General features: G+C 38.7%; 2 protein-coding genes and 3 non-coding genes across 7 annotated transcripts; 2 read left to right on the forward strand and 3 right to left on the reverse strand.

Moving 5' to 3' along the window:
- Nucleotides 1-22475: 22475 nt before the first annotated feature.
- Nucleotides 22476-24192, forward strand: LOC113316780 (protease Do-like 5, chloroplastic). Of its 2 annotated transcripts, none has more exons than XM_026564930.1 (2): nt 22476-23481; nt 23577-24053. In XM_026564930.1, the coding sequence occupies exons 1-2, from the start codon at nt 22541-22543 to the stop codon at nt 23785-23787; spliced, it is 1152 nt and encodes a 383-aa protein (XP_026420715.1). In that variant the 5' UTR covers nt 22476-22540; the 3' UTR covers nt 23788-24053. The 2 variants fall into 2 exon arrangements, with proteins under 2 accessions (XP_026420715.1, XP_026420719.1); XM_026564934.1 differs by having other exon boundaries at nt 22477-23481; nt 23727-24192.
- Nucleotides 24193-24267: 75 nt separating this feature from the next.
- Nucleotides 24268-24378, reverse strand: LOC113342082. Its single transcript, XR_003356393.1, has one exon. It is a non-coding gene; the product is annotated as a small nucleolar RNA Z279/snoR105/snoR108 (small nucleolar RNA).
- Nucleotides 24379-61622: 37244 nt separating this feature from the next.
- Nucleotides 61623-61842, forward strand: LOC113342551. Its single transcript, XR_003356721.1, has one exon. It is a non-coding gene; the product is annotated as a small nucleolar RNA U3 (small nucleolar RNA).
- Nucleotides 61843-62780: 938 nt separating this feature from the next.
- LOC113316791 (cycloeucalenol cycloisomerase-like) lies at nt 62781-65590 on the reverse strand. Of its 2 annotated transcripts, none has more exons than XM_026564950.1 (8): nt 65451-65590; nt 65207-65352; nt 64971-65054; nt 64248-64289; nt 63888-63998; nt 63594-63785; nt 63357-63454; nt 62781-63233 (listed from the first exon to the last, which is right to left on the reverse strand). In XM_026564950.1, the coding sequence occupies exons 1-8, from the start codon at nt 65455-65457 to the stop codon at nt 63059-63061; spliced, it is 855 nt and encodes a 284-aa protein (XP_026420735.1). In that variant the 5' UTR covers nt 65458-65590; the 3' UTR covers nt 62781-63058. The 2 variants fall into 2 exon arrangements, with proteins under 2 accessions (XP_026420735.1, XP_026420725.1); XM_026564940.1 differs by having other exon boundaries at nt 65207-65358; nt 65451-65568.
- Nucleotides 65591-65655: 65 nt separating this feature from the next.
- TRNAT-UGU lies at nt 65656-65727 on the reverse strand. The gene has a single exon. It is a non-coding gene; the product is annotated as a tRNA-Thr (tRNA).
- Between the last annotated feature and the right edge of the window lie 6362 nt (nt 65728-72089).

The following is a 72089-nucleotide window of genomic DNA, read 5'->3' on the forward strand; positions in this document are numbered from 1 at the left end:
ACTACTACAACTCATTATTCACAGAGGAAGAGGTAATCAGACCTGATTTGGAAAATATTGTTTTTGATAAAATTAACACTCAAGAAAGTGAAATCTTAGAAGTAAATTTTTCTGAAGAGGAAGTAATTCATGCAATTCAAGATCTTGGTAGTGACAAAGCACCTGGCCCAGATGGTTACCCAATCATCTTTTTTAGCAAATGTTGGAGTTTTATTAAATCTGACATTATGAATACTGTGAATGAGTTCTGTTCTACATGTCAAATTAATAGCAAGCACAAATCCACTTTCATCGCTTTGGTTCCTAAGAAGGATTACATTGAAACAATGAAGGATTGTAGACCAATTTGTCTCTTAACAAGTGTGTACAAAATCATTGCAAAAGTGCTTGCCACAAGACTCAAGATGGTGATGGACAAGCTGATATCCCCTGTTCAATGTGCATACATTGAAGGTAGACAAATAATTGATGACACCTTGATTGCTAATGATCTTGTAGACTCAAGGCTGAGATATGGCAAGGCTGGCATCATTTGCAAAATATACCTTGAAAAGGCTTTTGACAGGATTAATTGGAGGTACCTGGATTTTGTTCTACAACAAATGGGTTTTGGCAGTAAGTTGTGCAAGTGGCTAAGGTTTTTTTATTCAACTTCAACTTTCTCAGTTCTAATTAATGGTTCTTCTTTTGGATATTTTACAAGTACAAGGGGTGTCAGACAAGGTTGTACAATATCTCCTCTTCTTTTTAATATTGCCTTGGAGAACTTCTCTAGATATATGGACAAAGCTTCTCAACTCGGTCTTTTCAGTGGTTTTTCAGTTACCCCATCTAGCATTATTGTCAATCACTTACACTATGCTGACGACACTATTTTTTTTCATTGATCACAACAAAGAGGAACTTCATAATCTTTTCTCTGCACTCAAATGCTTTGAGTACATTATTGGTCTGAAGGTTATGCCTCTAGGACAAGACTCATCGCAATAGGTGATGTACCATAGATTTTAGTTTGGGCTTCTGAATTTGGTTGCGCAACTGATAACATTCATTTCATGTATCTTGGGATGCCTCTCGGTGCTAAGGTAACTTCAAAACTTATATGGAATCCCATTATTGAAAAGTTTGAGGAAAAACTTTCAATTTGGAGACAAATTTCACTCTCTAAAGGTGGCAAACTTAGTCTTCTTAAATGCATTCTGAGTTCTCTACCAATTTACTACTTCTCTCTTTTTAAAGCTCCGACTTCAGTCATTAAAATTCTAGAGAGGAAAATGAGAAACTTTTTATGGGAACATGGTGCTGGTTCAAAATTCTCTCATCTCATAAATTGGGGGCTAGTTTGTGCTGATAAGGAGAATGGTGGACTGGGTGTTTGTAACTTGAAGATTATGAATATTTTTATGCTGGCCAAATGGTGTTGGCGGTTTGGTCAGGAAAAAAATAGGTTGTGGTACATAATTATTGTTGATAAATATGGTGATGATTTCTCTTGCTAGGTGCCGAGTGTTGATACATGAAAAATACTACCTATTAGAGCATTGCTCGGTCGAACTCGCATGCGTTGCTATCTCAAACATGTTTGTCAATGTTAGTGATCAAAACTATAAGTCTTAATTTCTAGTCTACTATAGCTAAGGTCTCGGACTAGGATAGAAAGTGTAGTTGAGCTCGAGAACTCCATGACAATCATCATACAAGACGAAGGACTACTCAAGGAACCGGTGGATCTTCGTCAACTAAAAGGTATGTGGAGACTTGAACTTATCTATCACTCAAAAGTCTATTTATCTCCTATCTTGAGACAAAAGTCGTTTTGCTATATAGACTTAGATTATACACATTTGCTATTTCGAGCCGAGTTTAACTCGCCTATCTATTTCTCGAAATATGTGTTGGTAAGCTTTCGCTTTAGCCAATTCATCTTTACCTAGTGACGAATGTCATGTTACGTTTCAATCACTTTGAAAATTTCTCTGACGAAAAATGGTCTGTGAATAACGATTATATAACGTTCTCTGAGAATCTTTCAATGATTGAAATGAGAGTTTAGATTACATAACCATTGGTAGGATATAAGCATTATTATGGAAACACATATATGTATAAGTCCTTATTCCTTGAACCAAAGTTTGCGAACTTTGTTGATCAAGAGAAATGGAATTTGGCGTGAGCCAAGTCCGCGAACTGGCGGAAGTTCTCGACCCGAGAATTTCTGTTGGAGTTTGTGAACTCCTTCCGTGAGCTTAAGTCCACGAACCCGGTCCGCGAACTTGAGCAGGTTATATCTAAAATCGGTTTTTCTTGAACTCATGTTTATATAAACTAAGGAATGCTTTTGCAAACCGTGGCTATAAAGTTCATGAACCGATTCGAGTGAACCAAACCGTTTTTGCTTCGATTGTGTCTTTTGTAGTTACATAAGATCTAAGCAATTGAACAACTTTCTAACTAGTTCATTTGAGTCATTTGAACTAGTTATGGTGAAGAAGAATATGGTTGATATGAAAGTGATCATATGGATAACCATTTGGTTGACTATTGTTGAACCAACAAATGTACAAGTTTGAGTACAGTTACACAAGACAAGAAACGTGCATTTCATTTGTGTGTAACAAGCTAGTTTTCGATCTAACGGTTGCAGGATATTAGCTTGAATCTAAATCAGGTTTTCATCTAACGGTGAATATTGAATGCTTTGCTACCAAGATAACATTGATTGCAAACCCTGATTTGAAATACTATATAAGGGAGAACTCTAGCAACTGGGAAACCTAATCCCCACACCTTCTGTGTGATACTAGTTGTGCTAAGCTAGATTCGATTCTCCTTTAACCTTTGGTTTCTTCTTCTAAACCAAGTTAACGACTTAAAGACTTTATTGGGATTGTGAAGCTAGACCGATACTACTTTCTCGTAGTTGTGTGATATGATCTTGCTGTTTCTATCGTACGAGTACAATTGTAATAATTGGATTGAGATTGATATCTTCGATAGGCAAGATATAAAATAAATAAACACTTCGTCTCATCGTTTGTGATTCCGCAATATCTTTTTTCGCTGCGTCGATTAAGATTGTTGTGAGGTGATTGATAATATTAGGCTGTTCTTCGGGAATATAAGTTCGGTTTATCAATTGGTTCCTGTTCACATTGATTCATCAAAAGATGGAACAAAACTCGTAGGAATATTCGTGGGAGACGGATTTATCTATTACCGTAGACTTTTCTGTGTGATACAGATTTGTTTATTAAAGTCTTCGACTTTGGGTCGTAGCAATTCTTAGTTTTGGGTGAGATCAGCTAAGGGAATCAAGTACGTAGTATCCTGCTGGGATCAAAGACGTAGGAGCATAACTGCACCTTGGATCAGTGTGAGATTGATTGGGGTTCAACTACAATCCAGACCGAAGTTAATTTGGAGTAGGCTAGTGTCTGTAGCGGCTTAATACAATGTGTGTTCAATCTGGACTAGGTCCCGGGGTTTTTTTGTATTTGCGGTTTCCTCGTTAACAAAATTCTGGTGTCCGTGTTATTTCTTTTCCGCATTATATTTTGTTATATGAAAAAGCGGGGGTCTAACAACACCACCCAATATTTCGCTTAGCAATCTGTATTGACTAACTCCGAAATACTTTCTAGAGAATCAACTAGACAGTCAGACTCTATCTAGGTAAAAGTATCTCAAGGAGTTAATATCTCTATGTGTTTTTGATTTACTCAAGATAATAGAAATCAACGAATCCTAATCAAATACAAGGAATAACTCGGATGGTACCAAAGACAAATATCTGAGGATCAATCATTGACAATCAAAAAACAAAGGTTGGATTACTCTAATTGATGATCTAACGCACAACCTATATTATTTCAATTATAAAGATAAAACAATATAATGCGGAAACTGAAATAACACAGATACCAGAAATTTTGTTAACGAGGAAACCGCAAATGCAGAAAAACCCTGAGACCTAGTCTAGATTGAACACACACTGTATAAAGCCACTACAGACACTAGCCCACTCCAAGATAACTTCGGACTGGACTGTTGTTGAACCTCAATCAGTCTCCCACTGATCCAAGGTGCATTTGTACTCCATACGCCTCTGATCCCATCAGGATACTGCGCACTTGATTCCCTTAGCTGATCTCACCCACAACTAAGAGTTTCTACGACCCAAAGTCGAAGACTAGATGACAAATAAATATGTCTCACACAGACAAGTCTATCGAAGGATTAATCTGTCTCCCACAGATAAATCCTAAAAGGTTTTGTTCCATCTTTTGATAGTAATCAAGGTGAACAAGAACAATTGATAATCCGGTCTTATATTCTCGAAGAACATCATAGAGTTATCAATCACCTCACAACAATCTTAATCGTATGGTAGCGAAACAAGATGTTGCAGAATCACAAACGATGAGACGAAGATGTTTGTGATTACTTTTTATATCTTTCCTATCGGAGATATCAATCTCAACCAATCAATATGATTGTACTCGTACGATAGAAGATACAAGATCATATCACACAACTACGATAAAGTAGTATCGGTCTGGCTTCACAATCCCAATGAAGTCTTTAAGTCGTTAACCTGGTTTTAGAAGAAAAAAACCAAAGGTTAAAGGAGAAACGACTCTAGCATGCAAACTAGTATCACACGTAAGGTGTGGGGATTAGTTTTGCATTGATGCTAGATGTCCCATTATATAGTCTTTCAAATCAGGGTTTGCCATTAAGTTACCTTGGTAACAAAGCAATCAATATCCACCGTTAGATGAAAACCTGATTTAGATTCAAGCTAATATTTCTCAACCGTTAGATCGATAACTTAGCTTGTTATACACAATTGAAATGCACGCTTCTAGGTTTGTTAACCGTACCCAAACGTATGCACTTGTTAGTTCAATAATAGTTAACCAAAGGTTAGCCATATGAGCATTTCATATCAACCATGTTCTTCTTCACCATAACTAGTTCACATGACTCAAATGAATTAGTTAGAGAGTTGTTCAATTGCAAAGAATTCTTATGTAACTACACAAGACACAATTGAAGCAAAGATGATTTGATTCACTCGAATCGGTTCATGAACTTTTATAGCCACGGTTTGCAAACTGCATTCCTTAGTCTTCTTAAGTTTAAGTTCAGAAATCAGCTTCAGATATATAACCTTCTTAAGTTCGCAGACTTGGTTCGTGGACTTAAGTTACCGGGCAGAGTTTACAAAATCCAGCAGAAATTCTCGGGATGAGAACTTCGTCGGTTCGCGGACTTAGCATCACGTACTAGTTTGTCAACTCCAGCAGAAATTCTCGGGTTTGAGAACTTCGACAGTTCGCGGACTGAGTTCGCGGACTTGGCTCACTCCATTCTTCTGGTTTCTTGATCAACAAAGTTCGCAAACTTTGGTTCAAGGAATAAGACTTATACATAAATGTGTTTCCACAACAATGCTTATGTCCATATTGGTTATGTAATGTAAACTCTCATTCCAATCATTGAAACATTCTTCGTCAAAGCAATTTTCAAAGTGATTGAAACACATCATGACTTTCGTCACTAGGTAAAGATAAACTTGGTCGAAGCGAAAAGCTTACCAACACATATTTCGAGATATAAATAGGCGAGGTATACTCGGCTCGAAATACCAACTGTGTATAATGAAAGTGTATATATAGCACACGACTTTTTCTCTCAAGAAGTAGGAGATATAATAGATAGACTTTTGAGTGATAGATAAGTTCAAGTCTTCACATACCTTTTTGTCGAGAAGTTCCACCGGTTCCTTGAGTAGTTCTTCTTCTTGTATGATGAATCGCCAAGAAGTCCTTGAGCTCAACTACTTTTTCTATCCTAGTCCGAGATTTAGCTGTAGTATACTAGAAATCAAGACTTATAGTTTTGATCACTAACATTGACAAACATGCTTGAGATAACAACGCATGCGAGTTCGACCGAGCAATGCTCTAACAATCTCCCCCTTTGTCAATTTTAGTGACAAAACTATCAATACATATGGAATACAAAAAAGATAATGAAACTTTAGTAGCTCCTATTCCACATGTCTAATTTTCAACGTTCCTTGAAATCTTCGTCATTTCCAAGTACTCTAATGATCCCATAGGTTGTAAGTTTAGCATCACCGTTGTTGAAGATCCGTAGCTATAATAATGAGAAAACATAATTCTCGATCATTGTTATACAATGTCATAGTATTATTACACAATGTCAAAGTTCAATTGTATCACAACTTCAACAATAATACTATGGTGATATGTATCACTCTCCCTTAGTCAATACTCCATCTCACATGGAAACCAATCCCCCTTACACAATGATCTGAAAACCATATGTATTTGTAGTGTGAACTACATATTAATTCTCCCCCTTTTTGTCAATAAAATTGGCAAAGGTACAAGAACGGGATCATAATGAAATTTCCGAAAGATACATTTCATGACTAAAAGAAAAAATACATACCAACTAATTTAGATGCAATCATAAAGCCGAAGCTAAATGCATTCATCAAGGAGTTTAAAGATACAAGATAACCCCTCTAAAATTCCCGCATACCCCTCAAGATATGATCATTAAGTACAAGTTCAAAAGAACTCTCCCCCATTTGATGTCATTCCCGAGAGAACAACAACGAGCGACCTTAATTTCAAAAGCAAAGAAGGATTTTTATTGGACACTAAAACCATAAGAGTGATTTTTATATCCAAAAACTCAATCAAATTAATCACAAGTAAACCCATGATTAATTTAATCGGAATACGCAACCAAATTAAACACAAAAGTGATCAATTTAATTGGTTATACTCAACATAAGTAAAATTACGGAGCTACGACTAAGTTTAACCATAAGGAATGATTAGCTTAACCGTTCATATACTCAACACAAGAAAAACTTATGGAGTAATAACTAAATAACCAAACAAGATGATTAATTTAGTTCATAATGCTCGACATATAGTACCTTACGGAGAAACAACAAAGCCAATACAAAATAATCAACTTGGTTTTTTAGTGCTCAACATAAGACACATTACGGAGCTTCACAGTATTACATAAAATATGGATCAGTAAAGATCAATATTGTGGAATACACAAGGATTCATTATATTTTCCATCACTATTCGCATAACGACATTCAATAGACATAATCCTTGCAAACAAAAGTTTTAACCTATCTTCCGCCAAAGATTGACAATATAAGCTTAACTTTTGGTTAAAGAATGAACGGACATTTGACAATTACAAAAGTTTTTAACCTATCTTCCGTCAAAGATTGACAATATAGGCTTAACTTTTGTAATTGTCAAAAGTCCATTCATTCTTTAACCAATACATGAATATCGATCATAAACGACTTTACTTTTGACAAGGTATGGGACAAACATAGTTCACGGACGTAAACACTAATATCCCATAACAAGTTGCAATATAACAAATCATAAAGATTAAATGCTGCAAAAACATCATCCTCCAAAAAAATTTAGAATTTTTTAAACCAAAAAACCTAAAAAAGAACAAGAAGATGAAAATAATAGATATGTATAGTCACAATCATTGCTATTCAAGCACTAGTTATTCTTCCAACTAAACCAAAAAGAAGACATACTAGGCAACAATGTCTTTGAGAAATTCTTTATCATTCCCGAACTCCTTGTCATCAACAACCATTGGTACATAAGGTTCGTGAAGATAGGAGTTGAATAAATAGACTTTTGAGTGATAGATAAGTTCAAGTCTTCACATACCTTTTTGTCGAGAAGTTCCACCGGTTCCTTGAGTAGTTCTTCTTCTTGTATGATGAATCGCCATGAAGTCTTTGAGCTCAACTACACTTTCTATCCTAGTCCGAGACTTAGCTATAGTAGACTAGAAATCAAGACTTATAGTTTTGATCACTAACATTGACAAACATGCTTGAGATAGCAACGCATGTGTGTTCGACCGAACAATGCTCTAACATCTGCTACCCGGGAGAACACCTCAGACCCTTGTATCTCACAGTGCACATCAACAGGCAACTGCTAAAGAGGGCTTTCATAGACGGGGGCCCGTCCTTAAACTTAATCTCGATGCACACACTGGAATTCCTATGCGTGCAAAAGTATGCCATCAGAATGCGAGATACAACGATGAATGGATTCGGAGGCCAGGCTCAGACATCCATTGGAATCGTCATCTTGGTTATGAGAGTTGGTCCCATCCGAGGGCCAACACCATTTTATGTACTAGAAGAGGATACTACATTCCATGTGTTACTAGGGCGAGGATGGCTATTTAATCATAAGGTGGTCGCATCAATGTACCACCAGTGTGTAAAGACTAACGTAGGCGGTAAGAAATCTCCGCTACGAGTAACCCCTTTGATCCATAGGAAGCATACATGGCGGACACAATCTTCTATGACGAGCCGAAAAATGAAGATGAGGTGCCAGAAGTACAACTCGTCCCGTTACCAAAATGGGGAGAGGAAGAAAAATCAGAGCCGACAAAGTCCGTATTCAGCCCGTTAAGACTGGTGTTCCCAGCAGAGAAGAAAAGTAAACAAGGGGAGCAACCCAGTTTTCAACGTTTATCCAAATCAAATGGGGGACATGTGTACCGCTTGTAGCAATTAACCGAGGGAGCACCCGCAAGCATGCAAGATCATGCCGACGTGACAATTAATGAAGCGGAGCCTCCCGATGAAAGCGCCGAACAAAGTTTGTCTGAACTCCCCTTACAACACGATTGATGATGAGGAGTTCCGAAGCCAATCGACAGGTACTACCACCAAAGCTGCCGAAGAACGAACACCATGAGATCTCATTATGGATGAAATGGAAGAAGTCGACATAGGAACGCAAGGAGACAAGCGCCCGATCATGATAAGTAAGAATCTAGACAGAGAAGAAAGGGATACCTTGATCGCGCTGCTTAAGGATTACAAAGATGTCTTCGCCTATGACTACGACGAAATGTCGGGTCTAGATAGAAACCTGGTGGTCCACAACCTCGGGGTATCACCTGAATTCAAACTTGTGAAACAAAGGAGCAGGGAATTTCCCAGGACCACTGCTCTCACGATAAAGGAAGAAGTAGAACGATTACTTAAAGCCAAGTTTATCAAGCCTATCCAACACCCCACTTGGCTCGTCAACATCGTTCATGTAACCAAGAAGAATGGGAAAATCAGGGTTGTGTGGATTATAGAGATCTGAACCGAGCTTGCCCGAAGGACGACTTCCCGCTACCAAACATCGACCTGACGCTCGATGTGACCGGAAAGAAGAAAAGGTACTCCTTCATGGATGGCTTCAGCGGATACAACCAAGTAAAGATGGATCATGCGGACGCAAAAAATACCGCCTTTCAAACCCCATATGGCAATTTTTACTATGTAGCGATGCCATTTGATCTGAAGAATGCCGGTGCCACGTACCAACGTGCCAAGACGTCCATATTTCACGATCTGTTGCATCGGGCGGTAGAAGTGTACGTTGATGACATCGTGGTTAAAACACAAGAAGCCGAGGATCACATCTCTCACCTGAAGACGGCCTTCGAAAGATGCAGGAAGTTCAAACTCAAAATGAATCCCCTCAAATGCGCCTTTGGGGTCACATCGGGAAAATTCTTGGGCTTCGTAGTGACCAGTGAGGGAACCCAAGTAGACCCGAACAAATTTGAATTGATCACGACGATGGCACCGCCAGCGAACACAAAAGAGCTACAAGCTTTCATAGGACGGATATCGTATATACGACGCTACGTACCTGATTTAGCGCAGCTGATGACCGCATTCCTTCCCTTACTGAAAAAGATATACCTTTTGTGTGGGGGAAATACAGTGTGTTGCGTTTGGAAAACTGAAATAATGCCTCATCAGCCCTAAAGTCCTCAGACCCCCGATGCGCGGAACCTCTATTTACCTCTACACGACGTTTACCAACTCATCTATAGACGCAGTCCTCGCGCAAGACATGGGGGGGGGGGGGGAGCTGTCACCTATCTATTACGTAAGCCAAGTCCCGCGAGATGCAGAATTAAGATACCCGCGTGTAGAACAAGCGTGCTTAGCTTTCATATACGCGACACAAAATTTGTGACCCTACCTCCTAGTGCACGAAACTATCGTGGTGGCAACGGCGAACCCGATAGCATATCTAGATTCGAAGCCTGTCCTAACAGGGAGAACCGCTCAATGGCTTATTCAATTATATGAATTTAAGCTCAAGTACCAACGGCCAAATGCATTAAGAGGACAAGTAATAGCCGACCTTATGGCCATGTTTCCAGGAGTAGGGGACGACGAGGTACATGAGTATATACCTGGAGAGGTGGTGGCCACGGACGTCGACAAACCTTTGACCATGTTCTTTGATGGGTCCTCCTACGGTATTGTAGGAGGGGCATGAGTAATCTTCGAAGCTCCACAAGGAGAATTGCTCTCGTACTCTTTCAAACTGGATTTTCCGTGTAGTAATAATGACGCCGAGTATGAAGCTTTGATTTTGGGACTCCGAATGGCAAATGAGCTTAATCTGGGGAGCATAGAAGTCAAAGGCGATTCCCGACTCGTAACGAATCAAGTAAACGACGACTTCTACGTCAAAGAACCTCACTTGGCCCCCTACCGAGCGGAAGCCCAAAGGTTGATGAGTCAAACAGGGTCGACTTTAGACCATACCGGCAGGGGTGGAAACAAACATGTGGATGCCCTGGCGACCCTGGCAAGTAAGGTACAATTAAATGGCGAAGAGGAGGGTACAGTCACGATACAAAGAAAAGAGTTGACCAGCACTTGGAAAGAAGACTTGTCCTTCGAAGAGGCGGACGACTAGAGGCAGGTGTAGATTGAAGACTTGACTCGAATGGACGAAGAGCGGGTGATTCCTACCCAGGCCTTGAAGCATTTTGTAATGATGCAAGGAGCCCTGTACTACAGAGCGGCCAGAGGGTCCCTCGCGAGATGTGTAAATAAAAGAGAAGTGAAAAAGTTACTCCAAGAATTACATGCGGAAACATGTAGGAAAACCGGCGCTGTTCACCTCTACAAAAAGCTTAAAAGGTTGGGCGTGTATTGGCCAAGCATGTCAGCTCAAGCGGCAGCACTCCAAGATAGATGCGCCGATTTCCAAGTTCCACCGCAACCCGCGGAAGTCTGCACAGTCGAGGAAGTAGACTGGAGACAGCCTTACATTGATTTCATCCAACACAGGAAGCTACCCAGTGACAGGCAGACATCCCTAAAAATCCAAAAGAAGGCAGCATGTTTCTTCATACACGAAGGTATTCTTTATCGCAGAAGTTATGGTAACGCCGCGCTACGGTGTCTGTCGAGTCAAGAAGCAGCTGAAGTCATGGCTCGATCCCACGATACAGAACATCAACGGATGCGGAAATTGTTCTTACATATTTATGAAGGAGGTTTCTACTGGCCAACCATGGAAGGTGATACCGCGGAGCACGTCCGAAAATGCTTACACTGCCAACCACATGGAAATTTGATCCAAGCTCCGCATGCTCTGCTACATAGCAGAGTAACACCCTGGTCGTTCCACAGTTGGGGGATCGACCTCATAGGGCCGATCAACCCAACATCCTCGAAACGTCATAAATACATAATAACCGCCATTAAGTACGCGTCCAAGTGGGTTGAAGCAATACCCCTCAAACATTACGCTGGTGCTACAATAGCCGCATTCATTAAAGAGCACATCATTTGTAGGTTCGGCGCGCCCATGATAATCAGGTCAGATAACGCTAAGTTGTTTGTGAACAAAGACGTGATCGACCTGCTCCGCCAATACAACACAAGGCTTCACACATCAACCCCTTATTACCCCAAAGGGAACGGGCAGGCGGAGGAAACAAATAAGACGCTCATACGCATCCTCAGTAGGACAGTGCATGATCACCATAGGGAATGGCACGAGCAGTTGACATTGGCACTCTGGGCATACAGGATTTCTAAGCGCAGTTCCACGGGAGCATCACCTTATTCGCTAGTCTATGGAGAAGATGCAATCCTACCCGCAGAAATAGCGATTCCATCTGCAAGGGTAGCAATGGCTAGCCACACCACACCAGATGAAATAAGCCGCTTCGCTCATTTAGACACCATAGAAGAAAGGAGAACACGAGCGGAAAGATTCGCAGAATCTTATAGGAGGCGCGCAGCGAACTACTATAACCAGAGCGTAAAGGAGAGAATGTTCAAGGTGGACGAGTTGGTCTTAAAAATCTCCCCACGCGTACAAAGAAATGCTAGTGCCGGCAAGTTCGCTGCAAATTAGGAGGGCCCGTTCACGATAAGGAAAGTGGCAGAAAGTGGATACTACAAGCTTTGACGCGTGAATGGAACCAAGGTCAAAACACCTATCAATGGAAAGTGGTTGAAATTTTTTTACGCATGAGTCACACCATGTAAACATCCGTCTTAAGCAATAAAAGTAAGTTGATGAAAGTGGTGTATTCACGAAAGGTCTCGGGACAGCCAATGGCACCTGATTGACTGACAAATTCACAAAAGGTCTCAGGAGAGCCAGAGGCGCCTGATTGACTGACAAATTCACAAAAGGTCTCAGGAGAGCCAGAGGCGCCTGATTGACTGACAAATTCACAAAAAGTCTCGGGACAGCCAAAGGCGCCTGATTGACTGACAGATTCACAAAAGGTTTCAGGACAGCCAAAGGCGCCCGATTGACTGACAAATTCACAAAATATCTCAGGAAAGCCAAAGGCGCCCGATTGACTGACAAATTCACAAAAGGTCTCAGGACAGCTAAAGGCGCCTGATTGACTGACAAATTCACAAAAGGTCTCAGAGAAGCCAAAGGTGCCAAACCGACTGACAAATCTACAAAAAGTCACAGGCTAGCCAAAGGCACCTGATCGACTGACGAATCTACAAAAGATATCAGGACAATCAAGGGCATCTGATTGACTGATAAATCTACAAAGACCATAGGACCCCGAAAACACCTAATGATTGACGGGAAGGCGCGTTTCACTAACGCCCGCCCCATCCACTACCCTTTCAATAAAAAAGAAGGGGGAGTAGGCGTGTTTCACTAGCGCTTACCCCACCCAACCCCCTTTCAATAGAAAAGAAGAAGAAGTGGGAGTTGGCGTGTTTCACTGCCGCCCATCCACCCAACACCCTTTTAATAAAAAAGAAGGGGGAGTATGCGCGTTTCACTAACGCCCACCCCACCCAACACCCTTTCAATAAAAAGAATAGGCGTGTTTCACTACCGCCCACCCCACCCAACACCCTTTCAATAAAAAGAATATGCGTGTTTCACTACCGCCCACCCCACCCAACACCCTTTCAATAAAAAGAATATGCGTGTTTCACTAACGCTTACCCCACCCAACACCCTTCCAATAAAAAAGGAGGGGGAGTAGGCGCGTTTCACTACCGCCCACCCCACCCAACACCCTTTCAATAAAAAGCAGGGGGAGTAGGCGCGTTTCACTAACGCCCACCCCACCCAACACCCTTCGATTAAAAAGATGGGGGAATAGGCGTGTTTCACTAACGATTACCCCACAAAACACCCTTTCAATAAAAAAAGGGGAGGGAGTAGGCGTGTTTCACTAACGCCGCCTCATACAACACCCTTTCAATAAAAAAAAGGGAGTAGGAGCATTTTACAAGGCTGATTAATTTTCTTTTACCAGCGGTCACCCCCCATAAAAGAGGAAAGGAGTATGCATACCCCTCTCAAGAAAGAAATGCGATAGAGAAGGAGTAAGCGCATTCAAAAAAAAAGAGAAGGGGAAGAGAACAATACTTCAATTTAAAAGAAAAAACTGTTCATACCGATTCAAAACAAACACAAAAGGAAACAAAGTCAAAAAAAATCTCTGCGAGGGATACGCAATCTAATCAGCCATTAACACCCGACAACGAGTAATATCCGCATCCAAAACTTCCACCATCAAACGCCCGTCATCACACTGGGCAGTAGCCAAACGAAGATCCTGATCAGCTTCATGCACTAAATGATTGATGTCTTGAATAATTTCACCCTCAGCCCCGTCTCCACGAGAAAGCGAAAGAGTATCCTCATGTCCATCGTACTCTTTACGAGCTTTATATTGACGGATCAACCGAAGTGTCCACAACAAACCCGCTTCCTCTTTCAGAACCAATAAACGAGCCAAATCGTCCTCAAGATAGGGGTGACATACGAGCGTAGAATCGGCCGCCAAGGTCAGAGCATGCCCGAGAAGCGGCAAGGCTATCTGGTCGGAAATCCAGAGATGACAACAGGAGATGGCGCAATCTATAGTAGCCCGCCATCATCACATAATCTTCGAATAGTTGATTTACCGCATCACGAGCGGTAGTAGCCTCGTCCAGCGCTCGTCGAACCTCTAATGGAACATGACCTGATAGGTCAGCTCGCCGAGCAGTCTGATATGCCTCATCTCGTAACCTAAAATTCTCGCGCTTGGCATCTCTATCCAGCCTCCTCTGCTTTGGAAGCTCCTCGATTTCAGACTTCACAAGCAAAAGTCTCTTCAATTCACAGCGCCTGAATCTCGCCGAAACCAACATAGGAATAGGCGCCAAGGATAACACATACCTGTGAAGAGAGCTAGCCATGCATGCATATACTGATCAGGAGAAAGATGAGGAAAATCAAGAAGAAACCGGTAAGCATACTAGAGAGAAGAACCATATATAAAGGCAAAGGGCGTAATTCACGATGCAGTTACCACTCCCCTCCCCCTCTTTCTCTTTACACGTGGAGACACGTGTCAATACACACCAACAATGAAGTATAGGGGATAGTGATTCCAGGGTAGTCCTGAGGCACCTCCCAGAGAAAAGGTAAGCTCGAAACACACCCTGGGACCTCGATAACTAAGAAGTTAATATGGTAACGTCTACAAGACAAAGGGGTAGAGAAAGTAACAACAAGGAAGAAAAGCCTCACACCAAACTATAAATAACACCAAAAATCCACAAGAGGAAGTCCCAAAACAAACGCGCAGAGAAAAACTAGCAAGAGTGACATCAAGTAATAAAACTACAAGTAACAAGTGAAATAAGTTGCCCCAAAGTGACGTGCAACCTTAGCCAACTACCAGCTCACGACAACGGGCAATGTCCATATCCACGGCCTCGGCCATCAGACGCCCCCCATCATACTGAATGACAGCTTGAGATAATTCCCAGTCATCCTCGCTAATCAATCTACGGATATCTCGCACGACTTTACCCTTGCCCCTGCACCACGAACGAGCTCCAGAGTGTCTTCGTGTTCGTCACGTTCCCTATGAGCTTTGTCTAAGCGAGCCTGCCTTAAAGCCCATAGCGCCTCCACCTATGCTTTTAACACCAGTAAGCGCGCGAGTTCATCCCTGGGATAGAGCAAGTTTACGAGCGCCGAGACAGCCGCTATGGACAGGGTGTAGCCAGGAAGCCGCGAAGTTACTTGATCAGAGGGTGACGAACGACAATCAACGATGACATGATTTATAGTTGCTGCCATTGATGAGGACTCCGTGAAAAGCGAACTAGCAGCATACCGAGCTGTAACAACATCATCTAAGGCGTGTTGGATGGCAAATGTCATATGTCAGGTCCTCTGAGCCGTTTGATGTACTTCATAGGTTCCGCGAACTGGGCATGCATGAAATCCCTATTCACTAACTTGTGCTCACAGAGCGCCTCAACTTCGACCTTCACTAACAGCAGACGCTCCAATTCCGCCTCTTTGAACATTGAAACCAATGCGGGGACATGCGCTAAGGTCAAAACGTACCCATGAAGAAAATGAGTCATCTAAGTAGAATATCCTATAAGAAGAAACAAAGACAGAAAAAAGAGTGCTCGAAACGAATGATTGGGTGGAAGGAATGATACCTTTATATAGAGAAGATCACCATAAATGACACGGTAACCGCTCCGCCTCTTGCGACGCGTGGTTATTAAGAATGTAGAGTAATTTGACTATCGTGTCATCTAACAATTAACCCAATAGTCAGGGGACTAATGTTGATACATGAAAAATATTACCCCTTAGCCAGGCTAGTGTGCCCTTAAAAGGGAGGCAAACCCAACATGAGACATGGGGACTGAAGCCCAAATCCACCAAGAAAGTATCCATGAAATGAAACGGACAAGGGAGGAATTAAGAGGGAAGAAAGAGGTTTTATTAGAGAAGGGATGACATTAGTAGTAACTAACGGAGTTTAAGATACATGGGATGATGTCATGAAAGGAAGGGCTTTTGGAGAGTCTATATAAAGATGGACAAGGTACAATGGAAAGACAACTCTCTCTCTCTCTTACTATTCTTAGAAAACTGAGGTCATTTGGCTAGCTAGGACGGGTAGAACCTCGTACCTAAATTCACCCCTCAACATCGGGAAAGGTTAAAAGACCTCATGGGATATCGTGCTGGAAAATGATTGCTTCTAATGCACATTTGATAAGTATCAACTCTGTCCTTATAGTTCACTCAGGAAAGGATATTGCTTTCTGGAATGATGTTTGGTGTGGTAACACATCCCTTGCCTCTGATTTCCCATAACTCTATTCATTATCCAGTAACAAGGCCTCAAAGTTAGCAGATATGATAACATCAAATGGAAATTGGAATTTCAACTTTAAAAGGAATCTCAATGCTGAGGAAACAAATTTTTTGGCTTATTTTTTGCACAAAATCGGTAATTACCCTCCGGTGTTAGACAGTCTACCAGACACTAGATGCTGGTCCCTTCAGAGCTCCGGTATTTTCACCATTAAATACCTTTATGCTAGCTTGGTTGCGGATTTTGGTGTTCAAGATTTTCCCGACAACTTTGTATGGAATAAATCAATCCCTCCAAAAGTAAATTGTCTAGTCTGGTGCGCAATTCATGAGAAGCTAAACACCATTGTATTATGCAGATTAAAGGAATCAACATCTACAACTCTTGTGTCCTCTGTGGTGATGACACGGAATCACAAAATCATATCTTTCTTCACTGCAAGATAGCACACAGGATATGGTCTATGGTTTTGCCGAGTAATTGTTGGTCTTGGGTTTTGCATGGGAGTATGAAATTGTGCCCTTCGATTTGATCTTATGATTTTGCTTGGGAGTATGAAATTTTGCCCTCGGATTTAATTCTTGTGAGTCAAAGATTAGGGACGGGTCATTACAGAAGTGACGGGAAAATGAAATTGTGCCCTTCGATTTAGCAGCCGAGGAGTTCAAATTGATCCCATTATCGCCAACACCACCACTAATTTCTCGCCATAATAATGAACTCGAATTCGACCAGGGACGGACCTGTGAGAGGACTAACTCGGGCTTTAGTCCGGGTAGCCCTCTGGTCCGTCAGTGTAGAAAAAATCAAAATGAATTTTTTTTAGGATTGGCTACCGCTTTTAGCCAAGGTCAAAATGAATTTAAGTCGACTCTTGGGTCCGTCCCTGAATTCGACGCACTTTCTCCTTAAGGTTTGGGAGGGTATTTTTGTTATGTTCATAGAGAGGTAGAGAAAAAAAAAATTATTCGCCATAATAATCATCCGAGACAGAGCATTCAAGCAATTCCTCAAGTGTGTAGCCTTGTTTCGCTTAAAGCATTAGGAGAAAAATCCGAGAGATAAAGATAATTAATTTATGTAGGCACTCACTCTAAAGATACTCAACAAGTTACCATCCAAATCTCTTCTTGAAATAAAAATTAGCAGATGCTGAATCTAGGACGATTACCATCTAAAGACTCGTAAGTTATTCTTTATTTTTGAGGATAGTCGGTAGTTGATTATCAAACGATAACTGGAGTGTTTGTTTTTCCAGATAGAATACTTTGGTCAGTGGACTCTTTTTTCTTTTATTCTTAATAATTATTTCTTTCGGTACTTTTGTGAATACAGGGGTTGGAGGGGAGCCAGTCTAGTGCAAGGGTGTGCACTTGTACCCCTTGTCCAGTTGGTTCGAAAGCCTAATTCAGACCCAATTTTTTTTTAAATTATAATCACAAGCCTAATTTTACTTGTTTGCATCTCCTAAAATAATTTGCATACCCCAATGCAAATTTTTGCACCCCTAACTAGAAACCTTGGCTCCGCCCCTGGTTGAATAGCATATGGTTGGTATGTGACCATGGCGACGCTTATGTTATGTGCTGTTGATTCCTTGTAAATCATATAAACTCTTGGCAACAATTTGGGGACATTTTGCTTTTTGGGTGCTAAAATGCACAATATTACTTCCACTGGGTGCATCAACCAGTTTTCCATTGCCAAATTTAGATACAACGTGTTTCCAAATATCGAGTTCCCTTCAGTTGAAGTCGGCTATTTCTCGATATTCTCTTTACTTTCTGCTGCAGTGCTGTTTATCCAATAAACAACCTGACACAGCTATTATGAACACAAGTAACTTCATCATGGATTGGTTTTGCGAGATATATGCAGGAGTGTAATGGAAAACTTCATCCCTTCAAACTTGGATAAGCCCAATTTAGAAATGGCATACTCCCCATTGGCACATCTAGTTCAATTCTTGTTCTTCTTCCTTTCACCGCAGCTCTTACTTGTGTTAATTCTTATATAGGTCAAGAAGTATAATAATGAATCGCCTTCGTTTTCATTTACGGATGAGATGAAGTTGTAAAAATTCTTGGAGAAATTTAAATCCCATTCAAGCCCTATCATGTGATCATGGGCTGCAGGCGTCCCTTGACAAACTGAAGTCATCATTTTAAATACAGTAGTCCCACATTCCTCATCGAGAGAGAATCACATCTCTGTAAGTAATGTCAGAAACCAACTAACCATCGAGCAATGATATCACAAGCGCACATGTGGATAGGGTTCCCATTAACTTCAGATCCTCTGAAGATGAAGATACTGCGCGATAATGAGCTCATTTTTTTGCTTGCCTGGGGGCAGATGCCCTGGTTACTCTTTTTTTTTTTTTTTTTCAAAGTTGGCAAGTTGTTAAATTGTTGCCAAAGACAACAACATAAAAGAAAACAATAACATGGATTTTACTTTATTTTGATCACTAATTCTTCCTTCATCTATACTTGTGTTTCTTCATCCTATTCGTGTTGTATGATGCTACTCAAATCCAAGGTGCTGTTGAAACTGATATGAAGGCACTCAACTAGTTAGTTTTTTCTTCAGCTAATTCCCTCTCCAGCAAAAAGCTTCAATTTCCTCATCTTCACTTCTCAGTTCATCCTTCAATTGTTGTACTTTCGTTTCCAAATCCTGAATCCTTTTCTGATCAGCACTTGCTTCAGCTTCTAAATGTTAATGAGTATATCAAATCTTCTCTTTAATTTCCTCAGTGTCATCTCTCTTTGCTTTTTAAAATCTTCTCTTTAATCTGTTCAGCAGTCTTCTCTTTAAGCAGTAATGGATCCATTACCGAGTGCTTTTAAAAATCAATTCCTTATGGATTCCGAGTATTAAGATGGAAGATTAAAGAGAAGATTTATTAAAGAGAAAGTGCTGATGGAAGATGTTTGGGCAGAATCAAACCACTGAGTAATTTCTCGCAGACAAAGTAGCAGTCTATTTTAATGTGTTTAGTTCTTTCATGAAAGACATGATTTTGGGCAATATGAATTGCCGCCTAACTATCACAAGAGACAATAATAGTGAGTTTACATGGAATAAGTATGTCCCTGAAAAGATATTTTAGCCATTGTAGTTCAGCCGTCAAATTCGCAAGAGCACGGTACTCGGCCTCAGCTGATGACCGAGCAACAGTTGGTTGCTTCTTGGATTCACAATTTGTTGGTTGCTTCTCTTAAATCACGACTTGCATCCCATTTCTCCATCAAAGACTTGGATAAATTGCAGTATTTTTAAGGCATAGAAGTTTCTAGATCTCCAAAAGGAATTTTTCTATGTCAACGAAAGTATACATTGGATATACTAAAAGACTCTGGTCTCACAGGTGCGCGAGTTTCTTCTTTTCCTATGGATGCACATTTGAAATTACGTGGTGAAGATGGCGAAGCTTTGCCTGATCCTACTATTTAGCGTCGATTAATTGGGCGTCTACTGTATCTTACAGTAACACGACCAGATATCACATACGTTATGAATTATCTGAGTCAATTTATGCAACATTCCCACACAACCCATCTTGATGCTGCTCATCATGTGCTGAGATACTTAAAAGGCACAATTGGCCATGGATTTTAAAAGAGAAATTACAGATTGCTTCTTTAAGCTTTTAAGTTTATTCGCTTTATCAGTAACGGATGGTGCAACAGGAGCAACAGGGGCAGCAACAGAAGCCAAAGCACGAGAATCTGACTTTGATGCATCTTTCGGATAACCATTCAATTTCCAACAAATGAGCCTCGTATGGCCATGTTTGTTGCAGTGATCACAAAATGGTCTCTGGCGTTTGTTATTGCTGCTGGTGGCACCATTGTTGTTGTTGGGAAATGGTCGGCTGCTTCTAGAGTCATGGCGGCTTACATTCAAAGCTGCAGATTCCACATTGTGCACAACCAAGGAATTGAGTCCCTGTTGTTCCTCTTCCTGACGAACAAGGTTGTACAACTTCGCAGCAGAGGGTAATGGCTTGGTGACAAGGAGTTGACTTCTCAAGTTTGAAAAACGACTTTGGAGACCCTGCAAAAATTCCATTGCACGATCTTGGTTGTTTTGTTTAATATGAGTCTTACCTGCATGACAGATGCATGGTGTGGGAGGCCTGAAAGGGTCCAACTGATCCCGAAGAGTTTTTAGCTGAGTGAAATACTGAGCAACAGTATTGTTCTCTTGTTTCAAATTCGAGATGGCTTGCTTGATGGCATACATCTTAGTTGCATTAGACTGTGCAAAGCGACTCTTCAGATTCATCCACATCTCATGTGCAGTATCAAAGGACATGATGTTGCGACCAATCTCTGGTTCACAAGAGTTGCAAACCCAGCTTCCAACGAGATCATCACAACGCTGCCAATAAGGAATATCTGCTGGTTTTGTTGGTTTGTCGATTGTACCATCTATATATCCTGTCTTTGCCTTAGCACTCAAAGCTTTTCTCATCCCTCGTACCCAAGTGCCATAGTTCTCACTTGAAAGAACTGGTTGATAAAGAACGGTGGTGGGATTGTCGGCGGGATGTACATAGTATGGACTATCTGGTTGAAGATGTGGGTTTTCATCAACAACTTTCTTTCCTTTTTCTGAGGATTCTGGAGTTTTTGAAGGTGGAGTGTTCGCACCGTCTCCCATTGTCTGGAGAATTGGATGTTTGTAGGGTTTAGGATTTAACCTAGGGTGATTGTAGGATTTTGGATCTAACCTAGCACGATGTTACCATAAAAGAATTTAGAAGACAGTGTATTTTGGTTTCACAACTGTGAAGATTTTTGTTCCATTCAATGCTATATATAGTTACAATTTACAATAGGGTTTACAATAAACCAGGAGAACAAAGACTAAGTAAAGATAAATCATAGCTAACGAAATAAACTACAAATCTGGAAGACTAAAACTTATTTGTTGCAGTGCTATAAAACAGGAAGACTAGAAGATATTGTTACAATGCTGGTGCAGTGATTGTAGTGGTACGAATATATGACACATATATCGTTAATACTTTTCCAATCACTGAAATCTTAATGAGTATATCAAACTTCCCTTTCAGTTTGACAACATTATATCCCATGATCAAGAAGGATTTGAAGCAAAAAGTATTCGCTTCCATTTGTGTAGAGGTCTTCCTTCTGTGTACTGCAGGTGTAGAGGTTGTGCTCTTCTTAGCAGTACTTCAATTGGATGGATGTGATGTGCAAAGAGGATCAGTCTGTGAGTCCTTTAGAAAACAAAAACCTAAATGACACATGACTAGATGTGGTTGAATATCCCACAAAGGGGATTCAGAAATTCTCGAACCTGCGACCTTCCAAAGGTGTACATTTATGGTTCACTCACTCTCCCAAGGGGATTCAGAAATAGCTATACCTCATTTCATTTCATTTCTTAGTCCCACAGCGACGACACCGCGAAATGGAGTGTGGTATTTAGGAAGCGGAATCGGGAAACTGGTCACGACCTTACTTGAACAGGATCTGTTCTATAGGCTCGTACCTCTGTAGCTTCCCAAAATTTTTTCTTAATTTTTGTTCTGCTCTCCTTCACCAACGGGGTAATATTTAGAAGAACGCACATTTAGTGGTGGTCTCCGAAAATCAAATCGAGGACTACTAAGTTGAATTGATTTGGATAGCAAGTGATAACCCATGAACGCGAGCAAGGCGCTCGATTCATAAGGTGGGTGGCAGCATTCTATTTATATTAGGATTCTTGAATTACATTTGGAAATACAAAAATAAGAGAGTAATTCAAGATTTATTGGCATCTACAGAATTTTTGTCGCCAATCTCTACAGTATAAATTTTGACTATTGATTCCTTGTTTAAAATTAGCCACACAAATTGACTCATGTGGCTTGAAGATAAGATATGAAAAGGCCAAAGATAAGAAATACCAAGAAACATTTCTTCCAATAAGACAAGTGGTGGTGGTGTTTACTCAAAAGAGATCGATGGTGGTGGTGTTGGGTTCCATTCATCATCAGTTCATCACTAAATCCACCATTATAATCTCAGCAAACATTTCTTCCTCTTCTTCTGTGAACAAGTCACAGAGATTGATCCTCACAAGGCGGAAGTCGTCCATATTAGCTACTTCCACAATCTTATCTTCTTTTCTACATTTGGCATCTTTTCAGTTGGCAAATGCTCGAGAAGAAGAAGCACCTCAGCGCCAAGAAGAACGGGTCGTTCAGGTATTCGAAGAAGCTTCACCTTCAGTGGTTTTTATCAAGGACCTTGAATTAGTTAAAATCAGAAGCACAAATAATGAGGAAGTTCTTACAAAAGAAGAAGAGGAAAGTGCGAAAGTTGAAGGGACTGGTTCTGGTTTCATATGGGATAAAAGTGGACACATAGTGACCAATTATCATGTCATAGCTAAGTTGGCAACTGATACAACTGGACTTCAGCGTTGCAAGGTATTTCTTGAAGATGCACATGGCCAGAAGTTCTCCAAGGAAGGAAAACTTGTTGGTTTTGATCCCACGTACGATTTGGCGGTTTTAAAAATCCAAGGAAATTTCGATCTCAAACCTGCTCTTATTGGTACATCTGGTGATTTACGTGTGGGACAGAATTGCTTTGCCATTGGAAACCCTTACGGATATGAAAATACGCTAACTACCGGGGTAGTGAGTGGATTGGCAAGGGAAATACCTTCTCCAAATGGTAGCTCCATTCGTGGAGCTATACAGACAGATGCTGCCATTAATGCAGGTAATTCAGGTGGCCCGTTGATTAATTCATACGGTCATGTGATTGGAGTGAATACATCGACTTTCACTCGCAAAGGAAGTGGACAATCCTCGGGGGTTAATTTTGCAATACCGATTGACACAGTTGTCAGAACTGTACCTTACCTCATTGTTTATGGAACACCTTACAGTAATAGGTATTGATTCAATCACTACACTTTTTTTTTTGTACCAGTTAGCCATACAACAAAAGCTTACTAGAATGTTTGATTACACATTAATGGATTTTCAGAGTGAATATATGTTCTGCTTGTGTGTACCACAAAAAGCATAGGCATTTGGCGCAGAGATGCATTACATTTTTTCCCCTCTATAATCAAATCTTCGTAGGAAGAATTTATCAGAAAAATGGAAATAAATTTTTACCTTTGGCTCATTCCAGTCCTGAACTTGCTCTTGCAAGGAAGGAAGGAAATTCCACACCACCTGATAACTGTTTATAAAGCAATCCCACGCACACTTGCCTGGCTGTAGTACAATGAAGTAGAAGATGATCAACTGGTTCCTGGTAGTTGTTGCAGAAGCATCACATTGTATTTGGCAGACCACACCCTCTTTTATTGAGATTATTCACAGTGGGAATGGCATTTTGTATTGCGCACCAAATGAAGAATTGCACCTTGAATGGGACATGCTTTTTCCATATACATTTGTAAGAAACTGCAGTAGTGTATTGTTGTAGATCTGTGAGCCACTTATAACAGTTTTCTGTAGCGAGTCTGTCTCCCGCATCACCCGGAGTTGGTGGTATACCCAAAGAACAATGCAGATTTACCAGTTTAGCCAACTCCAAAGTATTTGGCTGTTTTTCCAAAGTGATGCTCCATTAATAATCATACATTTAGCTGAAGGCTGCTGCTTCTTCTAAGGATTGCAGAGATTGTACATCGAATGTTTTGAATATTTGTTTTAAAAGGTGGGTAGGGATCAGATCGGTAACAAATGGGAGTGCCCATATTGTCGTAACCAGGCTTAGGCTGGACACCCAATTCTCACATAGAATTAGGTGAGTTTTGACCACCTCATCATTTCCCGTTATCTGCCCGAAGGATCATGAGTTTAACTGGGGTATATGCCATCCTTATTTATAAATCTCATGTTGGCATTCCCTCCTACGTGGTCACCAATGTGGGACTATTAATAAAAAATTTACAAGAGATTGATAGAAAAACAACCTAGTTTGATTGGGGGCCATAACTTCCAATTGGGGGCCATGGAATTTTGTTCGCCCCCCAACAGGGGTGTAAATATCGCAATATGAATATACTATTTTATCCTTCACTAATTGAAAATCAGTTTCACTAATTAACTACCCTAATTAAGGCTCCTAATCTATATACCCTAATTAAATCAAAGAGAAAATCAGTTTCTCTTTTATCTTCATCTTCCTCTCCTCCCTTTCTCTTCTCCACCTCCACCATTAACGACTCCACCTCCACCGAGGAAAATTCTTCGAACCGATTCATCGCGTAATCGTCGATGATAAAACTTTAATCGACGATTAACTTCTTCTACAAATATGGCTAAAACAAAGCAAACCGCTCGCAAAGCACTTCAAATTCCTAATCTTGTAGATGCGGTGAATGCAAAGGTGTACGTGCGAAGAGCTCCTGAAGCAAGCAAATCGAAACCCAAAAAGGGAATGGCTCCAATTAGAGGGTACGTGAACTTAAACCCACCTCCTATTTGATGTTTTGGTTGTTTTTTGATTGTGTAATTGAGATTGGTAACTGAAAAAATATAAGTTACAGAGTGAGAGTCGTTAGCATCGAAGAAATAATACCCTAACGACTCTTACATTGCATGTTTTTTCTATGAAAAATCGTTAACCTGTTAGTGTAAATATGACGACCCTTGTTCTGCTACTTCGACCTTTTGTGCCCTAGAATAGAGTCGTCGCCATATTAGGTTGAAGATGACGACTGTAGTTTGACGACCCCAAATTAGTGTGTAACGACTCTGGGTTGAACTTGAACTGCCTTCTGTTGGAGAAAACGATAGAGTCGTCAGTAGTATATAATCCCTAGACTAGAGTCGTTAGGAATCTATAATCCATAGAGTCGTCATCTCTTTTAAAGGGTCGGCAGTTACTTGTTTGACGACCCAAGTTTAATCTTTAACGACCCTTTAAGGACCAAAATCATCCTCATTGTCCAATTTTTGCAAAGAGTCGTTACCTGAAAACGAAAGACAAGAAAACGAAAGACAAGGTTGAAATCACGATAACTCCTCCTTCGAAACCTCCCTGCAACAATAAATACTTACTTGCCGGTCCATTGCGCGGAAGAAGGCCGAGTGAGGTATCATTTTCTATCACCGGACCAAGAGACAAAGGTAATGAGTTGTCTGATTCGTCAGAATCAGACACTCCTGTTGTTTCAGCTAACACTAGTGCTGAAGAAGAAGATGAACAAGAAGAAGAGCAAGTAGAGGAGGAACAGGGTGTAGAACATGAGATACAAGAAGAAGAGATTCAAGAAGAAGAAGAGTAACAAGAAGAAGAGAAAGAAGAGGAGGAAGAGGGTGAAGGTAATGGTAGTGGTGATGCTGAGGATGATGGTAATGAGGAGGAACAACATAAAGGTAATAATGGCGGTGATGATAATGATGATGAGGAGGAAGAGAATGAAGGTAATAATGATGAAAAGGATAAAGGTGGTGATGATGGTAAAACCACTGTTGAGGATGAGGAAGAGAATGCAAAGGCGAAAAATCCGGTAAAGAGGGTTAAGAAGGATGGAACAGATATTGCACCCAGTGCGAGACACGTTCCCGCTACTCATTTGATGTTGCCTCCTCTGCGAGGTGGTAAACTTAGAGGAGAACCTAGAGATGGGGGCAAAGTTCTATTTGGATATCCTGGATCTTGGGCTCATTGCATTAGTGAGACAATCGTAAGAATCCCAAATTTGCTTGCTATTTGATTAGTTGGTGTTAACTTGTTTATGTTTTGTTTTTTAAATACGTGTTTTTTTATGTTTTGTAGGATCATAAGGATGCCGCACGTCTTTTCCGGCACCAATCTTCTTTCAAGAAAATGGAGTTGTGGCCGCTAGAAGGTGAATGTACAAGAGTTACAGATTTGGTTGAAAACTCAGGTTTGTACAATGCCGTTCTGAACTCTGTGATTGCGTATGACAAGGTCGCAGTATCTAGTTTCTGCGAAAGGTATCACGCTGAAGTCGACACATTCCAACTTCCTTTTGGTGAGATGGCGATAACTCCTTATGACGCAGAACAAATATTAGGGTTGCAAGTCGAAGGCAAATCAACCGGTGAGAAGTTCAAGAGAAGGCCTAGTTGGGAAGACATCTATACATGGACCAAGAACTTGTTTGGATGGGATTCCGAGAAGACTAATGGGCTTTTCAAGAAGGGACCTAAGTACCCGAAGAAAGAGTTCAAACTTGTAGATATTAGGAACATGTTTTCTGTGACAGAAAAGAAGGAAAAAGAAGGAGGTCTCTCTGATATGGAATGTCGCTATGCGGCGGCTGGGTATTTGTTGTATGTCCTTGCGTCGGTTATATTTCCTGACAGCAAAGGTAACCGGGTGAGCGCCGACCTTCTTCAGCTTTTGGATCCCTTGGAAGATGTGAGAAATTACTCTTGGGGGACTGCCATAATTGCACACCTGAATGGTCAGCTTTCTCAGGGATCTCGCAAACTAACTTCTCAAATTAATGGGAATTTGGCTCTAATCCAGGTATTTGGATTGATGAAAGTTTTCTTATTTTTGTACATTTTAAAAATTGAATTATTTATGTTTATTTCATTGGTTTCTATAGGTGTGGATTTATGATCATTTCCCATCACTGATCAAAGATAATGAAGATGTGGAACTCAACCCATAATGGAGCAAAGGTAGTCCAACGGGAACCAAATACTTGTTCACTGGTTCTCAAGATAGAGAACAAACTGATGCGTTAATACAAATGCGTCAAAAAATTGACAACATCACGGCTAAAGAGGTAGTCTTCAATCCGTACAAGAATAATAGAGTTGGCGCAATGGAAGATGTCGTGTATTACCATGGCCCTTTATTTCACCCTAACGGTTTTTCAATGTACAATCCGATAAGAATCACGCGTCAACTTGGTTTTATTCAAGATTCACCCGATGAGGATTATGTACCTTCGTTCAAGCACAAGTTGGAAAAGTGCGAGGCTGACAAAGCGGGTATAAAGGTGGCTTATGAACCTGAAGTTGATGTCAAGCATTGGAATGATAGACACTCTAGGCTTGTAGACATCTCATGGTGGGTGCATGCGCATGAAGGTCATGAGGCAACACCAGATTACGTCGAATGGTATGAAGGCTTCTCCCATGGTAGGGTGACATGGGTAGATCCGACTCCAGGTAGGAGGACCAACAGAGCATCCACCTCTTCTTCTTCTCAAGTCGACAGTAGAGATGCTACTTCCATTCTGACACTAGTGGTGAGTATTTAATTTTGTAATTGTGTTATTCATCTGCATATAAGAGATTTAACGATTCATGTTAGTGGTTGCATTTATTTTTGAATTTAACTCAACCAAATGTGGTTGAGGCAGTTTGGTCGCTCCATTCTATATATAGAGGCTCATACCTCACCTATTCCATATCAAAACCCTAATTATCAACCTCCTCTTCTCCTTCTCATTTAATTACCATTTAAGAGCAAAAAAAAGAGAAACATCATGACTCCATTCACTAATGAAGAGAATTGTGTCATTACAAGAGCTTGGAAAACAGTCACTAACCACTTTGAAAGTCTAGAAAAAGATATTGATGAAACATCGGATGCTTGGTGGAACCGCGTATTCATCTTTTTTGTGGCGTTGGACGGAAATTGCAACTCAAGGTCTTTGAAACAAGTCAAGGAACGCTTCTCGAAGATACAATTCGAGTGTGATGTTTTGAAAAGAGAACTTAAGGCTGTTAGGAAAGCCTTTCCGGATATGTTGAGTGTTGTAAGAGTAAGTATTTGAACAAGAGGTAAAACTTATAAAAAGCTTTGATCGATACTAACTAAGTATATTTGCATTTTCAGTTGGGGAAGGCGTATCGCTATTATGAGGAGCTTCGTGGGGAAAAGTTTGAGCTCCACGATTGCTACTTTATCTTGGAAGGCACTAGATATAACTACACCATATATGATTAAGTGTATAAGTGCACCTTTATTATCTATTGTATTTCATTTCCTTCAATGCAACGCTATGCGAGATGTATGCCTTTTACGATTCAATGAAATGATTCTATGAAATCAAAAATTATGAGAATCTAGTGCAAGGGTCGTTATTTTATATAACTAATCAAACTAACGACTCTAAAAGAAATTAGTAATTGATAGCTATGATTGTCATTTCATATGACTACATGTATGACGACCCTAAGTGTTACTTTTTACAGAGAGTTGTAGTTTTAGAGTCGTCAATGTGTAAACAAAACAACAAAACGACTCTAAGTGACCTAGTTAAAAAGGGTCGTCAATGTTTAGCACACTATCCTAACGATTTTTCATAACCTGGAAAAGTTGCAGGTTTGAGTCGTTATTGGTAGTGTCAATATACTGGCGACCTTAGAGAGTCGTTTGGGTATACACCCCCCGACTATGACGACCCTTTCTCTGAGTTGTTCCATAGTGTGGACGATTCGACTACTTGGAGCACCATTCCAACAATTTGAAGAGTATAAGAAGTTTACCTGATTGTTTTGGCCTTGGGGTTCCTCATTTTGAGTGTTGGTTCCTTCATCTTGAGCAATGGGATCTTCATTCCAACTATTGTTCATGCCTTCCTCTATCAACATCTCCTCATCATACATCCAACCCATATCATTAGTTGAGACAATCTTACCATCAACAAAATCATTGTTGTTATTTGAAGCTTCACCAATCTCATTCCCTCCACTTGAATCACCCATTTGTAAAAACCCTAGGTTTTCCTCTCAAAACTCCTCCTCTTATTCTCAACACATAAAACACATTTTCCATAATTTTTTTCCTAAAATCAGATTTTAATCTAAATACACTTACCACACTAATCAAACTAATTAATTCCTAATACTAATCATATAAGGGCAGTTTTGCCATTTAGAAAATATTTTTTTAAGGGGTGACCCAAATTAGGATTGGGTGATCTTTTTTGTCCCGTAGTGCATGGCCCCCAATTGGAAGTTATGGCCCCCAATTAAGCTAGGAAAAACAACTCTCTCATAAAAAGTGTTGTAAACTGTCGTTTTCCTAGTTTTTGGTTTGCATTTATTTTTAGCCCAAAGGAACCAGACTTACATGGTTTCCTTTTCTAGTTCACCTTTGTTTCCTAGTTTTATTTGATTTTCTTTTGTTAGTCTCGGTGTTGCTTTAGGAATCGTTGAAGGCTATTATATAATAATAATAACAAGCTGCTCTAGCATAGTAGATAAGTACCCCGACCACAGTTTTTTTTAATACCCGAGAACACCATTTAAGAAACCATAGAAATCAATTCTCTAACATTCTCCAAACCAGCCTCGTGTCTTCTCTTCTACACCGTCTTCACAGTTGCTAGTAACAGAGGAGAAACATGGAAACCGTCTAGAAACTTGGTTTAGGGAAAAGCCCCAAACCCTAATCACTATAACACCAAAATCCTCTCTCTACAAGTTTTTCTCTTACACCGATATTGACCTCCACGGTTGCAAACGATCCTCCCTACCAAAGAGACCAAAAAACTAAGCACAACGTTTTACTACTCTTCTAGGTTGGATGTCTACAAACCTACAAATCTACTCCTATATATAGAGAACACAAACTTGGCCACCAAGTATTAGTCTCCAACTAGGAAACTAAACTCTTTCCTAAATTCTATATGGCCCATATCAGGAAACCCACTCAATGGGGAAAAGACCAAAAGATAGGAAACTCACGGTTTTCCTAACAATGTCCACCTCGGATCATACTTTCAAGCATGAGACGATCACATGAAATTACCTTCATCTTCCACCAAAGTTATTCACCATCTCTATATTCCCGTAGAATTACTTTCGAAGCTCAAATCCGAACTTTCATCTTCATAGAACCATCTCTTAGACCAAAAACACCATGACGTCGATAAAAGTATTCAAACCACATTCTACCAGAAGAAGAACACTTGTGAAATTGATCATGTTTCACAAACACCATGAAAATCTTCAATCACCGTCAACGAATCCTTCCACAGACTCCACCATTGATCACCAAGAGAACCATCCAGAAGAATCACCATTACCTCCACCTAACCAGTAAGCTAATTATATATTGAACTCTAATCCAGAAAGGAAGAATTAGCTTCAATACCATACTCCAACACATGTCATGATTACCGTGTATCTGAAACAAACCATCAGACATATCCACTGTGATTAACAGGCTTAATCTTTTGAGCGATTCCCAAAGCCATCACCAATCTGACATACTTTTTACCACCATCACACCCAACATACTCGCTTAGAATATATACCGTGTGAATGCCCATATTAACGTGGTACATGCTTTCGAGATCGGGCACATTCTTGATATTACGTGCAAGCCATCAAGAATACTTTAACATAGACTTAAGAACATAAATCTATAACATCTCGTTCATAACTTCGAAGCATTGCTGGACTTGCTTCTACACGAGACTTCACTGCCCCATCCTTTCTTCAAACTTTGTAACCCATTCTTTATAGTGTATGATTACTAACACTCTTCAAGAAGTATATATGTATTCCACCTCATTCCGCTTTATTCTGCATCCCATACTACATCACAAACCCAAATAAGGAACATAAACTTCTACCAAGTTGAACATCCGATTTGTAAATCACATAACAAATCCATCTTTGTGTAAACACCGGTTGAAACATTATCTTTAAAACATATTCTCCACCCGAACAATAAACCATCATCCAATTCCAGGTTCACATCACACCAGCCCGTCCTTGGCTCTGATACCAATTGTTGGGAAAATTGGCACCCCGAGCGCAGCGGAAATCAGGATCACAAATGAAAATTGAAAATTTTGGACCAAATATGGGAGAAATAATAAGAAAGACAGAAGATAAAGAAGCACACACAACCACAACTCAAGATATACGTGGTTCACCTTTACAGGCTACATCCACGGCCAACACCACCAGAAAAATTGCATTAAATCAAAGACCATTACATGATCTTTCCGCAACCCAAGACCAGACCCAAGAGTTAACAAGACATACCCGAGAACACCATTTAAGAAACCATAGAAATCTACTATCTAACATTCGCCAAACCAGCCTCGTGTCTTCTCTTCTACACCGTCTTCACAGTTGCTAGTAACAGAGGAGAAACATGGAAACCGTGTAGAAACTTGGTTTAGGGCAAAGCCCCAAACCCTAAACACTAGAACACCAAAATCCTCTCTCTACAAGTTTTTCGCTTACACCTATATTGACCTCCACGGTAGCACACGATCCTCCCTACCAAAGAGACCAAAAAACTAAGCACAACGTTTTACCACTCTTCTAGGTTGGATGTCTACAAACCTAAAAATCTACTCCTATATATAGAGAACACAAACTTGGCCACCAAGTATTAGTCTCCAACTAGGAAACTAAACTCTTTTCTAAATTCTATATGGTCCATATTAGGAAACCCACTCAATGGGGAAAAGGCCCAAAAATAGGAAACTCACGGTTTTCCTAACAACAACTAGAGGGGAGGTTAACATGCACGGTCGTACAGCATGTGGATTTGGGTATGTTCGGTCAAACAACGAATACAAGGTTGTCAGAATCCAATACCTCAGATACACACAAGGAAATGTCGAAGTGTACACACTTGGCAGTGGTTGTGGGTGGAGAGAGACAGGAACAGTTTCATATCGAGCGCGGACGACGTTATTCGAGGGTGTGGGTACCTATGCAAATGATTCTATCTATTGGATTTCATCCAAGAATGTCGTGGCGTTTGGCTTGGCTGATGAAGAGTTTCGATTGATAACAGCCCCTTCTTGTATGCAAGACATTAAGCAAAAAGATAGATATGGACTTGTAGTATTGGGAGGACATTTGTGTCTTTATATGGATAAATCACGTCTGGAAATCTGGTGCTTGATGAGAAGTAGCAACGACTCGAAGGAGACCTGGTGTATGAAGTTCGATATAGATTACGAATCCGTAGTAGGTCCTTTTTCTACTAAACGGACGTTTCAGCCGATTTTACTTACAAAAGGTGGAGAAATCATATTCTTATATGATAAATTCGTGCTTTATTGTTATGACACGAGAACAACACTTTTGCGGATGATTTCCGATGAAGCATCAACTAGTTATTTCAAAAATGTCGAAGTAATTGCTCACGTAAATACCTTTGCATCATTGGAAGCTATGGGAGAAAACTCAAAGAGATACACGGTTCGTCCACGTCGGGTCCGTACTCTAAGCGATGATGTTATTGATGAGTTAGACCGAGTTGATCTCGGTGAGGAAATTGAGATGACGCGTTTCAGACTTAGGTGATCAGCATTATGATATGCAACAAAAGACTAGTCCAGGACGAGTAGTGTTGCAACACAACCCAATAGAAATTACAACATCTGACAGAGAGCGAGAGGTCTCAATGTGCATGAGACTCCTCTCTTAGGGCAACTCCTATGGTGTGGATGTTAAATCATCCATAACTAACGGATAGTCCCTATATGTATGGAGCATCAAACTCTTTCTATTATGGGAAAATCTATTTGAATTTCCACACATTTATATGTGGGCCCGTTTTATCAATTAAAATATTTAAACGGGCCGTGAGTTATAACCCTAAAAGTGTCACTATCCATCCATAAAAAACCATCAAAGAAAAAATAACACAAAAACCCCAAATAAAATAATATGAATATTTGGGGTTTTTATATCAATATCCACCACTACCATCACCGACCACCACCAACCACCATCACCAACCACCACCACCATATCCACCATCAATATATACCAACACTACCGTCACCAACCACCACCACACCAAACCACCACCACCATATCCACTATCAACTACCTCGACTAGCAACCAACACCACATCCACCAACAAATACTAGCACTATAAAAAGCACCACCACCAACCAACACAGCCACTAACCAGAAACTGTACCACCAAAATTTGGTTTCATCATAAACTTACTGTTTCATCGTTAAAATCTTTGGTTTCATGATAAAAAATAGGCAAAAATAATTTGGTTTCATCATAGAATTTGATGAAACCAATTTTGTTTGGGGTTTTTGTATCAATTTTTAAAATTTTGGGGTTTTTGTATCAATTTTGTTTTAATATGGAGTTTTAATGGACCCCAACATTTGAATGGAATTTTTGTACTCCAAATTTGGTCACCTTGGTGTTTTACTACTAGTTCTGATATTTAAAAGAAAAAAAACAATCCTCATCCGGCCACCTTATGACCGGATATATTTTTTTTAATTATTAAAATAATTCATCAGGTCATTTGATGACCGGATGACACAAGAAAACAAAAAAAAAAGAAAAAAACTAAAGATTCTTGTTCGGTTACTGAGAGACCGTATCGATCTTCCACATGAACCCCTCAAATTTGAGGGGTAACATCTGGACCTGATTGATTAGCGGGTGATATATCTTCCTATAGTAGCGTTTTTTGATTCGTATCTCATGGACCATCACTAACTCATGGATGTTTTTTACTTCCATAGGAGTTGCCCTTAAGGAGTTCAATATTTGGGATAAAAAAACAGCTCTCCGTTTAAACTATTGCTTATCATTTACTGTAGGGATGTAGAGGACTTTCCTTGTACAGTATATTTTGTAGAGATTGCTTGTTGCGGTGTTTTGGATATAACCTTTCTTACCACGTGTGAGTAAGATATGACGAGATCAGATTTGACCGTCTTAACTAATGCAGGATCTTCTTCCATGAAAGGTTTAGAATCTTCTTATTTATCAAAATGTATCTTCATGTTCTGAGAATCCTTTTTCTCAAAACATATGAAAGAATATGAAGAAAGATCCTTCACACAACCACAAAGTGCTTTTAGTTTAGATATCCTTTTCGCCATCTCCTCAATTTTGAAAGAAAAACAACAAGATCCTCTTTTGAGCCGTCGAGTTGCATCCTCAATGGTTTTTCTTGTGGAAGACTTTCTTCAAGTCTTTTCTCGAGAAGATTATTACTTTGTTCTTTCGATTGAAGTAATTCATCTTGAAGACTAATTCTGTCCAAAAGCTTAGAGTAGACAAGAAATCCTTTTTTAGCACTGGAATCATCAACTGCATTCAGAGGTTTGTGTTAAGTTTATTGTCTATTAAGATATCTTGGGGAGACAAAGAATTCCCTTTTGTGAGGATACTGAATTCTCAAATAGAGTAATCTCCTTGCCAGTGGTGTTCTTAATTCTAATGAGTCTCTTTTTAGAAAATTAAAAACCATACTTTGACTCATTGTTTACATGTTTGGATCCCTACAAACAAAGAGTTATTATGTATTTTCAGTACTTGCTTACTCTGATACCAATTTAAATGAGAGTGTACCTAGTACTGAGGAGAGCTTGGAGGAACTTCATCAACAAAAGGTATGTGAAGACTAAAACTTATCTATCACTCAGAAATTTATTCTATTCTATCTCATAATGAGACTAAGTCGTATAGCTATTTAAAAAATAAATAAACTTTGTAGCTTCTCATCCAACATGCTTGATTTCCTTGGTTCTTCAACATTCCTTGAATTCTTCGTCACTCCAACTACTCCAGTGATTCTGAACGTGTTCAACTTAGCATCATAGTTGTTGAAGATCTGTAGCCATAACAATAAAAAAAACAGATGTTCTCAATTATTGTTATATAGTGTCATAATATTATTACACAGCATCAAAGTTCAATTGTATCACAACTTTGACAATAATACTACGGTGATATGTATCACTCCCCCTTAGTCAATACTTCATCCAAAATGAAACCCCTCCCCCCTTACATAATGATCCGTAAACCATATGTATGTAGTCTGAACTACAAAATAATTCTCCCCCTTTTTGTCAATATAAATTGGCAAAGATACGAAAACTAGCGGGATCATAATGAAATTCTCAAAGAGATTATTCATGACTAAAAGAGAACATATTGAATTTGTTTCGATGATTTCACATAGTCGAAACTTAGTGCATTCATCAAGGATTTTATAAAGATACAAGATAACTCATACACCGTAGTTCACATAAGAGAATTGTGAACATTCAAGAATCCCAGAGTAAGGCATATTATTGCCCATTCATGAACTTTCTTCTTTGTGATTCACCAAAAATATTGTTACAAAAACTACAAATGATCTTATAAGAGAAGTACTCCAAGAATCCAAGCGCCCAAGTCCAAGAGAAGTGGAACAAGTGTGACGAAATGGAGCAAAACACTCAAAATAAGAAATGGGACGAAGACCACTCTTAACTCATCCAAATACTGGATTTCTCATTACCATTTTGAAGAGAATTCAAAGATGAAAAAAATGCAAAAAGAATGAAGTCATTCGGAGTTCGAACGAAGAAGTTGCGGCCAAAAAAAGTTGTCAAAAATTGACGTCTACAGGCCAGTTTGCAAACAGTGTTTGCAAACGAATTTTCGTGAACCGGAGCTATTTGTGTAGTTGCAGGAAATCCTACACTACACTCCTCACAAAATTTCATTAACATTCAACTCATTTTTGGATTAACAATCTTAATTTTATTGATGAATCTTTGAACAATCTTACAAGAAAAGATAAAGTGATTAAGAACAACAACCACTCTTAATTTTCTCTCTCCTAATTGTTTTTTTCTCTCTCTAAAAAGATCTCTCTCTTTTCCTTTACAACTGAATGGCTATTTATAGGGAATTACATAGTGGATGACAGCTAATCTGTCCTTTATTTTCGGATATGGTTTGCGACATTCTCGCAACCTTACAAATATTAATCTCGCACACTTCCTAATTTTTGCAAGTCCATCATATTTTTCTCATGATTTATCTGATGTCGTTTATTATGTCGTTTCTGAAATTGCTTTGCGACATTGTTGTGTTATGTTGTTAATAATTTCGCTGAAGTGTTGCAGCTGCGAGATTCTGATCCTACATATTGCCTCTTCTCATGTCGTCTCTGCGAAGAATAGAATAATATGAGAAATGCCGCAGTTATCCATCTCTTCGTATCCTGCATTTATTACACGTATCTTTTCTTCCATTTGTTTCTTGACACGTCTTCTGTAACGGCTGCTTCTCAACCGTTCACGTCTTTTCGCCTTAATTGTGTTTATCTTCTCGAAAAAAATTCCTCTATATATACTATTTCTTACTCTCCTTTTCTCTCTTTTTACTCTCTTTTTATCTTCTCTGCAACTTCATCATTTTCTCCGTAAATTACTCTACTGTAATTTTTGTTCTATCTTCTTTCTTCTTTCTTCAATCTTCTTAATTCTTCATTCATTCCCATACGTTGTATTCAAATATGCCTCCAAGCGGTCAAAAACATGAGAAAACCTTGAAGGAAGTTCAAAAAGATCTTGCCGAGAGAGGTTTCACACTTTCTACCATTCCTGGTGAAAGTGCCAAATCAATTCTTTCCATTAAAATTTTATCTGATCATCACTGTGATGATCAGATAATCATAGTCTCGCTGGGTCAAATTCTCGCAGGTCTCCCTATTCCTCTTTATAACCCTGACATTCCTCTATTTTATGAAATTCTTGCTCATTCGAATTTTTCGCGAGCTATCTTCCAATTAAGTGGGGATTGCATCCGTCTGATATTGGAGTTTTCTAATCGCGGTGCTGGTAAAGGATCTCTTTATCCTAAGGAGCTTAGGGATCCTAAATTCGCAGACTTGGAGATAATCGCTGAGAAATACACAGTAGCGAATTCCTTCGAAAATTATGAACTAATATCTATGAAGAAGGAGAATACTCGCTGGGGTGTTCGCTTGAAAAGGAAGGATGTTATTGCTGAAGATAAAATGCTCATGCATGACATTGATTGGCACTCTGGAATAAATAAAACCCCTCGCCAATCCAAAGATGATAAATGGTGTGTCTTCCCCTTGATGCTGAAAGGACCCTATATTGCTGGTTCTAATGTCATTCCTGCGAATCTCACCGCTTATCGACCATGGGTATTCTCTTGGCCTGATAAAGTGAAAGAGGTATATTTCTTCCAATTTCGCCCACTTTATGTTTCTTTATTTATCTTTAATCTTTTGTTCGTTGATTCTTGCGACATTCTACAGATCCAGAAACTGAAAGATAGCTACCGCAGGACTGGGAAAGCCAATACTTTGCTAGCTCTTCGCTCATACACAGATGAGGTAAGAAATATTCTTTTATTATTTTAAACAATATATTTTTGCCTTTATTTCTTATCTTCATTTGTGTGTGAAGGTTATTGCTGAAGTAGAAGAAGCCACCAAAGCTGCCGACTGGTGATAAGGGTAAAAATATTCTTCGCAAAGGAAAATCATCTGCATCCTCTTCAAAGAAAAGAAAGAGAGGGAATTCTCATCCTCCTTCAGATGTTCATTTCCCTGATGGTTTTGAAGATGATGAAGACAACAAAGATGATGATGACGACTCTGCTGCGAATAAAGATTCTCCACCTGAATCCTCTATGGCACAGTTATCTGGTATCTTCTCTGATTCTTGGAAAGGGATGGGAGATAATTGCTTCGCCAGTTAATGCAAAGCTCTCGCAACTATTTGCGATACTCCTTTGTTGGATGGTGATAGTTTTCTTCGTGGGGTCTCCAGATCAGTGACTCATAGCTTCCTAAATTCTCTCAATAGTTTGGTATGCCTTCGTCTTTTTACTTCTTCATTATTGTGACTCAAAATTTCTTTTTATTTTAATTATTTTTTGTATTTTCTTCGCAGGCTGGAAAAGCTTCTTTCGTTATTGCCTCATATTTGGAGAGGAGATGCGAAATTCTTGAAAAGAAGAATCTTCAATTTCGTACGAAGGATGAAGAACTGGAAACTGAAGCTAAGGGTCTTCGTGAGAAGAACGAACAATTAGAAGTTGAAGTTAAAGATCTTCGCGAGAAGAACAAACAACTGGAAACCGACACTTCTTCGCAAAGGAACAAAATTTCTACTCTTCAAAAAGCTAATGATCGGCTCTATGGTATGCAATTTTTCTCCTTTCCTTTCATTCATTCATCCTATTATCTTATCTTATTTGATTAATCCTTTTTGCAGACATTTATGGTCTCTCTGATGAAGCCACTCTTCTTCGTTCATTTCCCGATTCCCTAGATGATGATACTCTTCTTGAACATCTTAATAAATCTTTGAATAATTTCTCTAATGATAAAATTTCATCTCTGTCTTTGAATGAACTTAAATCCAAATTTCGCCTCTTAGAGATTGATCATAGATCTAGTTTAGGTTTAGCCAACCAATTTAAACGTTTTTATCTCAATTCTAAAGAAAAGATCAATAAATTAAGAACCAAGATTAGCAAACTTATAGATGATAAAGACCGTATCTCTGATCAAGGTGTTAAGGCTTTGGAGAAATTCCAAGAGACCTTTCTTGAGGTTCAACTTGAACGAGATGAAGCCAATCGTCAAAATCCTGTGTTTAGCGAGAGAGAAAACCAAGTTCGTTCTCGTCTTCTCATAAATAATGATGATGAGTTCGCTTGGGCTGCGAAAATCTTAGATGATGCCAGAAAGGATTTAGGCGTAAATATTAGTCTCCAAGCTGAGCATACAACCTTGATTAAAGATATGATTTCTGACAGAGAAGGTCACCAACTGTTCTTTTTTACTAGTCTTTTGTCTCTTTTGAGTTCTCACTAAATTATTAATTGATTGTCTTTTGTTCACAGGTTCTGAGAGTAGATATCGCCACAGAATTGAAGAACTTGAAGCTGAGAAAGGGGGACTCGCAAAGGGTCTTTCTTCTCGCAACGAGAAATATTCTAGATTGAAGAATCAATTCAAGATCACTGTTGCGAGCTTTAAGAATGACGCTCTGCATTTTTGCAATCAAACTATTCAAATGGTTTGCAATGACCATAGTATTCCTCACTCTGATTATCCTTGTCTCTCAGAGGAGATCCCAAAGAACACCCCTAGTCTGATCATCTCTGATAGTGAAGCTGATGATGAAGAATCTGATGGTGATGAAGATTCTGATGGAGGTAAAGGTTCTGATGAAGATGATGAAGAATCAACTAAGAAGTAGTCTTTGTTTCTTTCTTTGATCTTCTGTAACACTTGTACATTTATTCCTTATTTTCGTATAATTGCGAATTCTCTTGGTTCCCAAATTCCTTAATATATAAGTTTCTTTTATTTTGACCTGCATTCATTAAAAAAATTCTTCCTTGCAATATAGTTAATCAATATAATCATTAATTTTTAATTTTCTGCGTAAATTTATCATGTGGAGACAAATAACATTTTTTGATTTCATTCATTCCCATACTTGCCTCTGTTATTTGTATTCAAATGAGAGATTTTGCAAATTTCTCTTATTTTGTGCCTCAGCTTCGCAGTTGTTTTTGTATAATTTCGCAATCATATGCGAAGTGAATTTTGATTCTTTTCAAAATTTCATTCTTGTGTGGTCTTACTTTGCCTTCCTAGTTAAAGATCTTATTATGCCACCTCTTTTCATTGCGACAAAATCGCAGGACGTCCTTGCATTTTCATGCAAAAACCCATTGATCTTATCTTAACTTTTTCTTTTGTATTATTACCTCTTCAGGATTGTTGCGACAATATGACAGGCCTAAATATTCTTGTGAAAATAAAGCCCCATGACATTGTCGTCTTGCGACGAAATCGCAGGACATCTTCGCACTTTCATGCGAAAACCCATTGATCCCGTCTTATCTTTCTCTTTAGTATTATTGCCTCTTCAGGATTGTCGCACAAATATGACAAGCCTTAATACCCTTGCGAGTAAAAAGCCTCATGAAATTTGCGTCTTAAGACACTTATCAACTCCCTAATGGAGGGTGCCGCCCTTATCTCCCCCATGGTTTCCCCTTCAAGGAGGCGTACCTCTACCATACAAGGTTGGCTCCTCCCATCCGGTCTTAACAACAACCAGTTGTTTTCGCATCCTCCTATCCCTTTTACCTATAGGGTTTATGGTTACGAGACTGCACCCTAAGTGGGGTTTTCTTCGGGCCGAGTGCAGTATAAGCCAAGACTTGTCAAGAATGGCAAGGTACGCTCCAGACGCCCCTGGCACTCTTGACTCAACCGTGTACCTTGGCGCCTTGGTCAGATTATGCACTCCTTGGGAGAGTCCTTATTACCTTAGTCGCCCAACCTAAGTCATATGCTTAAGCTGAGAATCCAAGGTGCCTCTCCCGGATGGGCTTTATTGACCCAAAATCTCCATGACTCAGGTTCCGGTGGCGGTGTAGCCTTTCCCTGAGCCATGCAACAGGTACCCCCTTATATGATGTACTTTAGGTCTTACATTTGCCTCTTGCGAAATTTTATTCACGAACTAGGGTGTATGCCATAAAGGTTCGCCCCTTTCTCTTTTGTCATTGTTCTCTGATTGTCTTTTGTAGAATTTATTATCTCTGCGAAGTTCTCGTATATCATCATATTGTATTTGCATTTCGCAATCTCACTTTTGTCATTCAATAAAATGTATTTTTGAGAATTTTATTTGTTGCGAGAGTGTCGCAACAAATCAATCATTGATACACTTCTTATATTACTTTCGCCATTCCTTGCCTCTTTGTTATTCTCTGCTATTACTTCATTGATAGTAAACTGTTCACAATTTATTACTATGAACTAGCATCAGCCTCACAACATTTCTTCTTCTTTTTGTTCGATGGCATCCACCATCAACCTCCCACTTCTTTGTGTCTCTCTGATTTTGTGTCGCCAACTTTCCTTCTTGGTTGCTCTTCCTTCGCAGGATTCTACCTCAGTTTCGTAACATTTCTTTCCTTCAACCCAATCTCCCTTTATGATTCCTACACCGCTGGGGTGAGGGAACTTGATGCACTGGTGGAAAGTTGAAGCTACACCTAAAATCCCATGTATCCAAGGTCGTCCAATCAATGCATTGTAGGGTGATTCTATGTCAACGACACAGAACAGGATTTCAGAAGATATCCCCTTCAATGGGATTCGCATAGTAATTTCCCCGTTAGGCTTGTTGGCAGTACCATTAAAACCATATATCTTATATGTTGATGGTATAAGATCATCATCTCTCCCTCCATGGTTTTATAAGTATGATAGAATAAGATATTCACAGAGATTCCAGTATCGATCAGAATTCTATTAATTGCCCATGAATCTTCAGCTTCAGCATCTTCATCTTCTTTAGGTTTTGGATTAACTTCTAATTTTACCACTAATGGATTGTCATGTACTTCTCCACCTTCAGGGACTTCTTCTGCGGTAAAAGAAATAGTCTGTTTTTGCCATTCCTCTAGCGGCGAGATTTTCACAATATTCATAATTTCTCTTCCATCATTGTCTCTTGCGAACACTCTACTCAAAACATTGTCATGAAAATCTTCAATTGTCTTGTATGAATGTACGATAGAGTGACAGAATAAATTCTTTGCTTTTGCACCAACTTCTACGAAGAATGTTTCATTTTTTTTTTAACCGTGTTTACTCTGTGATGCTCTAGCGGTGGTGGTGGAAATGGTTGAGACTGTGGATTCCCTACCAGAAAGTGGTTTAGCTTTCCTTGATCTATCATTCTCAGAATAATTCTCTTTATATTTCTGCAATCATTTGCAGTATGTCCATGGAAATGATGATAAGAACAGAACTCATGACTTATGTTGCTTGGAGGTAGTTCAGTTTCCATGTTCCATGGTGTTGGTATATTCTCCATCAAAATTATAGCATCCCATATTTTCTCCATGCTTGCATTTAGAGGTGGCATCTTGATCTCCTCCCACAATATCTTGTGGCTTCCCTGTCCTCTATGATAGTTTTGCCTCTGACCTCCATAAGTTTCTCGCGGCTGATCAAGTCTTTGAATCTTGTTATTTCCACCACGATTGTAGAAATTTCTTTCTCTTTCATAATCCTCTTGATCTCGGCTTCCCACAGCCACCAGTTTCTGTTGATTGTTGTTCATCACCTTTTCTTGTTGTCCTTGTGAAGTGCTCGCCACTGTGTTTATTAGTTTGGGTAATAATCTTGCATTCGCTGCTTGTGAACTGGTATTCGCAAATGGGTATGATTCCATCTCATTTTTCCTTTCTTCTAGAGCAATATACTCTTCCTGAAGTTCTCGCAGTTCGGTCATTGTGATTGTGTTCTTGACTCTGAAAATTTGGACATACAATAGATTGGTAGCGAACATAGCATTGATAAATGACAAGATAAGATATCTCTCATCCACATGGCCAGCCATCTCACTACACATAGTCCTCCACCTTTTGGTTATATGCTTCAAACTTTCGCCAATCCTTTGTTTTAATCCAAACACATCTTCAATACCAGGTCGCGAAGAATTGTTACTTATACATGCCCCCAAGAATGTGGTCTGCAAATGATTGAAAGATGTTATTGTATTTTTTGGTAGACCTTCGAACCATTTTAACGCCTCTCCTGTTAGACTAGATGAAAAATTCTTGCACAATACGGCATCATGATTTTCCCACTGTAACATGTTGATAGACGCATTTATGTGTCTAATTTGTCCTCAATGTTTCGTATTGTTAGTACTCGATTTCGTACTTATTATGGTGTTTTGTGTGTTTGTAGGCATGTTTGGGAAATAAACATTTTTGGAAAATTCGGCTCGAAAAGTTGCCCGAGGCACCCTTGGAGGACACATGTTATTCGGACTCTCACCGTTGGTTAAGGGCACCCCAATTACTAAGGGGCACATTAGCTGCTATTTACACCCCACTGGTGGGCATCTGCTAAAGGGACACCGTATCCAGATAGGGGGACTCCCCTTTCTTCTTCGTTTGAATCTAAAAATTGGCGGGAATATTTGAGCTTCACGGACCAGAATTAGGGATTGTAAATTGAAGATGTTAGAAAGAGACTAAAGCGCTGAAACTCTTGGGAACGACTTGTTTTGACCTAACAGAGATGGTATGGGCTTTATAATCGCTGAAATTTGGCTGGATATTGTTTCCCAACAAAACATGAGAGGCTAGTTTTCTCGGGTTTTCTGGGAAAGTTTGGGCAGAGATTTACTTGGAGATTTTCATGGGAAAGGCTTTGTTTGGGCCTGTGATGATGAAACAGGTCTGGTAAATCCTTTGGTTTCGATAAAATAGCAAAGTTTACGTGGATTTAACAAAACACAGAGGAATATTCTCCCGTGAGATATTCTCGAGATTATTGATATTCTTGGTTGATTTGGACGTGGCTGAGTGTGTTTGACAGCATCAGCGATGAGTAAGAAGCATGCTGGGAGTGTTCTGGCAGAAAACCAACGCGTGAAAAGGAGAGAAAGGAAAGATATTATTGCCGAGATTAATTTTCTTTACTGTCAAGTTATGGGAAATCTTTTGGAGTTATGAGGAGTAACCCTTGGTCCTGACGAGTATATATAGCGTACTGGTCGAGAGTCTGGGGGGATGAGGAGAGCCAGAGAAGAAGAAATTCGAGTTTTCCCAAACTCGGTTTCTGCTGCTGCTACTGCTGATGAATATGAGGAACACGAAGAACAGACTCGCCATGACAGTCGTTTTCCAACAGTGAGAACGACACACAGGCGTGGGTCGTAGAGATACTGCATCTGTGACCATTACTATTTATCGTTTATTCTGTGATGCCTTTTGTACGTCGCAGATTACAGTTTCACACCATTTTCTCTTTTTCTGTCCATTGTAAACACCATTTGAGCTATAAATAAATCTTTTGAGCGTGTTTTCATCATGATGAGCTAAACCCAACGCTGGGACGACGGAGGAAACCAAAATTCATCATGTGGTAAATTCATTTAATTCTTTATTTGACTATTTGCATTGAATTAAAATTAAAAAAAAAAAAAAATTCTTAATTAATTGTCATTTAGTTTGATGGTTTATGCTTAGGATTAATTCTTTTGATATGTCATGCTTAAGATTTACAATTAATATTTTAAGAATTTATCTTATCCAAAGAAATAGAGTCAAAATACTTGTTGAATGAGCTATAATGGTTTAGAATAAATAGGTGAATCGCATGAATTTGAATATTTGGTGGAATCCTAGTCCCATGTACCTCTCGCCCACTTTGTTAACATTATTTGTATATTTATTGTTATTAAATTTAAAAATTGAACCTTCACAAGTCTTGAACGAACTTTACTACTACAACAACTTTGAAATCACATCAAATTTTTGGCGCCGCCGACGCGGATTTGTTTTTAGGTTTTATTTTATTTGTTCTTTTTTACGCGTTTTGGTACTTTTGTTTGCTTTCAGATTTGGAGCTAAGCTAAAGAAAAAGAGAAGTGCTGAAAAGAAAGGCGAAGCCCACAAAGGAAAGAAAATAGAAATCCAAAAGGAGTGAAGAAGAAGATTTTGTAATAATTTTTTTTTTTTTTTTAGAAACTGTAATTAAGTTTTTTTTTATTTTTGTAAAGTTTTATTTTTGGACATTTTTATTTTTGGACATTGGACATTCTTTTTTTTTTTTTTTAAAAAAACCCTACGGAAGGGTACTTTTAAATAAACTGTTTGCAGAGAAGGACGGCGATTACGATATCGCCTCGGCCCCTCGGGTTCGTACATGACATAGGAGTCGTGGCCCGAGTCGACTTTAGCGGTTCATCCCCCGTCTGGAACGGGAGGTAAGAATTTTAAACACCCGTGAATCCCCTGTCAGCGGGTTTACTGGATGATTTTGTATGCTTATATGTTGAGGACCTGAAATCGGATTTAATTTTCTAGTAAAGGGAAAGGCATGTCCAAATCAAGATAAGGACTCGGATTTCAACACCGTTTCCTTCTTGCCCGCCTTAGGAACACGTAACCTACGCGAACCTAAGCCTTAAAATTTAGACTAGAACGAGACCGATAGGGTAACGAGCTTAATAGGAAAGTCATTCGAAAAATATTGGTTACTCTTTTAAGCATACTTCGAAGTTCATGATGGTTTATGTGAGTTGAATGCGTGACTGCGCCGCCTTGTAATGCGGTGAGGCCTTGGGTATCAAAGCTCCACGCAGCTTCCCTCGCCTCTATTCAACTTACTTTGAATCGGATTGATTCCAGAAGGGTTTGCTCAAATTGTAACGAATTCCCTTTCGAAGGATTAGAAGCTGGTCTAGAAACAATCTAAGTGGAGCCATCATGCTTTTTGTTTGCTAGATAAAATAGGCTTGTTGTGGTCGAGTCATCTTTCTTTGTGTTTGTTTAGAATTCCCTTGCAGTTAGGATGTCGAACTGGTATTATAATAGCCAGTACAATGAGTATCCGACTAAGCAGCTTAGACATTATCCTTTTTATGACCATAGTGTGAATAGTGATTGGGAACGCGAAACCTTTGAAGGTTATGGTCCATACCATTTTGAGCCCAATTACTATCCACATACCCACAGGTCATACGAGCAAAACAATCCTTCTATTTTTCTATAAGAGTCTCTCAAGCGTTTCAATGAGTCAGCACGGAAGTTATTTATGAAAGATACTTATAATATTCTTCTCCCAGAAGAGTCCGTAGAGCGGTCAACTAAGTTATCTCTAGAAGATACCCTCAAGCAATTTACTGAGAATACAAATAGGATTGTGGAAAAACTTGCTCAAGATAGTCTTAATTTCCAGTGTAGTTTTCCCAATACCACCCTCGAAAATAAGGATAGTTTTTATTCACAGAATCAAGATGACGAGGTTAGAATTGGTAATACTACTTGTTTTGATAAGGTTCGATCATTTTCATGTTATTATAGTGATGATTATGATGAGGATAGTATTGATGAAGAACATGAAATATGTAGGCATAGTGATCAGGAATTTGTTACTCCAGTTGAGCTTTATAATGATCGTGTTATTTCTAGTAAAAATCCAAATAATTTTAATAATTATTCACCTATTCAAAAGGATGTGGATTTGACTAGAGATACCACCGTTTTAGACGATGTAGTTCATGATCCTTTAGCCTGCAGTATGTTGGATAATCCATTATTTGGTGTGACTATCAGTGAATCGGAGGAGGTAACTATGATTAAAACCTTAGTTGATGAGCCTTTATATGAAACTTTCTCTGATAATCCTTTATATGATTGTGATGATGGTTTAGAGGAAAGAGTTTACCCTGAGAATACTGTTTTAGAATCTAGCGATTTAGAAACACTAGTCTTAGAAGATGATAAACTCGTAGAGATGAGTGAGGATGAAACAGACTTAGAAGAAGCAATTGACCATTTTCAGGAATCTGGTGACCTAGAAATTAGGGAAGTTGTGACTAGTCTTTCTAGAGACGCAGAAAACTCTAAGTTTGGGGGTGATTATCATTCTCCGTGTGCTTTAACTCTTAGAAAGTACCCTCCTGTAGGACTTGACATTTGTGCCTCAACCATCTTACAAGATTATCTTCATACACGTTTTCCCGAACCTAATGATGTCTAGAAAGAAGCTCAGTTGTTAGAAACCCATCCTATGGTTGATGTGGTTAACCCAAGCTATGATACCAAGATTGACTTTGTTTTCCCACCAAAAACTTTTCTTCCAATTGTGGGGACTTTTGATTTTAAGATGTGTCGGTTATTAAGTTTTGAGACTAAACCTAATCACTTTATGATATTAGGGTCGAAACATTTTCTTAAGGAAGACCACCTCTTTCATTGTGGTCAACTGTGTGAGTCAAATCTGATTGACTTAGAGGATCCCCAGTTATTCAGGTTGTTGTTATGTGCTTCTAATTTCTTAGTTGAGTTTTTCCAGACTCTAATAACTGAACCAGATCTTAGCTTTGAGGAAATCTAACCGATGAAAACCTGTTACCTAGACCCAGTTATAGAACCTGAACCTGAGCCACAACTAGATGTAGTTGTCTTAAACAAGGGTATGTTCGGTATCTTTTTGGTCTGTTGCAGTTTCCTATTCTTGTGGGTAATACTTTTTGATCCAGATGACCCACAGTTATTCCGACTACTTCTATATGATTCTATGAGGTGACTAATTCCTTCCGATGTTCGGCTGAAGACTTTAAACTTAGCACTTCTTGGGAGGTAACCCAATATTCTTGCGACACGGTAATATCTTTCGTTATCTCTTTTGCTTCAAGTGGTAACAGTTTCTCCTTGTTCATGCTTTTAATTTTATCTTTAGAACATTGAGAACAATGTTAGATTTAAGTTTGGGGGTATGGGAGAAACATTTTAGTCGCATTTTTGAAACTTCTAGCGTCACATAGTACCCGGTTAGCTAAGTTTACATATTGTTTCTCACCGAAAAGATAGAAATTGGAATGCTAGAGATAACAACCTATTGAGACATTAGAGAAAAAGACATTGAGATCCTTGAAATTCAGGAGAGAACTTGTTCCTTTTAGAGGGTAACCGTAATGGACCTAACCAACCATGATGGAAAGGCGAGTAGGTCAGGAGGAAATGCCAGAAAGACAAAGCAACCTCACAATGTAGTCTTAGTTACTGGATTATTATGACTCTCTCTCAGTAGAAACTTATCATCATCAACAAGCGGAGCGACATCAAAATATATGAAGAAAGTTGAAGACGTTTAAGGTTTAGAAGTAACAATAGAAAAGAATATTTCAAAAATCAAAGTTGAAGACTTAGTTACAAAAAGTTATAAGAACAAATGATATAAGTTGTTCAAGTTCATGATACCAAGACATCACAAGTTGCGAAGATCCAAGTTCTAAAGTCTTTCTCTCATGGCCATTTAAATTTTTGTCTACAAAAAAAAAATGAAAAAAAAAATCATCGTTACATTTTGTTCAATAAGGCCAAAGGGAAGTAGAAATTTATAAGTCAAGCAAGAAATCGAAGAAAAGAGTTAATTGTCAAGGTTCTACGAGGTTCGATAGTTTATCATCAACAGTTGAAGACCGAAGAAGACGTTGTTTCTACTGAGCACTATGAGAGAGTCGAAGAAAGATACATTTGGTTGTTTTGTTAGTCCGCTTTCAATCTGGCACAAGATCTTTCTAGCACTGGTTTAACTCATCATACGTAATTAGTACAGCTGTGTAGCAGATGTCCCTCTCATCTTTATCTCTCTCCTAATCTTATCCAGTTGTAAATCAGCGGACGCATCTTACAATGTTTATCTAGCTCTGTAGCGGATATCTCTTTATCTAGCAGCGTTGCGGATGTGTCTCCCCTTTTCTTTAGTCAGCTTTAGAGCTGGCACCTTTAATTTCTCTAGCATTCTAGTTACTTGGAGATAGGTTGAGAATATGTATGTCCTCATAGATCTTTGGATACTTGTGACCAAGTAGAAGTCATGGTTTTGTGGGCACACCTCTGGTAAACCCTCCCGAGATTAACTCGGTTTTATTTTTTTTATTTTCTTTTGCTTGAGGACTAGCAAATAATAAGTTTGGGGGTATTTGATAGACGCATTTATGTGTCTAATTTGTCCTCAATGTTTCGTATTGTTAGTACTCGATTTCGTACTTATTATGGTGTTTTGTGTGTTTGTAGGCATGTTTGGGAAATAAACATTTTTGGAAAATTCGGCTCGAAAAGTTGCCCGGGGCACCCTTGGAGAACACATGTTATTCGGACTCTCACCGTTGGTTAAGGGGCACCCCAATTACTAAGGGGCACATTAGCTTCTATTTACACCCCACTGGTGGGAAGATTCTAAAGGGACACTGTATCCAGATAGGGGGACTCCCCTTTCTTCTTCGTTTGAATCTAAAAATTGGCGGGAATATTTGAGCTTCACAGACCAGAATTAGGGATTGTAAATTGGAGGTGTTAGAAGGAGACTAAAGTGCTGAAACTCTTGGGAACGACTTGTTTTGACCTAACAGAGATGGTATGGGCTTTATAATCGCTGAAATTTGGCTGGATATTGTTTCCCAACAAAACATGAGAGGCTAGTTTTCTCGGGTTTTCTGGGAAAGTTTGGGCAGAGATTTACCTGGAGATTTTCATGGGAAAGGCTTTGTTTGGGCCTGTGATGATGAAACAGGTCTGGTAAATCCTTTGGTTTCGAGAAAATAGCAAAGTTTACGTGGATTTAACAAAATAGAGAGGAATATTCTCCCGTGAGATATTCTCGAGATTATTGTTATTCTTGGTTGATTTGGACGTGGCTGAGTGTGTTTGACAGCATCAGCGATGAGTAAGAAGCATGCTGGGATTGTTCTGGCAGAAAACCAACGCGTGAAAAGGAGAGAAAGGAAAGATATTATTGCCGAGATTAATTTTCTTTACTGTCAAGTTATGGGAAATATTTTGGAGTTATGAGTAATCCTTGGTCCTGACGAGTATATATAGCGTACTGGTCGAGAGTCTGGGGGGCTGAGGAGAGCCAGAGAAGAAGAAATTCGAGTTTTCCCAAACTCGGTTTCTGCTGCTGATGATGATGATGAATATTAGGAACACGAAGAACAGACTCTCCAGGACAGTCGTTTTCCAACAATGAGAACGACACACAGGCGTGGGTCGTAGAGATACTGCATCTGTGACCATTACTATTTATCGTTTATTCTGTGACGCCGTTTGTGCGTCGCAGATTACAGTTTCACACCATTTTCTCTTTTTCTCTCCATTGTAAACACCATTTGAGCTATAAATAAATATTTTGAGCGTGTTTTCATCATGATGAGCTAAACCCAACGCTGGGACGACGGAGGAAACCAAAATTTATCATGCGGTAAATTCATTTAATTCTTTATTTGACTATTTGCATTGAATTAAAATTCAAAAAAAAAAAAGATTTTTCTTAATTAATTGTCATTTCGTTTGATGGTTTATGCTTAGGATTAATTCTTTTGATATGCCATGCTTAAGATTTAAAATTAATATTTTAAGAATCTATCTTAGCCAAAGAAATAGAGTCAAAATACTTGTTGAAGGAGCTGTAATGGTTTAGAATAAATAGGTGAATCGCATGAATTTGAATATTTGGTGGAATCCTAGTCCCAGTACCTCTCGCCCACTTCGTTAACATTATTTTTATATTTATTGTTATTAAATTTAACAATCGAACCTTCACAAGTCTTGAACGAACTTTACTACAACAACAACTTTGAAATCACATCACATGCATCTCACATAGTCTTTGATGTGTTGAATTGCACAAGTTGTTCCATCAAAGATGTTGGTTAACGCAGGCAAATTGCATTTCGGGGGTATTCCTCCTAGTTGTACTTCTCTTGTAAATGGAGTTTTCGCAGCTTCTTTTATAGCTTCGTCTGATTGTCTTCTGCCTACTTCCCCTCTATTATTTAGCATTCCTCTCATTTCTTCCAATTCTTTTAAGATTTGTCATTTATGCCTAAATTTTGATCCATTGGCCTTTTTAATTTCGCCTCCCTTCTTTTGCGTTCATGTCTTTCTTCTCTCGCGAAATTTTGCATTTCTTCTTCATCATCCTCATATCGTCTTCTCCTGCGATTCTCTTCCTCATCTTTATCTTGAATTCGCATATGATGATGTCTCTCATTTTCCCCTCCATGATTTTGTTCATTTCTTATCAATTCCATTCGTTGTCTTTCAGCCCTCCTCTGTACTCTATCATACTCTTCATTGAGATTACCGTTATTCCGGTTTTGTGTACGCCTTCGTTCTCGATTGTCGTGATTATTCTTGCGAATCGCCTCCTGCAGCTCTTGTTCTTCCATTTCCGCTCTCAATCTTTCACGTTCGCGAGTTAAACGTGTTTGTTCAACATAGTGTCATTCAATTTCTTCTTCAATCATTTGTTGATTTCTTTGAGCTTCTCTCTCATGTAAAATTCTCCTTCCTTCCTCTCGATTCCCTTCGCCATCTTGATTATTTCGTCCCTGACGTTGTCCATTATCTTGATTTCTATCATTTTTCCTATCATCAAAAGTTTCATTATGTGGAACGTAACGATCATCAGTCTTTTCTCTATCTTCGCGATGTTCTTCATTAGGATTTGGTATTTCTTTTCGAATATTATTTCCAGCATTAACTGTGGGTGAGTTTCGCCTCATATCTCTTCTAGTCGATCTTGAATATGATCTTGTAGTACTTCTCGATCTTCTACTCTGTAGTCTCATATTTTCCATCCTCAATTCGTGATTTTGCCTTGTTAGATTTGCATGTTCTTCTGCCTCAGCTCTTCTTTCTTCATGTATTTTTCATCTCAACGTTTCTAACGCTCCAATTTCCTCATCTCCATGAATTATTCCTTCATCTGCTTCTTGATTTCTCTCTACCTGTCTATGGTTCCTGGTTTGCTGCTCTTCTTCTACTTCTTCTGCTGAATTTGATCGCCAAGTGTGTACACTCACTCTATCATAATCTATTGTTCTATTTTGTACCGGTGTTTGCTAAACTGGCGGTTGAACTTGATTTTTTCCATTATTTCTCCTTCTAGTAGATTCTCCCATTTCACTTCTCTCCCTTCCATCAAGTCTTTTACTTCTTCTTCTAGCAATTGTCGGTTGTTCCGATACATTTCTCCTTCTAGTCATTCTTTCAATACTAACAAATTATAAGAGATTATGTAAATTTTTTCACCAATTACTTTCAATTCTAATAAATCACAATATTAATCTTCAAATTTTTCTAGAACAATCTTCAATCATCAGTCCCTGTTTCTAGCGCCATTATGTAGTTGTAGGAAATCCTACACTACACTCCTCACAAGATTTCATTAACATTCAACTCATTTTTGGATTAACAATCTTAATTTTATTGATGAATCTTTGAACAATCTTACAAGAAAAGATAAAGGGATTAAGAACAACAACCACTCTTAATTTTTTTCTCTCCTAATTGTTTTTTTTCTCTCTCTAAAAAGATCTATCTCTTTTCCTTTACAACTGAATGGCTATTTATAGGGAATTACATAGTGGATGACAACTAATCTGTCCTTTATTTTCGGATATGGTTTGCGACATTCTCGCAACCTTACAAATATTAATCTCGCACACTTCCTAATTTTCGCAAGTCCATCATATTTTTCTCATGATTTAGCTGATGTCGTTTATTATGTCGTTTCTGAAATTGCTTTGCGACATTGTTGTGTTATGTTGTTAATAATTTCGCTGAAGTGTTACAGCTGCGAGATTCTGATCCTACAATTTGCAAACCAGACTTATATATAGTTTTGATCACCTAAACTTGAAAAACAAGATTGAGATAAAAACGCTTGCGAGTTCGACCGAGCAGTGCTCTAACACATTTGATGACAAGTCTCGCCTACCTCGAGATCCTCAATCAACTGCCTCATCCTTTGAATCGATCGTTGTCAATATAGACTAACTGTTAATCACACAAGCACTCATCCATTCTCATGTCAACATCAAATCTTTCCATCACTCTTTACAACTTCTCTACTTCTCAAGATAAGTTTCATCCTCTATTTTAGTTTTATTTCTTTCTCACTCTCAACCCCTTTTAATCCAAACAAAACCATTCGCTATCCTATGACTCATTTCACCTCTCTCCCTAAACTCAACAACACCAACTCCTTCATGTTAAAAAAAAATGATTTCATTCAAATTTAAATTAAAAAGGTTTACTATTCGGTATATAGGAACTCCTAAGGGATGACCCTTTACTAACTAAAGGTTTACTCAAGTCTAAAGTCCGGTCAAGGTCGTGGTCAACATGGTTCAAACGGTCAAGGCTCGTGGGTCAACCCTCAAGTCAACACTAGTTGACTTTAGTCAACTTCAACATCCAAATTTCTGATTGCGATATCTTCCGCGTTCAATGTCCGAATGACGCGCTCTTGTAATCCATTTTCGCGTAACTTTTTGGAATCTATCAAATAATACTAGTTTCATGTCCAGATTATTGATGGATTAATTTCTATAAATTATTGATCATATTCAATTAAGCGAGTCATTAACGACTAAATTGTCTCTTGACCTGTCTTATGGCGCTGACGTGCTTACGGGTCCTTACATTCTCCCAAACTTACAACATTTTTGTCCTAGAAATCGAACCGTCCATCCGGCCTTCAAAAACTTCCCCCCTTATAGAGAGATATTATCTCTCGACTTACAACTATTTCTCATACTTACAAACGCATGAAAAATAACTCATTTCAAATGAGTCTGAAACAACACGAAGTGAAGCACAAACTTATACGACTTACTACAATTACAATTTGTGGCTCTAGGTTCAAAATAGTTATTGGTTCTAATTACGAGAGAAGATACTCTATCAGTTTCTAAGTAAATTTTGGGATCCATCATTTCACTAACAGAAGCAAGTTTTCTTTCTATGTCTAGCAATACAAGAATGCAGTTGCCCTGTCTAGGTTCGCGACTTCTGACAATGCCTACCTATGTAACAAGTATTACAAGAAAACATAAGTATTGCAAGCCTCACTATTCCACTGTGATGGATTTCTAAATGTTAAATAATTGAGACTAACTAATCTCTAGTTCTCTATTAATTCCTAAACTATAATTTAACTGATTTCAACCTATAATTTTTACTTCATATTTTATAAAATAACATACATGCAAAAAACAAGGAACAAGCAAATCAACATGTTATACAATTCAATCAAATCAATACATAAATCTTTTAGTTCTTGATTATTTCTAATGATTAAGATTTATCTCACAAACTCAACCCAATTCTAAACCAATCTAACAATCTATCTGGCACTGGCTATTATCATTGTTTCCCATATAAGACCTAATGGGGAGCTCTGATACCAATATCTCCCCAAAATCCAGCTACTTATAAATCTAAGAGATCCTACTACAATACGAGGCATTAAGGATCTAAATCATCTATTTAAGAATTAATTTAAAAGTTCTACACAAAGATTAACCCAAATCTAAACCCTCTCTGAAATAAATACAAGAATTCCTCTCAGATGATACATATATAATAATGATTTGATTTGCAAGTAGAATATACAACAAAATAAACATGGAAGAAGTTAACCAACTAACGGACTCAACTCCTCAAAACTTCCAAGACTTGAACGATCATCGACACATGCAAAACTTGATCTATCTCTGAAAATGAAAGTGGGAATTGAGTAAGCACATTATCCCTAAAAGGGGTGCATAATAGAGATAACAACTAACTTTCAGGTATGTAGGTTTTGCTGAAAACCGATAAAACGCGGAAAACAGATAAAAAATATTAAAATAATGAGTTGTACGAAAAATATAAAGTTTTACCAACCAATCATCCGAGAATCATTCACAACAATGATAATAGTTGAGCGACGTGATCCTTTGGAGTAGTAAAGTGTGACTTTTGTAGATTCTTCAATGATCATTAAAGCGCCGTGAGGTTTTCGCCCTCGTAGTCATAAAATATTTGTACCTTGCCAGTACCTCATTATACACGCACTCTACATAGCAAGTATCCAAAGAAACTAATGGTGGTAACATTATATCCGACAGAAGAACCTAATCATGGAGATCCCTATACGCCCACGAGTTAAATCCAACAATCACATATAATACTCCCAACATCCTTCTCTCTAAACACCAAAAGAAATTATAATAACTTTTCCAAAGTAATTTAAAAGAATAGTAAACATCTATGTATGAGACTTGAGTTGCGCTATATAGATAATAATGTGTGCCCGCCAAGCACCTATTACTTGCATAAATATAGGTATAAATTGGGACACACATCTCATACGAATCAAAAGGAAACTTTCTTCCTTTCATACTAACAACAAGTAGAGTTTGTAACCACTTTCCAGTCAATGGAATGAATCACGTTTTGAAGATAAGTATTTACTCCCAAAATACAGATATTAATTGGTTTCTAAAGATCCAATCCCATCCCAAAATGTAAAAGAAAAGTAGTTTGTATTACATACATATATACATGCTTACACATATCATATAGTAGCAAAGATATGCATGAATTTCACAATACATGACTTTATATAACAATATGAAGACAAGAGAATTCGTCATAGATTTCCACCTCATTTGATGACAAGCCTCGCCTACCTCGAGATCCTCAATCAATTGCCTCACCCTTTGAATCGATCGTAGTTAGTGTTCACAAGCACTCATCCATTCTCATGTCAACATCAAATTTTTACATCACTCTTTACGACTTCTACTTTTCAAGATAAGTTCCTTTATTTTATTTTCATTTCTTTCTCACTTTCAACCCCTTTTAATTCAAACAAAACCATCCTCTATCGTATGAATCATTTCCACTCTCTCCCTAAACTCAACGGCGCCAACTCCTTCATGTTAAAAGAAAAAGATGATAAATTTTTTCCCTCTCAATTCCATTTAAATTTAAATTAAAAAGGTTTACTATTCGGTATATAGGAAACTCCTAAGGATGACCTTTTACTAACTTAAGGTTCACTGAAGTCTAACGTCCGGTTAAGTGTGGTCAAGGCTGGGTCGGGGTCAACAGGGTTCAAACAGTCAATGCCCGAGTCAATGTCGATTGACTTTAGTTAAACTTCAACATCCAAATTTCGAATTGCGATATATTTCTCGCCCGATGTCCAAGTGACACGTTCTTGTAGTCCATTTCGCGTAAACTTTCGAGATCTATCCAATAGTACTAGTTTCATGTCCTGATTATTGATAGACTAATTTCTATAAATTATTGATCATATTTAATTAATCGGGTCATTAGCGGCTAAATCGTCTCTTGACCTGTCTTATAGCGCTAATGTGCTTACGGGTCCTTACATTCTTTAACTCTCGAATTCATTTGTTCAAGACACATACGTTGTTGGTTTCAATAATATCTCCACGATCATTGTCGCCGATAACAAAAATAGAATGAGTTCTAGTACCTTTATCCTGGTCGGAGATATGTTTTGACTCGAGTTGGAGAACAGATTTCCCGCAAATTTTGTATGATGGCACTATCATATCATGTATAAAAAAAAATAAAAAAAAAAAAAGAAAAACTGCGATCAAATCTCAAACCCCACTAAGATGGTGATTTTGGAATTAATTTCCGAACCTAATCAATTTGACAGCGGTGGTTATAGGAAATCATGTTAATTGTGGATAATAATAGAGTGAGTCCTGTTCACCCAAATTTAAAAAGCCATTTGTATACTTCAGATAGGATTTAGCTAGGAAAATGGCAATGGAAAAAATAGGTAAAACCTTTATTAGCAAAAAGGTTCATTACCGACATCAACAAATGATGGCAAAACCTTTATGAAGTCATCATTTAGATATTCATCTTTATTTTTCCTTCTCTTTATGCTTTTCGCATCACTGTTAAAACTTTCCCTGCAAAATAATAATCGTTATTTTTAAAGCCGTGTATGTGTTTTTTTATTGAGGTCTTATTGAGCCTCCCTATATAAAGGTCTTAATCAGCCACCCCATGTTGATAGGACTTATCCTTGTCCCAGCGTATTATTTGTGGTCGTGCGGCAAAATCGCAGGCGGTCTTTACATGCAACGACCCATTGATTTTGCCTTATCATCTTTCGTATTATTGCCTCTGCAGGATATGTTTATGCGTTAAAATGACAAGTCTAATTACTCGCGTGAGTAAAAGTCTTGTGACATTGACGTCTTTGACACAATTTAGCTCCCTAACGGAGGGTGTCGTCCTTATATTCCCCCTGACTGCCCCTTCAAGGAAGCTTACCCCTACCGGGTTAGGGAGGGCTCCTCTCATCCAGTGATGCAACAATCAGTTGTTTTCGCGGCCTCTTGTCCCTCTGCCGATATGGCTTATGGTTACAAGACCGCACCCTAAGTGAGGTTTCTTGAGGATCGAGTGTATCATAGTCAGGACTTGCCAAGAATAGCTAGGTACGCTCCAGACGCCCCAGGCACTCTTGGCTCAACCGTGTACCGCGACGCCCTGATCGAGTTTCTACACTACTTAGAAGAGATCTTAGTACCTTAGTCTTTCGACTAAGGAGTCTCTACCGGATAGGATTTTGTTTCGCCCCAAATATCCATGACTCAGGTTCCATACTTGGTGTAGCTTTCGCCCGAGACATGTTGTCTAGGTTTTCCCCAATTATGACGTGTGTTAGGTCTTATTCTTGCTTTTTGCTATTATGCGAATTAGGGTGCACGCCACAATTGGATTCCTAGCCTGCTTAGTTAGAGGTTTTAATTTTTGTTGCCTCCTATTGAGGTCTTATCATGAGGTCTTATCGTTGCCTCGTTCTTCTACTTGTATATTTTTATAGAATATTCAATTTTTGAAGAAATAAATTTTTTTCATTTTCGTTCATATCTTGAACTCGTACATTGTAGACTTTCTCTTTCTTTTTATTCGCGTACATTAGGTATCATTACTCTCATCTTCGCGCAAATACCATTCTCTCATCCTGCCGCTTGATTCACGGGTAGTACTTCTTTAGGTATATTCAATTCCATGGGTGATCAAGCTTGCGTCCTGTATTCTTCCCATCAGGATCCATCAACTCATATGCTCTATTTCCAACTATCCTCTTTATTATATAGGGTCCATCCCATTCCTTCTCTAGCTTCCCGTCTCCTCCTTTCTGATATGATGGTATTTCACTTAATACTAGTTCCCCTGGCTGGAATTCTGTTTCTTTGACGCGCTTGTTATATTCCCTGGATAGTCTTTTATGATAATTCTCCATGTGTTGTAAAGCGACTTCTCTGTTTTCTTCTAAGTCATCCAACTTTTCTAAGATCAGTTTTGTATTTAGATTCTTCTCCCATGCCTCTTTCTTGGTGGTTGGTATGATAACTTCAGTTGGTAGTACTGCTTCTACTCCATATGTTAGGAAAAAGGGTGACATTCTTGTAGCTTCTCTTCGTGTGGTTCTGTACGCCCATACTGCATTATGTACTTTTTCGCACCACCTCTTATTGTGTCCTTCCATCTTCTTCTTCAATATGTCCGCAAGTGTTTTATTAGTTGCCTCAGACTTCCCATTGCTTTGCGGATACAATGGAGTTTATTTTCCACTTTGGATCTTGAACGCATTGAGTAACATTTCTATATTTTCTCCCTCGAACTGCTTTCCATTATCAGAGACTAGTTGTACAGGAATACCAAATCTGCAAATAATATTTTCAAATATGAAGGTGAACACGTCTTTATCTCGGATGTGCTGAACCGCTTTCACCTCCGCCCACTTTGTGAAATAGTCTGTTGCGATAATTAAATATCATCTCCGCACTATTCCTGGTATGAATGGTCTAACAATGTCCAAGCCCCATTTCGCAAATGGCCATACGCTTGTTGATGAGTTTAGCTCTGATCCAGGTGCATGTATCATTTTTCCATGTCGCTGACATTCTTCGCATCGTCTTGATACTTTTTTCGCATCCATGTGCATGTAGGGCCAATAATATCCTTGCATCTTTTTTCTATAGGCTAATGATCTTCCTCCGCTATGATTCATTGTCTTTAAAATTTCCATGCCTTCTTTTTGCGTCAAACATCTGAGTGATGGTCCAGGAAATGATTTTCTATAGAGTACGCCTTCTCTTAATTCGTAATTCGTCGCTCGGGTTTTTAACTTGTTTGCCTCTAACCTGTTCCTTGGTACTTCTCCCTTTTCTAGATATAGATGAAGTAGTGATCTCCAATCTGCTTCCTTGTCTGCTAGATCTTCTTCTACATTCTCCACTATCATAACATCTGCTTCTTCTTCATCTTTCTTAACTGATGGAAAAGTGAGTGTGTCTACTTTTATGTACCGTGCGGTAGGATCTACTAACATGGATGCAATGAAAGCCAATGCGTCTGCGAATCGATTGTCTTTCCTGCAGATATGTCTCCAGTCTACATTTTTCATTTTTGCTGAGAGTTCCATGACAAGTTGCTTGTATTTTTATAAGATGGATCATTTGTACTGTACATCCCTTGTATTTGGCGTATTACCAACTGTGAGTCACTTGTTATCCTGATGTCTTCTAACTCCATTTCTATTGCGAGCCTTAATGCATGTACCACTCCCTCATATTGTCTCATTGTTCGTGGACACGAACTCCAATCCGAATGTGTATGCCATTCTTGCTCCCTGCGGTGAAATGATCACTATCCCTATGTCGTTTCCTTCGCCATTTAACGATCCATCTACCAGTATTTCTCATCTCTTTGAGTTACGCTATGTTAGTAGGTCCTTTGGATTTCCTTGCTCTTCATCTACGTTCATCATTTCTTCTACGCCTTCGTCTTCTTCTAGGGGGAATTCTGCCAGGAAATCTGTAATAACCTGTGATTTTGGTGAAGATAGTATTTCGTACTTTACCCCGAATTGTCCCACTTATGTGTTCCATCTTTCAATCCTCCCTGATATTTTTGAACTCTTCATCACAGATTCGATTGGTAATTTCATCAGCACTTTCATCACAGATTCGATTGGTCCAATACACCCTGTGTAGTAAAGTGTATATAGGCGGTCGGTAAGTTTTGACGAATTTGGCCTTTGTTTTAGCAAAATGGTTCACCACGGACATCAACAAATGATTACAAAACAGGCTCTTCTTGACTGTCTAATAACTGGTCCAATTGATATTGGAACTCAAATTCTAGAAATACAAATACAATGCTTTTGTGCCTGTATGGAAAGCAAAACAGATAGACAAGTGGTTGTCCAATTTTTGAATTATCAAATAGACAAGTAGTTGTCCAATTTTTGAATTTTTATAAGTACATCTTAATTGCCTTGGATAACATGAAAATATAATGTTTCTAACAATCATACGTGCAGTGGCACAAATCACGAAGTCCTTGTTCGATACGGTCAAGACAACTAGGTGTGGCTCCATCGCCATGATCGCGGAAGCATTTGTCTTGGCAATCCTCTTCTGTTATGCAGGAGGTTACCCATGTTTCTTCGCATCTTTTATTAGCTTGCTTTTTCGCTTTGCAACCTGCACCAATTTCATAAAAATAGAAAACAAAATAAGAAGAAAGGGTGCGACTCTATAATACAGATCAGACAGTAATGATAAAGTCGTTGAATATTGATTGTTAATACCGATTTCTAAGTATACCTGCAGAGAAAATCAAAAGCACCAAGAGAAAACATAAGATGAGAGTCTTATTCTTGGCCATCCTCCTCTTCTTCCAAACAAAATTTTACTTCTTTGTTTTTTCTTTGTTTTTTTTTTATTTTTTTTGGTTTAAATTCTACACACACTTGAATCTTTATATACAACACGACTCCGAATTATCATAGCTAGATACGATGCACATTTTTAAAAGACTAAAATCCTGAAATTAATACGAAGATACCATGCACATTAAAAACAAAATCATACTGAGCTTAATTACATGAGATATTCTCCCATACGTATGAGTAGAAAAGTACATGCACCGAATATTCGGAAAATGGGTCATTTGTTCAAAAAAATTTAAAACATGGTTCAAATGGACGAGTAAAAAATTGGTATGGGTGAAATGTACAAAAGAAATTTAGCAAGGATGAAACTGGATTCATCTTGGCTTAAACTTAAAAAATAGCAAGGATGAAAGTAGATGCATCCTCATGTAAATTAAAAATTAGAAAAAGTATTTGAAAATGGGTAGGATGAAACTGGTTACATCCTGGCTATTTTTATATTTTTGTCCATTTGAACAGTATCTTTTTAATTTTTGTCCATTTAAACAGTATCAAAATGTACAAGTGTTTTTCACCCAGGAATTCTTGATTTGGTCTTTTTAACCAATTTTGTGATATTTTTTGTAAACTAGGTTTTACTTGATCACGCAAGGTCCAAAGCATGGAGGTTGTCTTTGGTTTTTGATTTGGGTAATTAGTACGAGGATCTATGGAGGAGTCTCTTCCCTTGGACATCATATACGTTTATGTTTTCTCGGGTTCGTACTCCATGAGTGATGTTATTGATGAGTTGGACCGAGTTGCTCTTGGTGAGCAAATTAATACGACGCCTTTCAGACTCAGGTGATCAGCAGTATGAATAAATTACAACATCTGACATAGAGTGCAGAGGTCCCAATGTCCTTGAGACTCCTCAGCTTAAGGAGTTCAATATCTGCGATAAGAAACAGCTCTCAAATAAAACTATTGATTATAATTATCTTCTCAAACCAAGTAATAAAATCATTGATGATTCTTATGAATATCCACAGGACTGTAATGGTATTCAGCAAGTCTCGAACCTGCGACCTTCCAAAGGGGGTACATTTATGGTTCATTCTCCCAAGGGGATCCATAAATAGTTAGACCCTCATTTCAATGATTCGTTTCATTTCTTAGTCCCACAGCGACGACACCGCGAAATGGACTGTGGTATTTAGGAACCGGAATCGGTGAACTGGACACGACCTTACTTGAACAGGATCTGTTCTATAGGCTCGTACCTCTGTATCCTTGAGTTCTAAGGAGACAGGAACCACAGTCTGGTTGATGAACCAGGACCGCACGACCAGAGCGTGATTAATGGCTCACAAGGCCTATGATGTAGGCCCTGTGGTTGTAGATGATCGTTCTCAGCTTGGCCCTTGGCCTGCTGTGGTGGTCGTGCGGTTGTCTGACAGACTCCAAAACCTTTTTTTTTTTTTTTATTCAGAAGAAGCTTTTGCACCACAAGCTACTGCATATCTATCAAATGGTCGAACCAATCACCATCATCCATTACCTCGGTATGAAGACCAAAACTTTTTAAGTATGAGTCTGTTGATTAATGCATCGGCCAACACAGCCTTCGAATCATCAAACAGCAAGTCTAGTTTCCGAACAACTTGATGATGAAAAACTTCATGTTCACGAACATAAAACTGTAACTTTCTGAAAATCCCAACAAAATCAGCTAAACCAACAGCTTGAGCTAGGTTTAGCCACTTTATTTACCAATTTCTTCACCATGAATTCATCGAAAAACAACTTGAACAAAAGACTACTCAGACCAGCCATCTTATCGTCAACCTTTGAACAAATGATCTGTACTTCGGGATTCTTTACCATGAATTCCAGGGCTACAGAAAAAACTATCTGCGGAGAATAACAGCTAAAAAAACGGCTCTTTTTCGCTGGCCCAAATTACAGATAACATTGTAGTGGCCCTTGAAATACTTGCACAATTTATTGATTTTTAGTTTTAAAAGGTGGGTAGGGATCAGATCGGTAACCACACTCCTCTTCTCGTTTCAAGTGTTGGACCAGAGTGAGACGAGTGACAGGAGAAAACTCCTGCTAAACCCTCAATTATAACCTGGTTGCGTCAGTAACCCATCGCCTGTAAGTATGCTCCAAACTAAAATCAGCTCTGGCTGAGCTCAGGCTCGTGGAATTAGCTGATTTCCAGCTAAGCTCTCAAGAGACTGTGGGGTAGTTAAAGAGCTCAGCTAGTATCCATGTGGATCAGTTGACCAACAAAACTATCAGACAAAATTACAGCTGAAATGCAATAGGCTATAACTTGGTCCAGGTTTCAGAGACTACCAGATGCAAGAAATTCCAAAGTTGGTGAGCCAAAAGATGAAGAAAGCTTACAGGGGAGCTTTGGTTTCAATTATATGGATATCAAATTGTTTGATGTGTCACAACAGTAACCAGGTTCAATCAATGGATGCAAGTAAAAAAAAAAAATTGAAATGTCGAAAGAAAAAAGAACTCATGACAGAACTAACTTGACAACTGAAACTAGCCATCTGTGGCTAAGGAAAGCACCAGTCAACAAAATGAAAAAGGATAAAAGCTACGAAGCAATTCAATACAACATCAACCACCTAACTGAACATTGCACCTTTTTGGAAGTTATGGAAACCATGCAAGTCCTGGCTGATTGCACTGTCTTGTATGTGCAACAGGGATTATGGGCCCTAGAAAGATTCTCCATAAATCAAGTATAATTGTGACGAGCATCGCAGCACCCAACGCATCAACAGCCACCCTAGGCAAATCCCACTTATCACTGGGTTTCTCATCAATCCTGTTTCACATTCAAGAAAAATCAGCATAACATGGTCAAAAACTTATGTTGTGATTGATTGTAAATCCACCTTTTCCGATAAGCAAATTAAACGCAACGCAAGAATTTGAATTCACATTTTACCTCAAAAACATTGGAAAGCTCACGAAGAAATAAATTGCGTAAAACAAGCATCCCACTTTGTACATTGACGCCCGGTCAACAAAATCATAGTATGGGAACTGCACATATTGAAAAAGAAAGTTAAGTCAACCTCTAGAAACACTATAATTAGTTAACTGCAGACAACAAAGGCATTGCGAAGCTAGAGTAACAAAATACTAATATTCACAAGAAAGAAAGTAACAATGATAAACGTACACTGGAGATGGCTACAGTCTCGAGATATCCTATGAAATAAGAAAGAGCAAGAATCCAAGCACCCTCAGTAACCCATCGAATCGAGTCTGGTAGGTCAGCAATAGAATGTCGTAGTCGGCGAAGCGTCATATTTGACGCCACATGGTAAAACAGGAAGCAAACGTGAGTGAGGAGGAAAGTTGTGTGCGGTACCTACACATGATTTTGAATATCAATCAGTACAAGAAAAGTTTGACCAGAAGACATGCATACTACACCAAAGTTTATACAGAAGGATCGTATCTTGTAGCGTACGTTGTTCATCTTCCATGAAGGAAAGGTATATGAAGCTCCCAAAACAGTGAAGAAGTAATGAGTCCAAAAGTAGTTCCCAACATAACTGAAGATTATATTCCAGAGACTGGCCTGCCACAATGAACAAATACAATTCAATCTCACCAGAAACTGTTTGAATATAATAGTTGATCACCCGAAGGAGCACGTGTTTTCAGGCATAAGTTGTGGAGAAAACATTTGGACACAGTCATACAAATGGATCGTGGCCGATGGGTAACCAGACCATGGAATTAAGTGTCTCAGTTAGAACCATCACATGGCTTCAAACATATGACATGGCTACAAAAAATTCTTAGAATCATTAGATAAAATACAGACCTTCACCCAGTATCGATCCTTTAAACATAAGCTGCTATCAGCCTGAAAAAACAATCCAACAATGATACTTTAGGTACGCAGCTGCATATATGTAAGGTCCTAATTAAGGGTCCATTTTGCCGGTGCATCTGAGTAATGAAACTTTGCTTTTACCAGGCCAATCAAGAAACGACCACAGTTGTTAAAATGATAACAAAGTTTAAACCCTTTTACAAATTAACGAAAACTAGACCAAGCTAGGATCAGTTCCCTAATCACTAATTAAATCTCGTGTGTTAAAGAGTTCTCTTCCTCCTTTTTTTGATAATGTTAGAATTGCTCGTTCAGGGTTGACCAATTATAAAATACAAGTTATACAGCTTCTACTGTGATCTTCTAACGAGCTCTTGGCTGGTCATTAAAGGAGTGTTCTACAATTTTCAAGCACAAGCCGTATTTACAGCTTAATTAAACTATTGTCTAACCATGTTCATGAGATAATTGTCGCTATCTCCAACCTATCTTTGCCTATTGTTGGAGAACAATCAGATTTATTCATCAAAGTCTCATATACAAATAGATTAAATCTGCCGATCCACGACAAAATTAAACCACCTGAATATTCTTTCAATTTGATCTCTAATGAAGTCTGCAATTGAATTTTCTTAATAAGCAAGTTGCATAACTACACGCACTATTTTATGAATCCATTAGGGTAAATAATCAAACAAGTGAAGGGCTTACCTTCCCAGCAACAAGAAGTGGTATCAAGAAAGAAGGAACGGCTGATATAAGTCCCAGAACTAAGTACTCCAATTCAGTAAATTTCTGTCAAAATGCAGCAACAACAACAAGCAGATCCATTAAAGATCTAGAGATTTGCCAAACCCATAAATATTTTCCCACTTAAAGTCCAAATAATAAACCAATAAGATAAGATTTTAGTTTGAACTTAAACATGAAAATTTCTAAAAACCCACCTCATATAGTTTGTAAGGAACAACAATACCTAGACAAAGAGTCAACCAAAATGGAGTATAAAGAAGGAAAAACATTTCTCCCCATCTTTTGCTTGGATTACTAGCAAACCATAAACTTGGTGGAGCAGAAGTTTGAGGAGATTTAGCTGAACCTCAAGAAAATAAAATAATTGTAGAGAAATTAGAATTCTATTGAAACCTTAGAAATTGAGATCATAGTTGAGTTATAAGGAATTATGAGTACCTCCCATTAGAGTTGAGCTGAATAAGACTGGCTTCTAAGAAAGTCAGCAGAGTGGATCTAGCTAGGTGACTAAAAAATGAAACAGAAAACAGGGAGGAGATAGGTACAACGCCTGTTCCGTTTTAGACTTTTGTTGGGACTTTGGTAGACCATCATATGATGCGCTGGTGCAAAAAAAAATAATATATAAAGATAGACAGATAATTGCCCTCACGCAGGATTGAACTGCGGACCTCCAGTTTACAAGACTGGCGCTCTACCACTGAGCTATAAGGGCATTTGTTGTTCAAATGAGCACAAGACATAATATATCTCTAATTCAAGTTATCATAACCACCTCGGAACGAAAGCCCATCCTATGAGCTACGAGGGAATTTTTTTTTTTTGAACAAAGGTTACGTGTTATTAAACAGAGAGAGATGTTACATCTTTACGTAGATGAGGAACTAACAACAGAGGCGGATAAGTCCATCATTTCTTATTGAGACATGACTTCCCTATCCCTCATATGCAGGGAGGGGATGGCACAAGGAACTAACACTACGGTGCTCTCCATCCCTTCCCTATCCCTCATATGCAGGGAGGGGATGGCACAAGGAAGCCAACCTCATTATGGTGGCTCGCTATCCCTTCCCTACACGGAACGGCTACTCAGTAGCCATATGAATAGTGCCAAACGACTACTCAGTAGCCATATCAGTCAACTCGTTGACTTGACCAATACGGCTACTGAGTAGCCGTTTTATAGGTTTAAGTCATCAGAAGCGAGCTCGGGCTCCCCACTTCTTCTTCTTCCTTCTTCTTCTCTATTTTTCTCCTCTCGACACCCCCTTTCGATATGAAGACCCTCTGGTGCGATTCAGGAGCTAAGATTTAATGGGTTTGTTCCTTAGTATACGGTGAAGCATTTGCCTTTTTCAATTTCGTGTTTCATCAACAAAATCGTCCAAGGTGAGTGTTTCAAATTTTAGGGTTTAAATTTAATTTGAGTTTGATTATGATTAAATTGGAGATGTTAGGTTCATTATTATGTGTCCTTGTATGTTGTTTGATCGTTTGACACCTTGTTGATTGAATTTATGGTATATTGTTAATTGAATCAAAGTGGTTGTTGTTTATGAATGATTGTTGATATAGATATGGTATTGGTATTGATAATTTTTGATTGATGGATGATTAAATGAATAGGTGTTATGTCTAGGGAAGATTGTTGGCGGAAAGATTGTATTTGGATGGATAATTTGAGATTGATTGATTATTTTGTTCTAGTTTGATAGATTATTTTGTACAATATATATGCATTATAGAATTTTTGTATAAAATGGCTTGTTTTGTGATGATTTTGTGTACATGTGTGTTGTAGATGTACTCCGATGATTTTGAATGAATTATGAATGATAGAATTCTGGTTTCTTCTAAAGAACATAGTGATCATAAATTGAAAATCCCAATCTCGACAAATGAGAGGCAGAAAGCTCTGAAACAGTGAAGTAGTGTAAGCCAACTTCATGAAATGTATACCGCAGTTTCTAGATTTCCACATGCTAGTAGAAGATTGTGGGTTTAGTTCAATTTTCAAGATACATTATACGAAACTACAAGACAACTTCCTAATTACTGGTATATTTGAAAGGTGGTGGCATACCACCAATACATTTCACTTCCCTAGTTTTGAAATAGGGTTTACCCTATTAGACTTCACTCAAATTACCGGAATTCCAATTGGCTGAGGAAATCGCATATCATTGGATGAAATTAGCATGGACCAACTGCATGAGATTACTCCCCAAACCATAGATTGTTTGGTCCCATATATTAACGCTCACGCTACAACAAAAAGAAGGAAAGGAGGTGATATGGTGATTCTTGGAATAGAAGAAGTTAGCCAAGAAAACTTAGTCGACAAGAGAGTTGAAGTTGTGGATAGATGCAAGGGGATCAAGAAGATTTTGATTAAAGTGTTTCTCGACCATAGACTCGGGCTAGAAAACGATGTTCTTGAACAGGAGAAAATTGCAAGATGGTTTCTGATTTGGTGTTTTGGGAATGTCCTTTTCCCAAACAAGAACAATGTTGTTGAGATTAAATGGCTTAGTATAATGAGGGATTTAAATGTGCTGAGGCATTATGATTGGGGTTCGGCGTTGTACGCTAGTATTTTATGGGGCTTGAATACTGGAGTAACGTGCAACAAGCCTGACTTGCGGTTCTTTTCGTCCATTGATGGTAAGAATGCATACCCACTTGTAATCTTACTTTCCTTACTTGTTTTTTATTGGTGACCGTATAATTCAATTAGTTGTTAATAATAACTAACATTGTTGCAGCCTTGGTTTTGGGCATATTTCCGATGTATATTTCCCTACACAAAGGCGGAGAATGAAAATATGGATGCGTGGCCAGCGGGTAGGTTATATGATGGAGACCAAAGAGACTTGAAAAAAGGCACACAGAGTGATACAGGTACCCATTCAGTGACCCTTGTGCGTTACCAGATTGATAACTTCCCATTCGATTCTGTGGTATGGTCGCTATGGGAGGATAATGATGGAAGAGTAACCCCGAGGTGGTAGAGGCTAAACAAATGTCTGTAACACAAAGGGTCTTTTACGATCCATTTGGTCACGACGCCTTGTACCTGGGCGAACGGTGTCTCAAACAAGTTCTTGGTATGACAGTAATACCGTGCAATCCTCCTGATTCAACAGTAGAAATCAACAACGCCTATTTGTACACCAACAATCAACTTAATTCCTTGCATTATGTTGAAGTACCCGATCATGAGTATAAGATGTGGTGGAAGGAGATGTCAGTTGGTAAGTACTCAGGTGTAATTTTACATGAAGGAAACATGGATTTGTATGGTACGCAGGATAACGATGCTTATGTACGCAAACCAGCGGCGCAACGAAGAAGCACATACACAAGAATAGTTGGTGCCCGTCGATCGTCATCTCTTCCCATATCCAAAAAAAAAATCTGACAGCTCGAGTAAGCAGCCCTGATTTTGAAGTCATTCATATGCCTATTGGAATGGAGTACTTGGGGGAGTATCCACAACCCAATTATAATGTCAATCAGGGTACAGCTGTGAGTATCATATGTCCATTATTTCTTATATATTCTATTTGTGAAAAAAATATAAACTCATGTCGGTGTTTACTGTATACAGGAGATGTGGTGTCAGGCATATCAGGATTTGCAACAACAATTTATGGCTCAAAAACATTTCTTTTTCGAACACACAAAGGAACTGCAATACAAAATCAAATACGGTGCAGAATACAATCAGAGATGTGTGAGACAATATCTATCACCACATACAGGTGAGTCTTCTACACCGGGCCTGTCTCGTGATTCGGGTTCGTCGAAGGGTTCTTTTGTTCCAAACAGTCAAGAAGACTACCATCCTTATAATTCATCGGAGCCACTCAATCAAAGTACAACCACGTACCAATATCAGGGTCCTGAAAATGATCCATGGTTTGGGTCATGAAAATGATCAACGGTTTTAAATGTAAACTGCTAGTTTTTTAACTTTTTAACGGATATCTACACTGCTCATTTTCACTGTATAACGACCACTTTTTTTGTTTGTACTGGTAATATTTATTGTATCGCGGTTTTTATTTATTTTGAATTCTATATCCTCTCATCATATCTCTATATGTAACAAATCACTTTCCAAAGTAAAGTTATCCCAACATTCTATCATATTTGTGTTTTATGAAAATGAGATTCAGCAAAGAAGAAGATGTTTCTCTTACGCAAGCATGGATTGAAGCAAAACAAAATATTCTGAATGCAACTCATAACACTACCAACCAATTCTGGAAGAGTGTATTTGAATTTTTTGATAACATAACTGGAAATCCAAATGCGAGAGTCCAAGGAGGTCTTAGAGCAAGGTGGAGCAAGATCTAGAAGGACATCATCACTTTTGTCACGATTCAGGCCGAAGTTAACATACGTAATCCTGGAATATCATATGTGAAAACACGGGGGTCTAACAACACCACCCAATATTTCTCTTAGCAATCTGTATGAACTAACTCCGAAATACTTTGCTAGAGAATTAACTAGACAGTCAGACTCAATCTAGATAAAAGTATCTCAAGGAGTTAATATCTCTCTCTTGATTTGATTTTTACTCAAGCTAAAACCAATAGAGAGTCTTTATCAAATACAAGGAATAACTTGGACAGTACCAAAGACCAATGTCCAAGGATCAATCAATATCAATCAACAACCAAAGGTTGGATTTCCAATTGATGATCACGAACGCACAACCTGTATTATTTCAATTATATAAAATATAATGCGGAAAAGAAATAATACAGACACCAGAAGTTTTCTTAACGAGGAAACCGCAAATGCAGAAAAACCCCGGGACCTAGTCCAGATTGAATACACATTGTATTAAGCCGCTACAGACACTAGCCTACTCCAAGCTAACTTCGGATTGGACTATAGTTGAACCCCAATCAGTCTCCCACCGATCCAAGGTACAGTTGTACTCCTACGCCTCTGATCCCAGCAAGATACTGCGCACTTGATTCCCTTAGTTGATCTCACCCACAACCAAGAGTTGCTGCAACCCAAAATCGCAGACTTGATAATAAACAAATCTGTCTCACACAGAAAAGTCTATCAAAGGATAAATCTGTTTCCCACAGATAAACCCTAGGTTTTGTTCCGTCTTAAGATATGAAATCAAGGTGAACAGGAACCAATTGATATTCCGGTCTTATATTCCCGAAGAACAGCCTAGATTAATCAATCATTTCTCTACAATCCTTCCTGACTATACAGGCGGTTTGTCGAGGAATCACAAACAGTGAGACGAAGATGTTTGTGACTTCTTAATCTTGCCTATCGGAGAACTCTCACGATCTCAAGCCAATCAAATATTGTACTCGTATGATAGAAGATGCAAGATCAGATCATACAACTACGATAAAAGTAGTATCGGTCTGGCTTCACAATCCCAATGAAGTCTTTAAGTCGTTAACCTGGTTTTAGAGAAGAAAACCAAAGGTTAAAGAAGAATCGACTCTAGCTATGAATGCTATGAACTTTAGCTGGAATTTTATAGGGGTTATCTTGTATCTTAAAACTCCTTGATGAATGCTATGAGCTTCGGCTATTAGATTGCATCTAAATTAAGTTAGTATGAATTTTTCTTTTGGTCATGAAATGTCTCTTGTGGAAATTTCATTATGATCCCATTCTTGTACCTTTGCCAATTCTATTGACAAAAAGGGGGAGAAATATTGTAGTTCACACTACAAATACATATGGTTTTTGGATCATTGTGTAAGGGGGAGTGGTTTCCATGATCGAGACGGAGTATTGACTAAGGGGAAGTGATACATATCACCGTAGTATTATTGTTAAAGTCGTGATTTGATGTTATATAATAATACTATGACACTGTATAATAATGATCGAGAATCTCGATTTCTCTCATTGTTATAGCTACGGATCTTCAACAACGATGGTGCTAAACTTACAACCTTTAGGATCATTGGAGTAATTGGAAGGACGAAGATTTCAAGGAACGTTGAAAATTAGACTATGGAATAGGAGCCACTAAAGTTTATCTTTTTTGTATTTCATATGTATTAATAGTTTTGTCACTAAAATTGACAAAGGGGAAGATTGTTAGAGCATATCTCGGTCAACCTCGCATGCGTTGCTATCTCAAGCATGTTTTTCAATGTTAGTGATCAAAACTATAAGTCTTGATTTCTAGCGTACCTAGCTAAGTCTCGGACTAGGATAGAAAAGTGTAGTTGAGCTAAAGGACTTCATGGCGATTCATCATACAACGACGAAGATGTATACAAGGAACCGTGGAACTTCATCAACAAAAAGGTATGTGGAGACTTGAACTTATCTATCACTCAAAAGTCTATCTATTATATCTCCTACTTCTTATGAGACAAAAGTCGTATGCAATATAGACTAGATCATACACATTTGACATTTCGAGCTGAGCATTCATTGCTTATCTTTTATCTCGAAATTGTGTGTTGGTAAAACGTTTCGCTTTGATCAAGTTTATCTTCACCTAGTGACAAAAGTCATGAAAAGTAAGAATTGCTCTGACGTGCATCGGTCTGTGAATAACGGCGACATAGCGTCCTTTGAGAATGTCTCAATGATTGAAATGAGAGTTTAGATTACATAACCATGTATTCCTTGAACCGAAGTTTTCGAACTTTGTTGATCAAGAGAAATCGGGAGGATTTTGGAATTGGCTTGCCAAGTCGGCGAACCTAGTTCGCAGACTCAGTCCACGAACTGTCGGAAGTTCTCGACCGATAATTTCTGCTGGGATTTTCCAAATACTCGTTTGTGTGCTTAGTCCGCGAACTGGTGGAAGTTCTCATCCCGAGAATTTCTGCTGAGTTTGGAAAACTCAACCGATTAACTTAAGTCTGCGAACTTGTTTGTGAACTTAAAAGGTTATGATCTAAAGATGTGCTTTGAACATGAAACATTAAATTACTAAGGAATGTTTTATGCAAACCCTGGCTATAATGTTCATGAACCGATTCATTCGAATCGAATCATCTTTGCTTCAATTGTGTCTTGTATAGTTACATAAGATCTCATAGCAATTGAACAACTCTT

Source organism: Papaver somniferum, chromosome 1 (assembly GCF_003573695.1).
Source record: "Papaver somniferum cultivar HN1 chromosome 1, ASM357369v1, whole genome shotgun sequence".
NCBI classification, from domain to species: Eukaryota; Viridiplantae; Streptophyta; class Magnoliopsida; order Ranunculales; family Papaveraceae; genus Papaver; species Papaver somniferum.

Excerpts from the sequence above, each read along its gene's own strand:
- LOC113316780 (XM_026564930.1), top strand. The coding sequence starts at position 22,541 with ATGGTGGTGGTGTTGGGTTCCATTCATCATCAGTTCATCACTAAATCC. Across the intron at positions 23,482-23,576 it reads GGAACACCTTACAGTAATAG|AGTGAATATATGTTCTGCTT; the intron begins GTATTGATTCAA and ends ATGGATTTTCAG.
- LOC113316791 (XM_026564940.1), bottom strand. Across the intron at positions 63,999-64,247 it reads AGGATCGATACTGGGTGAAG|GCCAGTCTCTGGAATATAAT; the intron begins GTCTGTATTTTA and ends TCATTGTGGCAG. Across the intron at positions 63,786-63,887 it reads CTTCATGGAAGATGAACAAC|GTACCGCACACAACTTTCCT; the intron begins GTACGCTACAAG and ends AATCATGTGTAG.